The 68,729-nt window shown below is 50.4% G+C and overlaps 2 protein-coding genes across 7 annotated transcripts; one reads left to right on the top strand and one right to left on the bottom strand.

The window, feature by feature from the left end:
- Window positions 1–14,377: 14,377 nt before the first annotated feature.
- Window positions 14,378–45,844, top strand: COL2A1 (collagen type II alpha 1 chain). Of its 3 annotated transcripts, none has more exons than XM_032248432.1 (54): window positions 14,378–14,694; window positions 18,774–18,980; window positions 20,475–20,491; window positions 20,708–20,740; window positions 20,843–20,875; window positions 20,983–21,036; window positions 21,200–21,301; window positions 22,269–22,346; window positions 22,976–23,020; window positions 23,132–23,185; window positions 23,585–23,638; window positions 24,422–24,475; window positions 24,870–24,923; window positions 25,055–25,108; window positions 25,429–25,473; window positions 25,995–26,048; window positions 29,101–29,145; window positions 29,627–29,680; window positions 31,191–31,289; window positions 31,586–31,630; window positions 31,723–31,821; window positions 32,019–32,072; window positions 32,449–32,556; window positions 32,924–32,977; window positions 33,062–33,160; window positions 33,288–33,341; window positions 33,782–33,880; window positions 34,275–34,328; window positions 34,731–34,784; window positions 35,140–35,193; window positions 35,435–35,488; window positions 35,722–35,766; window positions 35,904–36,002; window positions 36,252–36,359; window positions 36,703–36,756; window positions 37,030–37,083; window positions 37,476–37,529; window positions 37,888–37,941; window positions 38,214–38,321; window positions 38,808–38,861; window positions 39,307–39,360; window positions 40,101–40,262; window positions 40,450–40,557; window positions 40,728–40,835; window positions 41,170–41,223; window positions 41,395–41,502; window positions 41,681–41,734; window positions 41,888–41,995; window positions 42,240–42,293; window positions 42,741–42,848; window positions 43,207–43,495; window positions 43,949–44,136; window positions 44,480–44,722; window positions 45,263–45,844. In XM_032248432.1, exons 1-54 carry the CDS (start codon window positions 14,610–14,612, stop codon window positions 45,407–45,409), a joined length of 4,464 nt encoding a protein of 1,487 aa, XP_032104323.1. In that variant the 5' UTR covers window positions 14,378–14,609; the 3' UTR covers window positions 45,410–45,844. The 3 variants fall into 3 exon arrangements, with proteins under 3 accessions (XP_032104323.1, XP_032104322.1, XP_032104324.1); XM_032248431.1 differs by having other exon boundaries at window positions 18,774–18,983; XM_032248433.1 differs by lacking the exon at window positions 18,774–18,980 and having other exon boundaries at window positions 14,418–14,694.
- A 3,693-nt stretch (window positions 45,845–49,537) lies between these two features.
- Window positions 49,538–55,355, bottom strand: TMEM106C (transmembrane protein 106C). 4 transcript variants are annotated; one of them, XM_032248435.1, is made up of 8 exons: window positions 55,266–55,355; window positions 54,479–54,693; window positions 53,550–53,613; window positions 52,916–53,075; window positions 52,685–52,825; window positions 51,696–51,745; window positions 51,178–51,231; window positions 49,538–50,323 (listed from the first exon to the last, which is right to left on the bottom strand). In XM_032248435.1, exons 2-8 carry the CDS (start codon window positions 54,663–54,665, stop codon window positions 50,227–50,229), a joined length of 753 nt encoding a protein of 250 aa, XP_032104326.1. In that variant the 5' UTR covers window positions 54,666–54,693; window positions 55,266–55,355; the 3' UTR covers window positions 49,538–50,226. The 4 variants fall into 4 exon arrangements, with proteins under 4 accessions (XP_032104326.1, XP_032104325.1, XP_032104327.1 ...); XM_032248434.1 differs by having other exon boundaries at window positions 55,195–55,303; XM_032248436.1 differs by lacking the exon at window positions 55,266–55,355 and adding an exon at window positions 55,155–55,178.
- Between the last annotated feature and the right edge of the window lie 13,374 nt (window positions 55,356–68,729).

The raw sequence follows: 68,729 nt of genomic DNA, 5'->3' as shown, positions 1-68,729 counted from the left end.
AGGGGCTCTTTCAGGATGGACAGTCAGATATTTAATAAGGAAATGAACTTCTTTGTTCTGTTTTTGTTTTTATTTTGAGAGGAGGTATAGGAGCAAAGCCATTTTAGATACTAGGGGTTTTTTGGAGAGAGCACAGAAGCTTTTTGATCTCAATATCTAACCCTTTTGCTATTTCCCCTACCTTCTCATCCCACCTCAGAGTCAGCAAATCTTCACATCTGCAGACCCAGGGACCTGTAGTCAAGCTGCTTGGAGACTTAAAAAAACAGAGTGTGGCTCTGGTACTTGGATACACACAGCCGGAAACACAGAAGTACTGAGATGGCCACAAACAAACTCTGGAATTTATAGTAGAGTGAAGACGGCATTTCAACCTGTTAGGAAAGATAGACTCTGTCACCAGGCTGGAGTGGAGTGGCATGATCTGGGCACACTGCGACCTCTGCCTGCTGGATTCAAATGATTCTCGTGCCTCAGCCTCCCAAGTAAGTGGGATTACAGGCACCAGCCATCATGCCGGGCTACTTTTTGTATTTTTAGTAGAGACGGGGTTTCACTGTGTTGGCCAGGATGGTCTTGATCTCCTAACCTCATGATCCACCCACCTCAGCCTCCCAAAGTGCTGGGATTACAGGCGTGAGCCACCGCGCCCAGCCTTTGACGTACATTGTTGATGGGTATGACACATGCAGTGTTGAGGGAAGTGAGCAATATGTGTCAAATTTTTTAATGCACTTCAAGTTTTACCCAGCAATTCTGCTTCTAGGAAATTACCTGACAGATAAATGTGCATGTGCAAAATGACATATACACAAATATTTACTGCAGCATTATCTCAGCGAAAGGCTAGAGATAACCCAAATGTCCATCAGAAGGAGACTTGTTGAATAAATTATGGTATATCTGTACAATGGAATACGAAGCAACCTTAAAATAACGAGGACTTCAAAAATGTGTGGGTGTGGAATCTTTCTAGGACACAGAAAATGAAAAAGTTCAGTGTAGACCAGTGTGTGGAGTATATTACCATTTGTGCCAAGAGAGGAGAGGGGTGATTTTTACCATTTGAGATGGGAGTGAGGGATGATTTTTAAACACAGGTGCTGGCACTGCTTGGAATCTCTCTGGAAGGAGACCCAAGAACTAGTAGTATTGGTCCCCTGTGGGGAGGGGAATGAGTGGAAGCAGAGGAGACTTCACCTTTTGTACCTTTGGAATTTATTTATTTATTTTTGAGACAGAGTCTCACTCTGTTGCCCAGGCTGAGTGCAGTAGTGTGATCACAGCTCACTGCAGCCTCAACCTCCTAGGCTCAAGTGATCCTCCCACCTCAGCCTACCAAGTAACTGGGACTACAGGTGTGCCTCACCAAGCTGAGCTAATTTAAATCTTTTTTTTCTTTTTGAGGCGGAGTTTCACTCTTGTTGCCAGGCTGGAGTGCAGTGGCATGATCTTGGCTCCCTGCAACCTCCCCCTCCTGGGTTCAAGCAATTCTCCTGCCTCAGCCTCCCCATCCTGGGTTCACAAGTGCCAGGAGGGGGAGGCTGGGATCACAGGTGCCGGCCACCAAGCCCAGCTAATTTTCGTAGTTTTAATAGAGGTGGGGTTTCACTATGTTGGCCAGGCTGGTCTTGAACTCTTGACCTCAGGTGATCCTCCCGCCTTGGCCTCCCAAAGTGCTGGGATTACAGGCATAAGCCACTGTGTCTGGCCAATTACTGGAATTTTGAATTGTGTGAATGTATTGTCTATTTTAAAAATAATATTACAATTATGATTTTCTTGTTTTAAAAAAGAGAAGAGTAAAAGAAAGAACATGACACAGTAAAGGAAGAGGAGACAGGCCAATTGTCCATTCCTTCCTTTGCAGCAGATACAAAGTGGATCCCGCTTAGTTCGTGGTGGCAGCTGAGCCTCGCTTCACTCACTTCCCACCTTTCTCCCTCTTTATGGGATTCTTAGCAGCCATGCTCACAGAGATTTGTAAGGAGTGTGTTCCCTGCAAAATCTCAATACCAAATGATGATTTCTGTAAGTTTCCATAAGTCGGTAAGTTCCAAGCCCTTCCTCCAAGGGGGCATGGTTGTCCCTGTAGATATAGGACGTGAATGGCAAGCAGTGCTGATGCTGGGCGGGGAACATATACTAGCTCTGAGAAAACTCTGTGGGAATTACGTGACTATGCAGTGGAGAGCCCTGGAGAAAAAAGGGGCCAAAAAGATAGGAAAAGAGAGAACAAGAAAGAGAAAGAGAGGAAAAAAAGAAGCAACTAAAAGTCCATCAATAGGCAACTGGTGCATCCATACAGGGGAAGACCATGTCATGCAGCCATTACAAAGAAAAAGGAGCAGGATCTTTGGTGTCCAGTTGTTGAAGCTTGTTTACCCTCTGTGTACCTGGGGCTGTGTTCTATGCCCTGAGCACCAGGTGAGTGTTAGAAACACAAGCGCAGCAAAACTTGAGCAGAGATGCAAAACTCTTTGGAAGGATGTCAGCTGCGTTTGGAAGGAAAAGAAGGGGCTTACAAAGCAGTGCAGGATTGAGAGAGGATTGGGCTAGGGCACTGGTTCACATTTTGGCATGTGTTCCTAGATCTCTTGACTTATTGCAGTATCAATATTTTGATACTATCTCAACAACAGTGCCTTAAATCTGCAGTTTCTTAGGCTGGGCATGGTGGCCCAGGCCTGTAATCCCAGAACTTTAGGAGGCCAAGGTGGGGGGATCATGAGGTCAGGAGATAGAGACCATCCTGGCCAACATAGTGAAACCCTGTCTCTACTAATATACAAAAATTAGCTGGGTGTGGTGGCACATGCCCGTAATCCCAGCTACTCGGGAGGCTGAGGCAGGAGAATAGCTTGAACCAGGGAGTTGGAGGTTCCAGTGAGCTGAGATCGCGCCACTGCACCCCAGCCCGGGTGACAGTGCAAGGCTCCTCAAAACACAAAACAAACTAAACAAAACAAAACACACACACACACACAAATCTGCAGTTTCTTGAATTTTCAAATACAGTTGCTTCTTTGGCTGGGCAATAACCATGTGAAAGTGCTATTATTCCACAAGTTCACCGCCCTGCCTGCTGGAGCTCTTTACTTATCTGGAAAAACAGGACTTTGCACTTGAAGCTGACAGAGAAGAAGGGAGTGGACAAGTTGGAAAACTAAAGCTCTCTTTCAACCTCTTGATCAAAACTAGCAGTCACCTTGGGCAACTCCCTATTCTCCCTGTCAGGGCCAGGCCCAGGGTGCACACTTTATGAGGCACCGAAAAACTCAATCATCAACATACAGACTATTTTAATGCAACATTTTAAAAATAAAAATTAATGCAAAAAATATATAATGAACAAAATACCAGAAATTTAAGTAATATAGGATCAATATTACTGATTCTTCCTTTTGCTATGGGCTCCATTATGGCTAGACACAGCATTGCCCCCAAGGCCTCATTTTCCGCATCTCTAAGTCAAGAGGAGTGGACCATTTGACCGCCCAGGAACCTGCTGGGCCCTGTTGTTTTACGGCTCAGTAATGAGGTACCACTGAAGAATGAGAGAACATTTAACAAAGTGCTAATTGTACAGCCCAGACAATAGTGCGGGTGGGGTGACAGGGAGTCTTCATGGGGACAAGAGTCGAGGCAGCTGGGGGAGATAATAACATTTGGCCAGCTTTCTCTTTGTTTCCACTGGACACAAACTCACCTACCAGCAACAGGAGGGGGACAATGCTCCCCACCTCCTCCCTGTTTCTCCCCTGGAACTGTGCTCAGACCTAGTCAGAGGACAGGGAGAACCTCATTCACATGTGGCTTGTGGCCCATGGGCCTTCTGGCTAACAGAGCCTGCTAAAGATATCTGAGAGAAGCTTGGTACCCCATAGGAGGAGGGGACAGCCGCAGAGGTGCCCTGCCCGGTATCCTGGGACCCAGCCAGTGCTGCCCTCTCACCTCCTCCCAAGATGGGGGAAGCAGCATGACTTGCTCTCTTGCCAGCTTCCCAAGGGCACCATTGTCTTGACCGAGTCCTCTAAGGTCAGCATGGAATGAATGCATGAAAATAGCTGTGAATACAAAGCTTAGGACATTCTGTGGACATGTTGAGACAAATTAGTTAATAATCATATAGTTAGGGGATCCTATTTCCAAAGTGAATGACTGGCACCTCCCCATCACCCAAATCAAGGATAATATTTCTCAGTGAGACTTCAAATCCCTGTTCCACATAGGGGCTGCAGCTCCACCCCTTGGGACAACCTTGCTGCTCATGGGACCCACTTCCTCAGAGGCTGGTATCACACTGCTTTTCCCAAATCCTCCCCAGCTCAGAGATGAAGACTCATCTCTGCAAATGTCATTCATCACTAGAAAGTGGCTGGGGCCTCTGAGGTCCTGTTCAGATCAACAAAATAAGAAAATCTAGCTCTTCAGGAAAACCCACCTCTTCTCTTTGGCCCCAGTGCCCCTCACATTCTTGCTGAGCTGCAGGAGGGCAGCTGAAGACAAGTGACATTGGAAAAACCAGTGGCCTCCACCCTGGAGAGGAAGAATGGCTCCCTTCATCGGGACTGCTCTGGGATGCCAGGGTTATCCAGGTCCCAGAGTGAGGAAGTGAATCAACTCTTTCCAGCCTTCAGTCATGCAGGCTGTTTCTGTACCCTTCAGCGCTGTGGTATTTAGACGTGTTTTGTCAAAAACTAATGAACATCTCACTTAGACGTTGGAAACAAACATAAGCCCCAGCCAATTCTTACACTTGCTGAGGATGAATAAGTCCCTTTGGCTTCTCAGCTAGCTGAGTCCAACAAGTGAATTTAGAGGCTGAGAACTGAGTCGTTGGCCCTCACATGGACTGACCATCTGAGTGTACCCTTGGCTGGCTTCGTAGCCGGAGAGCAGCGGTTCTCAACTTTAGGCACCCATTGGAATCATGTGGGGGGCTTAAAAAACACTGATACCAGAGTCCCTCCCCCCCCAAAAATTCTGATTTCATTGTTCTGGGGTACAGTCACAATGCTGGGATTTTTAAAAGCTCCCCAAGTGATCCCAACATGCAGTCAAAACTGGGAACTTCTGCCCTACCCAGACCAGTGCTGAAACCTTAATATGTAAACAAATGATCTCAGAATCTTGTTAAAATGGAGATTCTGATTCAGCATGTCTGGGATGGGACCTGAACTTCTGTACTTCTAACAAGCTCCCAGGTGATGAGATGCTGCTGGTCTGCAGACCACACCTCAAGTAGCAAGAGCACATTGCATGATCCAACGTGGTAGCTAACAGCCACACACGCTGCTGCTTCATTCAAATTTAAAACAACTTAAACTTTAGAAATGCAGTTCCTTCACTGTGTTAGCCACATTGTATGTGCTCGGTCACCACATATGGCAAATAGCTACCACATTAAATGGCACAGAGAGACTCTCCATTATCACAGAAAATTATTTGGGGCAGTGCTGTCTTAGAACATCTCCTTGTCCCCCAACTTCTATTCAATTGCCATCTCTTGAAATGTGGATTGAAGCTTCCTTGGTGGCAGGGACTAAGAAACAGCCCCTTTATACTCCGCACATTGTGTCTGTGAACTAGAAATGTACTAGGTGCTCAGTTAATGCTTGCTTTGGTTAGGGTACTTGTGCCTTTGTCCAAAGACTGTCGCCATGTAAACACTGACTCACTAATGTCTACTTGGGCATCAATTAGCAGTCTTACGGAGTTGTATCCAGTGGTTCAGTGGGCATGTCAGCTTGGCAGAGGTATAAGGTTGCAATAGAAATGCTTCCCCTAACCCTGGCTGGCCCATGTCAGAGCATCTGCCCATCGTTACTCATTTAGCCTGGAAGATGGGCTGAGATGTCCATGTTTACCTAATGGGACCCTTCGTCCTTCAAGCCCAATTCAGAGGAGACGAATCTGGATAGGTTCTCTCTTTCTCTGGTCATTTTACCTGGCCCTTGGGGAAAGGGAATTTCCTGGAGATGGCCTGCTTCCTATTCCTGTGTAGCTGCTCCGTCTCTCCTTGGGCAGCTGTCACAGACACAGGAGGCAGAGCTGGGATTGGGGTGCTGGGTCCCAGAAGCAGAGGGAGGTTCTATCTGCCTTAACCACACTGGGTGGGAAAGTTAAACCTTCAGCTAGGTGATCTCTTGTTTTAGCTTCACAGCAATTGGTTTTCAGAGTTAATTGATAAGTCGTTGATAGTAAAACAGTTCTGCTAGGGTTAAAGTGGCAGTGGAAAAGAAACTGGAACCGGAACCATCACAGAGCCATGTGCGGCCACCTCCTTTCACCACTGAAGCATCTGAAGCCCACAGAGTAAAGCAATTTGATTGAAATCACACAGCATGTTAGGCACATGGTTAGGTGTAAAATTTAGGTTCTCTGACTCCCAGGCCAGTACCCTTTTAACTGCTTCAAGTCCATGAGGTTTGCAAGAATGTATAAGCCACTCAAATAGAATAGAAACAGAATATTACATAAATATGTATCTCTAATACAACACAAGGTAGGTGTTCTTTAGTTCTTTTCTGAAAAGGACGATAATAAAATTGCTTTTTTCCTATTTTCTCACTTACACCCACCACATCCTATTGCTGGATTCACATTGCATACTCCTTTGGGGAAGACTAAACCTCCCCTCTACTCCCTGCACATATCTCAGCAATAAAGCAACATCTTTAATGAGTAACTCACTATGAGTAAAGAAAAGTGAAGTGGCTGAGCGCGGTGGCTCATGCCTGTAATCCCAGTACTTTGGGAAACCAAGGCAGGTGGATTGCTGGAGCCCAGCAGTTTGAAGCCAGTCTGGGCAACATGGTGAGACCAAATCTCTTAAAAAAAAAAAAAAAAAAAAAAGAAAGAAAGAAAGGGAAAGCTATGGTAAAGAAGAGAATGGTAGCTTCTTTTGCAGGTCTACACACACGTCACACTGGAAATTTACAAGCCATGAGGCCCAAGACACCAACTGGTCATCAGTTGGCTCTTAACAAATGCATGAACTTACATCAGCCAACGTTTCTTAAAATCTTCTTACTGCTTCTCTATCCCAGTATTGATCACGATACTTTCTAGTTCTTAGTCTAGAAAACCATGCCGGTGTCACCACTGTTATCTCCATTAATAATCTGTGCTACACAAAGGTACTGCCTGCTCTTTAATGCCGAAGACAAACACACAGAAGTGGACAGAGGGAAGGCATTAATATTAGGGAAATCTAACCTTCCCTAAATGCCCACATTTAATAAATATCAATCATTAGGTATTATCTCACCAAGAGCAAAAAATATTCAGTATGTTCACAAGTACATGTAAGGTAAGGTAGTTACAGTACCTGTGGAAAAGGAGAATGATGTGATATCTGCAGTTAGGTTGCATTTGCCAGGCCAGCACTCCTGGGCACTTTGCCTATAGTTGTGATCCCCTGTCACAGGTGAACTCTGTTTTATCTGAGGACTGAGTCTGAATAACCTGGCACATGTATTGTTCTTTCTTTTTTTTTTTCAATTAAGATTTCTTTCTTTCTTTCTTTCTTTCTTTTTTTTTCTAAGACAGGATCTTTGCTCTGTCACCTAGGCTGGAGTACAGTGGTACAATCACAGCTCACTGCAGCTTCATCCTCCTGTGCTAAAGTGATCCTCCTGCCTCAGCCTTTCCAGTATCTAGGACAACAGGCATGCACCACCACACGCAGCTAAATTTCTTAATGTTTTTGTAGAGATGGGGTTGTGTTATGTTACCCAGTCTGGTCTCGAACTCCTGGGCTCAAGCCATCCACCCAACTCAGCCTCCCAAGGTGCTGGTATTACAAGTGTGAACACACCACACCCAGCCTCAGTTTTCTATTTAAATACATCTTCCCTATAAACTAGAAACCTTTATTAATACAACTAAGCATAAAGATCATGGAGAATCAGGATAGGTAATTTAGAAATAAAGTCACAAAATTCCAAGCAAGATTTAAAGAAACAGAAACACCTACATACAATTAGGTATCTTTTTCACTCACTTTAAACTGTTTCTAACTACAAAATATAGTATTGGCACTATCCAGATGTGGGAACCAGCTTCTCCCTTTCATTTCTTTGAGTGGGATCCTTTAGAGCTTCTTATCAAGCCAAATTTAAAAGGCCTTGCAGATAGTTTTCCCCCAAATATTAATCTTTCCACAGTTATATCACACTTGATTTCTCATTAGCTGGTAACTAATGAGAAGGTCAATTCTTATCCAAGTCTTCCTAGCCTTTATGATAAATTTAGGAGTTCCTGTTCTCCTTCTTAGGGAAAACTTGTGCTAAAGAATTAGGGCCACTTATCCCCAAGTTTTTTTTTTTCCAAGTAATAGTAAAATTTTATTAATCTAATTTTTGTTCCTAACTGATTTTAAAACAAGTAAAATGTTTTCAACGCTACACCTTAAATTCAAGGATATTTGTCAATCAACCTAGATCCTATTAGCTGTAATTCAAACTCAAGCAAACATAAGACAAAAATTTTTATGAGACCCAACTAAATTAAAAACAGAGAAATGAGATTGTCTCTTTATGGTATGGCAGGTGTGGGCAGGAAGGGTAAATAAATAGGATGCTGACCAAGGAGAGTAGTACTAGCAATAATAAACATTTGCTCTGAGCCTCCACATAAAGCACTCAGCCGAGGCTTCTTGTATATTACTTCATTTACTGCTCACAACAAGCCCATGAGTAAATTGCTATTATCCCTGTTTCACCGATTGCTTCTCTGATGCTCAGAGTAGCGAATTCACTTGTCCAAGAGGACAGAGCCAGGAAGTGCAGTTGCAGCATCTAATCGGGAAATTGAAAGGCAACCAACCCTTGCTTCTTTTTATTTTTACCCAGGAAAGCATTAGGAAAGTGGTGAGTTTCTAGGCACTTTTAAGATGAAATGGGCCTCTTGACAGGCTGGCATGGGAGGAAACCGGGGCGCCTGTGGGATTTTTTCCTCCTATCCCCCATGAAAAGGAAGCTCATTTACTACTGGCTGACGACTCCAGAGTGGGGACTCCATGAGGCAAGGAGCAAAAGCCATTGTGGGGACCTTGCTTGTAGCCCAGTTAAGCTACCAGAATAAGGCTGGGCACAGTGGCTCACGTCTGTAATCCCAGCACTTTGGGAGGCTGAGGCGGGTGGATCATGAGGTCAAGAGATCGAGACCATCCTGGCCAACATGGTGAAACCCCGTCTCTACTAAAAAAATACAAAAATTAGCTAAGTGTGGTGGCAGGTGCCTGTAGTCCTAGCTACTTGGGAGGCTGAGTCAGGAGAATCGCTTGAATCCGGGAGGTGGAGGTTGCAGTGAGCCGAGATCATGCCACTACCATGTTTTCTGGTGCATCTGCCCTTCTTTGCTTCCACTTGGGAGCCACCCTGCCCTCTCACTGTACCCTCTGCATTTCAAACTCCCAGCCATGCTTAGAGTCGCATTTCTCCTAGGAAACCTCCCCTGCCAGCTTACTCCATGGCTTCCAGAATGCCATTTTTTCTTTCTTTTCTTTCTGTTTCTTTCTCTTTTTCTCCAACAGGGTTAGGGAGAGTGGGATACCTTTGTTGCAGAATTTTGTATAATCATTTTTTTCCTCTTTCCCCTACAGATTCAGAGGTGGTATCTAAATCCTCTCTGTATCCCCATCTCATACAGGAGTAGGTGTTCAGTACAAGTCCTAAGCTGAATTTGTATGGCACTGGGACAGGATCGAGGAGACTGGGTGGGATTCTTAGTGCTGTTTGCATTTGAGAATACATAGTAACACATTTATGCTCCTATGGAATGGAATGTACACCATAAATCTGGAAAACCGTGTCCTGGACAGTCTTGATCCTGTTACTCTGCCCCAAAAATGCCAAAGGAAAACATAAACACATCTTGAAAGGCTGTCTGAATGGAGCCCAACCAACAGAAGCTGAGTGTCACTGAGTAAGCTGGGCTCACTCTCCCTCCACCACGGCTGCTGGGTGAAGTCTGTGCATTCACCACCTGCCATATTTGGGGTGGCTTTACCTCTTTGGAATGTGAATCCTTCTTCACTTTATCACTATTTTTAAATGGGATTTGTGTAGAGGAAGAGAAAGAGACTTTTCTCTATAGCCTCTCTACAGATATCTTTCCCAATAAGACTGTGTCTACCTGAGTCTAAATTTAATGTCTCCATAAAAGAAAGAAAAATAGTGAAATTGTTATTTTGTCTGTACAACACAATATTACTGATTTGATCCATCTGTTTTACTGAGTTGGGCTGACTTGGGGTAGATACAGTGATTACACTGCTGTTTAATTTCTCTCTCTTTCTCTCTCTCTCTCTCTTTCCTTCTCTCTCTCTCTCTCTTTCTTTTTCCTTCCTCCCTCCCTCCCTCCCTCCCTCTCTCTCTCTTTCTCTTTCTTTTCTTTTCCCTTCCTTCCTTCCTTCCTTTCCTTCTTTCTTTCCTTCTTTCTTCCTTCCTTCCTTCCTTCCTTCCTTCCTTCCTTCCTTCCTTCTTTCTTTCTTTCTTTTCTTTTCTTTTCTTTCTTTCTTTTTCTTTCTTTCTTTTTCTTCTTTCTTTCTCTCTCTCTTTCTTTCTTACAGTCTTGCTCTGTTGCCCAGGCTGGGGAGCAGTGGCGTGAGCAGCCTCCACCTCCTGGGTCCCAGTCATTCTCCTGCCCCAGCCTCCCGAGTAGCTGGGATACAGGTGCACTCCACCATGCCCAGCTAATTTTTGTATTTTCAGTAAAGACGGGCTTTCACCATGTTGACCAGGCTTGTCTCAAATTCCTGGCCTCAGGTGATATGCCTGCCTCAAACTCCCAAGGTGCTGGGATTACAGGTGTGAGCCACCGTGTCTGAATTTTTTTTTTTTTTTTTTTGAAATACAGTCTCACTCTGTCACCCAGGCTGGAGTGCAGTGACACAATCTCAACTCACTGCAACCTCTGCCTCCTGGGTCCAAGAGATTTTCCTATCTCAGTCTCCTGAGTAGCTGGGACTACAGGTACACACCACCATGCCCAGCTAATTTTTGTATTTTTGTAGAGATGGGTTTTCACCATGTTGGCCAGGCTGGTCTCAAACTCCTGACCTCAAGTGATCCTCCAGCCTCAGCCTCCCAAAGTGCTGGTGTTACAGTTGTGAGCCACTGCACCTGACTGTACCTGTTTAGTTTCTAACTCTTCTATCTACTGTTACACATGCTGTACTTAAAGGTGTGCATGAGTGATGCTGGCCATGTGGGACACTCATCTCAGCCATTGATACCCTTCTTATACCAGGTGGGGAAAACAGAAGCTCTTTGTTTTCAGTTCAGTAGCTCTAGACATTGCAGCATTTCCTTATAAAACCTTTTCAGTTCAGTAGCTCTAGAAATTGCAGCATAAACCTTCTATCATAGCAGTCTGACACTAATTTACACCTAAATTAATATTTGATTGGACATGGAAGTTCATTATTATGAACCACAGGGACCACAGCAGATGCTGTAGATCACGATATTCCCTGGCATCATTGATGACTGTAGGGGCATTGGCCCTCCCCTGTTGACCTTCGGCTACCGTGTTTTGTATTTGTTGTGTCGACTTCATTTTGCTTTTCTGTCTCGCCTCTTACTCTCTCTTTTTGCTCTTCTTATTGTGCTTCATCCAACAACTGCTGCTCTCCTATCTTACCTCTAGTTTTCTGTATCTAACTGGTGAGGTCAGATGCCAGTATGTGTTAATACAATATCGAAACTATGAATTAACAGACATGGAGTCAGAAGGACTCTACTATGCACAAAATGCATAGCTTTGTATAACATAAATTCTGGCTATTTCGCAGTTTAGTTCCCCTTCTTTTCAGTTTCTTGGCTATGGTCTGGATAGTGAAGTTGTTGGACAAGCAATTTCCTAATCAGTGATTTGTGTGTGTGTGTGTGTGTGTGCCGCATACAGGTCTAATTCCAGTTTGAATCACAAATTAGTGGTTTTTAATTAGTTGTTTGGAGTCATAGATGGGTAAAATATTAATGTTGGTGTTTAGTTGGCTTTAGAATTTAAATAATTTCCATAGTTTATTTTGGCTTTGTGAATTTAAATTTTAAATTTTATTTTTCTTTTGTCAATTCCCGTAGCTGGAGAAAAGAAATTTTTCCACAGGGAGTGGAGAACTAAACTTGTATTCATAGATGGACCATGATTACTGGAAGGAATCCCAAGCTCTTATATGTAGATGCAGTCTGTTGGCAAGGATGAATCACAGAGCTAGAGGATGAAATTAAGAACAAATTTGCAACGAAAGTCCACGCCACTTTGCTGCTCACTAAACTAGATTGTTTTCACCTAGGCTTTGATTTTTTTCCCACATACTTTAGTGTTTTCTCCCAAATTATTCTTTTTCTGTTGAATTTTTATGACAACTTGTATTTGAAGTCAGTTGTAGAAATGCCAAGCTTTACAGCTGTATCTAAACTGTTAGTCCTCAGGGGCGTTCCTAAATCCTCCTATGTGTTAGCATTGTGCTAGGCACAGTTCTTGTTCCCAGGGATCTTCCAGGCCCATTGTTGAGATAAAGACTAATGGACACAAGAGGAAAAAATTAAAACTACACAAAAACATGTAGCTTAGGCTATAAATGCCAGAGGGATTCAGAAAGGCAGGGAGACATTGTGTTCTAGGGATATCAGAGAAGGCTTCTCAGAGGGATTTTAACCTAGGAGGTCTTGAGAAATGTGTGGAATTTGGTCATTCTCTCTTCAAGGTAGAAAATATAAGACCCTCTGAGCTCCAAAGAGGACATGGGGCACTGCTGGCAAGAGGCCAGCTTTCTTCCAGCAGAGGCTGGGCCTGAGGAGAAGCCCAGAGGTTCGTGTAAGTCCCTGAATGGCAGCATGGACACTCAGACAAGTAAGGCCTATGGAAGGCAGGGGAGATGCTGGAAACAGTGGTTGAATTCTTCCCCATCTCCATCCAGACAAAGCAGGGAGGCACTTCTTTCAACAATGAGTTCTTTCCCTTTCCAGCCAGCCCTCTTGCAACTCCAGCCTCTACCAGGCCAAGCGTCAAAGCACGATAGGTGAGGGATGGGGTCCCAGGGCCCCTGGTGGAAGCCTAAGGCCCGGAAGTAGATTCTTCCAAGTGCTCTCAGTTTCTAGGAGGAAAGCCCCAGAAAAACCAAACTGCCCATGAGGGCAGAAGTTCTGGTTGAGTCATACCCCAAATTCTGAGTTTCATTTTGCCTAAAGTTCTTTCATATCACTCAAGAGGAAGGTCTGTTTGGGGACGTTTCCTGCCTGGTATCAAAGGAGACCAGGATATCAAGAGAAGAGACTAGTTAAGCCCTGGAGAGAAGGCAGTTTGGCTAAGGTGAGGAAGAGCGCTCATCGGGGAAGGTGAGGTGAGGTGGGAAGCGGAGGGCCAGGGGACCGACTGGGAAATTCTGGCGCTTGTCCCCGGCTCACAGAACTCGCCAGCTGGATCCGCCTCCCCATCCCTGGCCAGGGCCGCAGCAGTGACCAACCGTCCCTGGCCAAAGCTACTCTACCCCGGCCGGCAGTGCCCACTCCCCGGGGGACTCCCGGACCCCAGCCAGGAAGAGCAGACACCACGTCTGAGCCTGGAGCTAGACAGTCCCCCCACAGCAAGCTGCTTGCACCGTTTAGCCTCGGCTCCCTCCGTCCTCTGTAGCTGCCTCAGTCCCCTTCCCAAGGGCCTGCCCCTGCCCCCCACACCTTCACACAGGTCTCCTTCTGTGCAGTAACACACCGGCTCCTTTCCTGGCGGTCGGCTCAGGCCAGCTTCGGCCTGGGCTCCAGAGGAGGCTTTCATCGCAGAGCTGGATGGGGGAGGGGCGGAGGGCAGGCGCTGAGAGCGTCCAGGTGGGAGTCTGGGGACCAGGTACTGTGGGAAAGGGCTAAAAGATAGGTCGGGGCAACCCTTCAGACCTGGCTCAGCGAGCCTGTCTCCAAGATTTAGGACTCTGGACAACTCTGTGGGCTCCTCCCTGTTCCCCCCTCCCAAACGCCCGATGCGGTGCCCCCTCTCACTCCGCTGCTCCTTTCTACCGCTTTCCCTCCTCCCTCCCAGGTCTTTTCCGTCCTTGGTCTAGGCTCAGGGCCTGCGCCTCTGCAAACACCCCCCTCCCCTCCAACTCCGGCAGAACTCCGAGGGGAGGGGCCGGAGGCCCCCCTTCCCGCTTGTGGTCAGAGGGGTGCAGCGCCGCAGTCCGGGGTTGAGGGGGCAGGGACCGACTCCGCGCCCCGCCCGATCAGGCCACTCGGTGCACTAGGGGTGGGGGGCGGGAAGCGTGACTCTCGGAGAGGGGGGTCCAGGCCTGGGCAGGTGCGGGCACTGGCAGCGCCCAGGCGGGCTCCGGGGGCGGGGGTCTCAGGTTACAGCCCAGCGGGGGGCCGGGGGAGGCCCGCGGTTTGGGCTAGTTCGCCAGCCTCGAAAGGGGCCGGGCGCATATAACGGGCGCCGCGGCGGGGAGAAGACGCAGAGCGCTGCTGGGCTGCCGGGTCTCCCGCCTCCTCCTCCTCCTCCAAGGGCCTCCTGCATGAGGGCGCGGTAGAGACCCGGACCCGCGCCGTGCTCTTGCCGCCTCGCTGCGCTCCGCCCGGGCCCGGCTCCGCCAGGCCCCGCGGTGAGCCATGATCCGCCTCGGGGCTCCCCAGACGCTGGTGCTGCTGACGCTGCTCGTCGCCGCTGTCCTTCGGTGTCAGGGCCAGGATGTCCGTAAGTCGTCCCTCACCCCTGCCTGCCTGTCTTCCGTACATCCCTCAGCATCCTTCTCCCCGGCCCGCTCCAGGTCTGGACCCCGCGGGTCCAGGTTAAAACGGCTCCCGGGGTAGTAGCGCGCACACTTAGGCACAAGACACGCAGGAGTTCATTGAGCGGAGTTCTGCGAGTCAAGGACTCTGTCCCAGGGTCCTCGGTGCCCATCGCGGTTGGAAGTATTTGCAGGCATTTGCAGGTTCCTACGTTGCGCTAGAATACCGAACTTGCAAAGTGTTGGCTCGAAGAAGTTTGCGCACAGATAGAAACCAGCTTTGATAATTAGGCGCACATGCACACAGCTCGCCTCTTCGAAGCACTTCGAGTTCAGCAAAAACAAATCTCAACTCATCGAACTTAGAAGTAGGAAAGAGAGCGAGAGCGAGGGAGCAAGCAAACGCCCAAGGGTTGACTTCGCAGCCTGCCCAGGGCTTGGTGACTGGTGGGCTCAAAGGAGAGTTAAACAAAGGGCACTAGCACTCTGACACTGGTGGGCTGAAATCCCAGGCCACAAACAACGGCTTTGGAGAGGCCCTCTGAGACCTCAGCGACTCCCTTGGGTACCCTCCCCCTCCCAGCTGGCCCCGGAGCAAGGTGCAGCCCTCGCGCTCATCTCGACTTCCCTCGTTCGCGCGCGCCTCTCTTCTGATAAAGGGTACAGAAACTTCCAGTAGGAGAGGCCATCTGAAAGGCGATAACATTCCAACCAGACCGTGCTTCTCAAATGCCCCCGAAAATAGCGCCCTCTCCCCGCGGTCTTACCCCATTCCCCCTGCCCCGAGGTACTACAATGAGTTACTTTTCTAAGTTCCTGGAACTTACCAAGCCAGGCTCTGGGGTGTGTGTGTGTGTGTGTGTGTGTGTGTGTGTGTGAGAAGGGGGGCAGGCTGGTCGATTGCAACCATTGCTACAACTATTTCAACCTGTATAGTTAGAGACGGCTGCTGTAGTCGGGTCCAAAGGCTGTTGGGACTGCACCTTTCTACTGCCTCCTTTGGTAAGGTCCACTGTCTGGGATTATATTCAGGACAAACGAAGCCTGGAAAGTGTATTAGGTAGGGAGGATTTTTTTTTTCTCCACGTGTTTGGGCACGTTTCCGACGGCTGGGATTCCAGCCCTGTCTTTGTATGTTACAGATTGTAAATCAATCGCGGAGGGAAACTCTTCGGTGGGGGGAATTAAAGCTCTCTGCCTTCGAGGCTCTGTAGGCCCTCTCCTGCTACCAGTCTCTCTCCAGAGATGGCCTAGAAGGCTGCGGGCCCAGGCGGGCTTTCAGTTCATTAGCGCGGCGAGGGCAGGGCTGGATCCTGCGGCGCAGCTGCGAGGAGCCGGGAGCAGGAGACTCTGGCCGGGTGACCCGGTAGTGCGCTAAGCTGGAGGCGCGCTCCTGGGCATTTGAGGAATACAGCCTGTTCATACGTGGCCTGGACTCAGACTGACCGTATTTTTGCGCTAAATTTGCAAAGCATACGCCCACAAAGCTGTCTTCTTGACTGATCCCTGCTTTAGTGCGCAATGGGATTAGCTGGGTGACTTTAAAATAATTATCAAATTCTCCATCCTGTGTTAGGGTCGCTTGCTTAAGCGGTAGAGCGCTCTCACCGCCGCCTCTTTGCCGGGAGGGAGCAGATTACACAGCTCCTCGGGCCCAAACCTTCCAGTCGCTCTTCCTCCTCCCAGAGGAAGTGTGATTCTGCATCCTAGAGGCTGATTTTGCTCCCTGGAGCATCCCACCTTTGTAATCCCCCCGCCTGGGGTCAGCGGACCCAAAAATGTGACGTGGGGAAATGCGCAGTCTGCATGGACGTCAGGAATGTCAGAAACCTAGAGCTCGGCCACACCCCTCCTCCCCATCTTTCCACGAGTTTGAGAAACTTATTGGCTGCGGCGTCTTTGACCCTCATCTGCATTTCAGAGCCCTCGACTCCGAAAGTGCCCCTGGCTCGGGGGAGAGATCTCAATCCTCCTTTGTGAGGCTTGTTTGCGTTGGGAGATTGGCAGCGATGGCTTCCAGATGGGGCTGAAACGCTGCCCGTATTTATTTAAACTGGTTCCTCGCGGAGACCTGTGAATCGGGCTCTGTGTGCGCTCGAGAAAAGCTTCATTCATGAGAGGCGAGGTCCGGTGGGTTCTCTCCGACTCCCCGACCCCCTCTCCCACAATGCCCTCCTGTGCCCACCCGCCGCCACCTCCTGGCTCCAGCCCTTCGCAGAGCGGCGGTGAAGCAAAAACAGTTCCCCGAAAGAGGTAGCTTTTTAATTGGCTTGCCACAAAGAATCACTTATACGGCCCTGCGGTAATGAGGGGAACCGGATCAGGCGCGCCGGGATGCTATCGGCAGCCGTTTTGGAGCAGCAATTATGGTGGTGCTGGGCTCCTCCGTCCACACCTAGGGGATCCGGTTACGCGCTGGCTCCTTTCTGGGGCAGTCATTTAATCCCACTTTTCACTCTCAGTGTCTGTTAGCGAGCAGTGTCCAGAGCCGCAGCCACAGAGTCACCCAGAGGCTCTTACTCCCAGCGCAGCCTGGCCCCGCCCCTGCGCCCGCGCATCCCGGGCCGCCCTTCCCGGGAAATCTGATCCGCACGGGGAGTGGCCCCTCTCCCAGCATTTCCTCCCCTCCTCCCTGGGTCCTCACGGGTGAGGGTGGGCTCTTCCTTAGTCCTGGCTGGAGCGCATTAACCGACGCCCCTGCTCCCACACCTTCCTCACCGCCTGCATTCTGCTGCTCCAGCTATTTTAACGGTGGGTGTGTCCCAGCAACCGTATTTTCCCTGGGATCCCTCCTCACCCTCCCGTGATTATCCTGCCCAAAGGCGAGGCGGATTTCTTCTAGTGGAAAAGAAAAAAGGAAAGTTTATCTTTAGATTTTCACTCTCCCTAAAGAGCAGTGGACAGCCTCGTTTCTTTCTCCGCCCTCTGGGTTTGTGGCTCTTTCCTATTATTCATCCCCTGCTGCTGCCATTGCCTTGGGGATTTTGATGAGAAAAACAGCGCTGGGCGCTCCCTAGCACGTGGTGCGGGCTCTACAGCCCTTGGCTGCTAAGGAGTGCTCTTCTTGTCAGCACAGGTTTCATTTGCAGCAGGAATTCCATACGGCAGGGCGCTGGTGGAGGGGACTAGTCCCTGCTATTCTTCCTCTACATTCGTGGAGGAGGCCAGGCCTGGACTGGCCAATCTTAGCCCTAGCCAGGTATTCAAGGACCCCTGCTCCCCAAATTGCGGTGCTGTCAGATGGAGGCAGGGCCTCTCCAGGCAGGGCTACTGTAGGTCAGAACTGGGGATGCTTTGGCCCCCTGTGCCTCCTAAGCAGTTTATTAGCCTGCCCAAGCCCCAAGTGTATTGTTTGAGTGGGTCTACCTACCCCTGTCCCCAAATTGGTCCTAATTCTAATATGGTTTAAAGAATGAGACAAGATCCTAATTCTAATAGCTTCTATTTTCACCCCTTCCCTTACATACACATTTTTGGAGCCTGGCTGCTCATAGATTTCAATTTTTGTAGGTAGAATTTTCTACATTCCCTCTGAATTTTAGCTGTCAATTGTATTTAGCAAATCCTATAATTCCTAGAGGAAGGCAGAAGAAAGAAGACTTCTCTGCTCCTGGGCTTGGGGAGGGGAGGACTCACCATTTTCCTGTCTCCTTTCTTTTTACAGTCCCAAAGTTCCCATTCAGAATATCTCATCTCCCCCCTTCTGCTCACCCTCTAACCACCCCATCACCTGGTCTCACCATTATTATGTGGGTGAAGAGAATATAGTATAGTAACACTCCACCTTCATTGCTGGGTCAAAATTTTCACTGGTGAATAGACAGCATGGTGCAAGGTACATAATAGATATTTGTTGAATACACGGAAGAATCAATGATGATTTAGAAAAACAATTTTTAAGTTCTTTATGTCCAGGTGGCTCCAGCCTACATTCTTCAGCATTTGAATTCTGTCAAGTTGACTGCAACCTCTCTCTTTTTCTCTCTGGCTCCCCACCCCCTCCTTCCCTTGGCTCTCTGCTTCTCCCTCCCCACCCTTGGTGCAGAGGAGGCTGGCAGCTGTGTGCAGGATGGGCAGAGGTATAATGATAAGGATGTGTGGAAGCCAGAGCCCTGCCGGATCTGTGTCTGTGACACTGGGACTGTCCTCTGCGACGACATAATCTGTGAAGACGTGAAAGACTGCCTCAGCCCCGAGATCCCCTTCGGAGAGTGCTGCCCCATCTGCCCAACTGACCTCGCCACTGCCAGTGGTTGTAATTTATTTATTTCCTGTTCAACATAAATAAATTACTTGCAAGCATAGCAAACACGCTCCCATAGATGCTGGTCATCTCTGCAAAGCAGAGGGGCTGGTTATCCATGGGACCCAGCAGCTGGGGTAGAAAGGAAGGCTACTTCTCACTTGCAGGTTGAAACTGAGGGAGGCTGAGACACTAGAGGAGTCCTTCTTTGCCCAGCATCTCCAAAAAAAAGTGCTTCCAAGACACATGAAGGACAGATGTGATTCCACAAAAAATGTCCTCTCTGAAATCGTCTCTGCAAATTACTAGAGCCACTATGGACATCAAATGATCTGTCTCGCCAATCCATGAATTAATTCCTCCTCTGCCAGCGACACCTTGTCTTCTCCTTAGAAGACTTCCATGTATGTGGTCTTCAGTGTGGAGAAAGTTCTGCCAGCTAGTGGGAAGACAGCAGGGCCAGGCTTCTCTTTGAGTTATGGAACACTGGTGATAGTTTCCTTTTTGCTATTACCTTTCTTGGAGTTGACCGCCAATTAAGAAGTAAATTAATTGGAGTTTGGGAGTTCTAGTGGGGAAGGGTGGAGACAGAGCCCCACATGCCTGTATTGTGGTGGGTGGTCATAAATTCTCAGTTAGATTCAGTGCTGGCAGATGATATATGTACAAGGGACCCCTTCCCAGCATTTATACAAATGTTCTATCTCCCTGCAGAGTGAGTGAGGACACTTGTCTAGTTTTTTTTTTTTTTTTTTTTTGGTAGTCCTTGCTGTCCCCTTCCTGCTCAAGTAGAGAAGGCAGTGGCAAGGGAAGTGAGAAGTTGCCTTTCCTTAACACTTCACCAACACTGGCTCCTTAATGGTACAAATTCCCAGATCCTTTCTGAAGGACCCATGTGAGTGAAGTGTTGATTGCCTTTACTATTTTGCTGCTACTGTAAGGGAGGTGTTATTGACCGGGGATGGCACAGGCTGTGATGCTCTGATGCTCTTCATAACTCATATGCCTTGCTGTTTTTGTGTTTTTATTTGTGCTTGCTTCAAGGAGACCCCGCTCTAATGTAAGACCTTTCTAAGTACCTAACTCTTCCTCTGGGAGGGTCTGGGGTTCGGGAAGGGCTTCCTACCCTGTGGGGGGGAAGAGAGACTGAATCTGTGCTCTTCTTCTCGTGACTGATTAGATCTTGAGCTCTTCATTGCCTTTTTGTGCTGTCCTCGCTCCTTTCTTTTGCACGCTGCCTGCTTTTTGAATAACAAAGTCTGGGTCACTTCCATTCCTCGTGGGTCCTCAGCAGCCCCAGGGCCACAGTGAACCTAACACCCCAACAGAGGGGTTCAGTAGAGTTACAGGAAGCCGCTGCCTTCCTTGGTTGTGTCGTTTTACTTGTTTGGTCTAATGAGTGTTTGAGTGACAAGAATTGATACTTTTCCATCTCAAGATTCTTTCTCTCTCTCTCTCTCTCTCTCTCTCTCTCTCTCTCTCTCTCTCTCTTTTCCTTCACAGGGCAACCAGGACCAAAGGTAAGGACTTTCTTCTTTTTCCTTTTTCATATATATTTTTTTGCCTTTATATTTCCTGCTTCAAAAGCAATGCTATGCAAATCCAGTCTGTGATTTTTCAGACATCAGAAGGTATCTGTTTCAGAGGGCACCTCAACACAGGGGCTGCTGGCAGGGTTTCAGACTAGGGGCTTATGGGCTTACTCAGCTTAATCCTGTGAATGTTTCATGTTTCAGGGACAGAAAGGAGAACCTGGAGACATCAAGGATGTAAGTACAAATTATTCGTCTGGTGTTGCATCTGCTGCTCTAAATGGATCATTTCCTTGTGCTTTCCTCTAACTCACCATCCTGTGGGGCTCTCTCTCACAGATTGTAGGACCCAAAGGACCCCCTGGGCCTCAGGTAAGAGAGGGAGAAATCAGTTTCTCTGTCCCTTCCTCGCTGCACACGACGTACTGATCTGCAGGCTCCCGGCCTTGCTGTCATCTTACCGTGTTCTTCACCTTCAGGGACCTGCAGGGGAACAAGGACCCAGAGGGGATCGTGGTGACAAAGGTGAAAAAGTGAGTAAAAAGTGAGGCTGCTTGACCCTGGTGGACCTCCCAGATCCCCCAAGGGCCCACCGTGTCTTTAAGAGACTGGCTACCTCTTAAACAGCAGCCCAGGGACAGATAACTCTTGGAGAAACACTGCTTCCCATTGATGCCTTTTTCTCTTTCTGCCAAGGGTGCACCTGGACCTCGTGGCAGAGATGGAGAACCTGGGACCCCTGGAAATCCTGGCCCCCCTGGTCCTCCTGGCCCCCCTGGCCCCCCTGGTCTTGGTGGAGTAAGTATCCTTACTTCCCCTTCCTTCAGGCTGTCCCTCCAGTAATGTGGCTTTTAAATTGCTACTTGCACTTACCTGGATGGCTCCCAGGGCTGCCAGCAGTGTGTACATAGCCTGCCCATGGGCTTTGCCCTCAGGCCTATAATTTAGTAGAGTCACATATTAGGGATGAGACTGTGGCGCTAAGGGCTGGCGTTTTTCACTAACTGGGATTCTATAAAGAAGGTCTTCAGTTACCTGGCTTCCTGGCATCTGTACCATGTGGTTGATTCTGGGGGTGGGTGTAAGGGTTAGGAGGAAGAATGACTGGGCATTTGTGTTTCTCTGGAAGAAGAGTGACCACTGTCCTTGGAAGACATTTATTATTGGTCCTTGCCAAGTACATTCCAAGCAACTATTTACTCTCATGAAAGAGCTCCACTGAGTGAAGGTGTGTGGCTAAAGTCAATTTTGGAATCAAACCAATCAACAAATTATATGATTGCCTAGATTTTGCAGGTTTGCTATTTTGACATTTGCTGTGTTTGAAATTCTTAAACGTAAATGGGCTCACAGATGCCTACTCCATCGCTTGCTGAAATATCCTAACACTTTTGATTTTAGTCCTTTGCTAGGCATTAAAGTCTTAAAGAATAAGGAACACCCTTAGAAGGTTTAGTTATGTTTCTCAACATATGTTAAATAATATCTGTCATATTTTAGAACATAAAAATAATTTTATAAAATGAAATGCAAGGAACTGATACTTCTCCAAATAACACTTTCTCTTCCAGGGAAATGATTTTGCCACTGTCATCTAATAATTCATTCCCAAAATTATTTTCCAGGCTAATTCTGATCAATGATAGGTTAGTCTCCAACTATCAGAGTTTATCTCAGTAGAGTTCTTTCTCTCAGATAGGGCTTACCTAGCCAAGTAGGGAAGACCTAAGGCCTTTCAACCTCCTAATGTTGGGTTTCTTTGCAGAACTTTGCTGCCCAGATGGCTGGAGGATTTGATGACAAGGCCGGTGGTGCTCAGTTGGGAGTAATGCAAGGACCAATGGTAAGAAAAGACACCAGTTCTTTGCAGCCAAAATGGTAGGAGGTGGCCCTTAGCAGAGCCAGAGAGTCTGACAACCTCTGCTTTGCAGATAATTGCTTAGAGCAGCTCTTCTGCATAGTTATGTAACCTCCCATTCAGCTAGCCCAAAGCATTTGGTTTTTAATGGCAATGGATGCCACTTTTAATGATGCGCTGGAGTGACTAAGAAGAATGAAGATGGAGAGATGCATATAGGCTGATCTGTTAGAAGGCCAGTTGCTATTGCTCTTGGAATGAGAACTGAAGAATGCAGACAGCAGCTACTGTTCTCCAGCATCCACAGACTTCCAGCAGGAAATCTCAGCCCTGCAGCTCTGACTTGGCACATGCTAAATGAAACTCAGACTTTAGTAAACATGGCTGCTGTCCAGGAGAAAGCAAGGCCAGCTTTTCTGTCCAAATGGTGCCTATAAATAAAAATACACTGTTGCGTGGGGAGTGGGAAATGACAGGGAGCAGCCACTCTAGGCCCCCTGCCCACAGAGTAACTTCTTGTCCTTTGTCTGGGCTGTTGGCTGGGAGAAGATGGCACACTGGAGGCCGCTGGGGAAGCATGTCCAGTAAACCCCTCATTTTCTGTTCCAATGCAGGGCCCCATGGGACCTCGAGGACCTCCAGGCCCTGCAGGTGCTCCCGTAAGTATCTGCAAGTCTTTTCCCCTCCCTCGTGTTGCAGATGATTGCCAAGTGCTATGATGTTTTAGCAGTTTATTGGGGGTGACCTGGTGTCCTCATTTTACTTTTTAGGGGCCTCAAGGATTTCAAGGCAATCCTGGTGAACCTGGTGAACCTGGCGTCTCTGTGAGTACTGGCACAGCCTGTCCCCTCTCCTGGGGGGCCTCTAATAATAGACCACTGGGACCACAGCTGCTGTCCCTCCCAGGCTTTGCCCAGCTCTTTCCCACAATTGGTGGCCCCAAGGAAATCCAGATGTCAACTTCCTAACTGTGGAGGAACTCTGACAGAGAGCCCAGTGTGGCAAGGACCACCAGGGACTGTCCTAACAGCACCCTTTCTGGGTCACCCCAGCCTGTGCTGTCTGCTGCCTTCCAATGTGATCTCTGCACCTTTGCTTTGACCTTTCCATCTTTCTTCTTTGTAGGAGAACTGGCTTCCAAAACTACAATCTCAAAGTTTTGTCCACTGCTTAGGTGTCTTCCTGCTCTAACCATCTCTTAAACTCTCTTCCTTTGTTTGTAGGGTCCCATGGGTCCCCGTGGTCCTCCTGGTCCCCCTGGAAAGCCTGGTGATGATGTGAGTATACATGAGTAGACAAATGAGGAGCTGCTGCCTCCTTTGAAAGGGTCTGGAGAGGGTGTGTGCTTGGGGGAGTGACGGGGAGGCACCCAGGGTGGGGGTGTCCTGAAGAGCAAGACTGAGCATTCCCAAACCCTGACGCCATCTCCTATCTATATGGCCACTGTGTCTGTGCTGGAAAGTTCCCTGGAGACTGCTTTGGATCCAAGGGGAAGGGAAATAATTAAAACATCATTAGCCCTAGGAAGGGAAATTGAGAAATGAGAGAAGGGAGAAAAAAAAAAAAAAAGCACAAGGCAGAGATGTAGAGAAGGAAAAACAAAGAAAAAAATGTTCAACAACTCAGCATTATCTTAATTGTAAATGAGTTAGAAAAAGCTCAGCCTGAGTCAGGATATCTACAAAGGATGCAAACGAAATGAAGACACAAGAATTGGCACTCTTGGGCTATTTTTGTGAATAACATTAGACAGTAAAAGTCTCTCGAGGTTAGGGAGAGTGTGTCCAGTCGGCAGAGCCCAAGAGGAGAGAAAAAGCCTCTCAGGGGAAGTTGAAGGCTGGTGAGGACAGAGGAGCTTGCCCATGGGCCATGCATGTACCCAAAAGAAGAAATCATGACCCATGAAAGGCACCCAGGGATGTGGAGTCTGAAAGAAGTGAGGGAGATGAGTGAGCCAGTGGGCAAAGGCATGGATGGCCGGAAGGAGGGAAGCCCTCTGGGGTGCCCCCACTATGCTACTGGGTCTCTGAGGAAGCTGGGGTATCTCTCTCTCCCATCAGGGCGAAGCTGGAAAACCTGGAAAAGCTGGTGAAAGAGGTCCACCAGGTCCTCAGGTAAATGCCACCTTTCCCAGCCTCAGGTATCTTTCCTAGTGTCATCTTTCCTGTGGCCTTAAACCCAGCACATCCAGTTCAATGAGGTCACTTCTGAGATGAAACACCAGTAGCCCCTATATTTACCATGACCATGTTTGTGATCCCCACTCAGGCTCCCACGAGGGAGGCTGGGCAGTTGTTATTTATACCACTTTGCATAAATGGGGGGTACGGGGAGCCGTGATCTGGGTTTTACTGAACTTGCTGTCCAAGTGTCCAAGTGTGAGGATTCCAGATGATGTCCTGGTCAACACCCTGGTAGCCCAAGGGAGCTGGAGGCCCTCCTGCAGCCCAGGGCAGCTCACCCTGTTGTTTTACTCTGTACCCTGAACATCTCCACTTTGGATTGCAGGGTGCTCGCGGCTTCCCAGGAACCCCAGGCCTTCCTGGTGTCAAAGGTCACAGAGTAAGTATCACGGGTGAGGAGGCAGGAAGGAAGAGATGCCTGGGGGGACAGAAGAGCACTTTGGAGCGTGTGCATTTCTTCCAACTTGGGCTTCCCAGAAGTGTGATTGAACATTTTCTCTTGTTCCCTAGGGTTATCCGGGCCTGGACGGTGCTAAGGGAGAGGCGGGCGCCCCTGGTGTGAAGGTGAGATGCCAGAAAGTGCAGTGGGATGGGGAAGAGGGAGACAATAAGGAGCCCGTCTTCCTAGCCAGGAAGATGCTGAGGAGCTCAGTAGAGCTAGCTTGTCAGAATGGCCTTGGCTTGGAACACCAGCCCTACATCCTGATGGGCCAACAGCAGGCCTGGAGAGCTCGGGGCACTGTCCCTCACAGGAGGGACAGTGCTCGCACTGAAGTTTGTGTCAGTCTGAGCTGAGATGATCAGGGCTTTTGGTATCTTCCCTAGGAGTTTTCTGGGGGCTGAGAATGGGTCCCAGACACTGATTCTCTGTGTCATTTTTCCAGGGTGAGAGTGGTTCCCCCGGCGAGAATGGTTCTCCGGGCCCAATGGTAAGTATGGACACCCTCCAGGAAGGCTTACCAGAGACCCTTCAGACTATCACATGGCTGCAAAGAGCCCCCTTTGTGCAAAGTTCATATTCAGTGTTGTAGATTTCATGTGATTGTGAGTAAAAAGCAAAATGAATTAGATAGATGATTTGAGATTTCGCCATTTCCTTAAAATAGCCATGTTAACACACTAAAGATGCTTCCGTTTAAAAAAATTCTGTTGATTGTCAACATTTTGTCAAGCTCATCTACTGCAAGGAGCAAGGTGTGACTGTAACAAGGTTCCCAATAAGTAGCAAAAGGAACATTCATTTGTTCTGCCTGGGCAGAACACTGCTAGGTGTGATCTGAGAGTCCTGGCTAGTCAGAGAGGCAGCACCTTCAGAAGGGCCTTGGTTTCCTGGGTGTGTGCATCCTCCCTCTCTCTCCTCTGGTATCTGTGAAGAGCCTTCCAGTAGAAATGGTCACTCTGAGCACTGTGAAGCCAACTCGTGCTTAGGCTGTTCTGGTGTGTGTTCCAGGGTCCTCGTGGTCTGCCAGGTGAAAGAGGACGGACTGGCCCTGCTGGTGCTGCGGTGAGTAATTGACAAAGCCAAACACCACCATTTTGTTGAGCGCTTTAGAGTTTACAGGTTTGTTTCTCTTGACCCTTGAAACAACCCTGTGAGGCGTAGGGAGTATTATTCTTTGAGAATTTACCCTGAGTGTGCCCGTCGAAAATTCCCAGGCTGGGTCTGCACAGGTGAAGGAGGAGGGATGGGAATGGGAGCATGGTGGGTGACAGCAGGAGTCTCTTAACCAGTCCAGATTATCAGGTAATCCCTTCAACAGCCACCACCTACTCCCTGGGCAATCCAGTTGGAGTTTACAGACGGACTTAGTTGGCTATAGTACTACCATGCTACTCTCTGTTCTTTCTGGTTGCTCGAATGCCCTAGAAAAGTGGAATAGGTGAGCATCAACTCACAGGGCTTTATGCTGGCTGCTGCTGCTGTGAGTGATGTTTTGCTGTAGTACCAGGGCCACCATTCCATAGGCATGTCCTGGGTCTAATACCCTCTGTGCTTTACCTCGTCTAATCGCCCACATCCTGAGAGGTGGTTCTATTCTTCTCCCATTTTAGAGATGAAAAAACCAAGACATAGAAAGGTGAAATAGCTTAAGATAAATGATGCTTTGCAGCCTCAGACTCTGGTGGCCTCTAGTTAATGTGGGAAATTAAGGGCGAGGGGATTGGCAGCTGATGGAGGGTGCAGGGTGCCAGACGGAGGCGTTTAGCTCTGATCCCTTAGCAATAGAGAGTCCTTGTAGGCGCTTGGTCAGGCGAGTGATGTGATGAAAGCCGTGTTTAAGAAAGATTATGCTTTCTGCTGCTTTCATACCCCCACCACCCAAGCTCTGAGGCCCCTGCTCACAGGTCCTTGCAGGGCTGGCCAAAATAAATCCGCTTCACTCCGTTGTGCTGCTTTCTAGCTAATGTGTCTGTTTGGCAGAAGTTCCCCTCAATGGCAGATCACTGAAATAAGCAGGAGCTCGGACCCCCCTTTGTCAGCCAGAGCTGCTCAAGTGCCTTGCCCCAGGGTCACTCTGTGTGAGGGGATTAGAGAGCACTGGGGCTGCCAAGAAACACTGCCGTTTCTACAGATTAGCAGGACGCTGGCTTGCGGCCTTCAGCGAGGCTCAGAGCTGCAGTGGCCTCAGTCTGCATGGGCTAAAGACAAGCTCCATCCCTGTCCCTGTTCCCTCGTTCCTGGGCACAGCAGCCCTGCTTCTCGGTTCTCTTTGCTGGTTCTTGTCCCCACAGTAGTTAGGCTGGCAGCATGTGTAGGATTTGGTTTAGAAGGCTGACAATGTTGCTTTTGAGTCCTTCTTCGCTCCCCTTCCCTCGTGCCTCCCATCAGACTCCTCTGGAGTCTGTTCTGCTAGACCTCCGCTCTGTAGCCTCCCTGCAGTCTTCCCAGCCTTGACTTCCAGAAGGCGGCTGTGCCGTGTCTGGGGTGTGCAGGTCCCAGACACAGGGTAGGCTCACAGAGATCCAAGTGTTGGTCTAGTGTCAAGGCTGGGCTGCAAACCGGGCTGGGTTGGCATCTGCCTGCTGTGGTCATGTGCCCTCCCTTGAGCCTGACTGCGTCCTCTCTCCAGACTTGCTGCAGGGAGAGGTGGCAGATGCCAGCCTAGTTCTGGCCTCTCAGAGCAGCATGGCAACTCTCTTTCACTTAGGCCCAGCCTGGGCCTCCCTGCTGGCCATCCTCTGGAGGGAGGGTGCTCCAGAGCTTCCCAAGCAATGGTTTCCCGCAGTGCCAGGCCAGCCCAGAGGGGCTGTGGCCAATCCTGAAGCTTTAAGTTCCTGCTGACATTTTCTCTAAGTTTTCTCTTGCTTTCCTCTTAAATGCCAATCTGGAGACTCTCAGTTAGGAGACATGGACTCCAGCCAGGAAGAAGAGTTGAGTTGTATTTAAAACACGAGCTCCCCCTAAAGCATCCTTCTCCTTTAGCTTCTAAGGAGAGGCAGAGACTGGCAGGCAGGACTCAGCACGGAAAGGTCCCATCCTGACCTACTCAGTCAGGTCTTAGGCCCACTCCACCCAGCCTGTGGCCTCCAGAGTTTGGGTAGAGTTCCCTGGGCCCTAAGGAAACTTGAGAGAGAATTTGAGGGGTAGCACCACAAACTCGGAGAAAAAATCCTCCAAGTCCAGTCCTAGAGAAGGAGCTGGCAACCTTGCCTTGCTTTGTAAACCAAAACCTCTCAGGGCATGAGCTCAGATGTAGTCTTTGAGCTGTGGTTGGTGGCTGCCCCATCAGGGAGCCAGTGGGAGACATCTGTGAGCATCTTCATTTTCTATAAGAGTAGCTTGTCTGGGGATGGGACAGTGGAAGAGGCAGTCTGGAGTCAACCAAGAGGAGGCCATAACCAAGCCTTAACCAGAGAGGCTAACCATGCCTTGAAAACGCCTCCCGCTGAGCAGGCAGCAAGCACTGAGTCCATGTGGTTGCCTTGCTGTTTCATTTCTTTGCACTCAATTCTCTGACTCTTTAAATGATCACTTGGCCTTGAAGTTAGGGAAATTTGGGGTCTGAACTGAAGTTGAAGAAAAGAGGGAATGATTTAAGCTTTGTTTAAATTAGAGGCCGTGCATGGTGGCTCATGCCTATAATCTCAGCACCTTGGGAGGCCAAAGCAGGATCACTCGAGGTCAGGAGTTCGAGACCAGCCTGGCCAACATGGTGAAACCCCATCTTCACTAAAAATACAAAAAAATTAGCCAGGTGTGGTGGCACGTGCCTATAATCCCAGTTACTCAGGAGGCTGAGGCAGGAGAATTGCTTGAACTCGGGAGGTGGAGGTTGTAGTGAGCCAAGATCGCACCACTGCACTCTAGCCTGTGCGACAGACCCAGACTCTGTCTCAAAAAAAAAAAAAAATTAGAAGAAGAAGCCCACTACTGCCCTCTGGCCACTCATTCACACAGACACCAAAGCTGCAGTCCGCACCTCGCCATCCTCGTGCTTAGCCCTGGGACGCCCCAGGCACAGTGTCTTCCTGGTTTTCTGTGAGGGTGGGCCAGGAGCAGGGACGGGCAGGGCTGTGGGCACCTCTCATGGCTGCTTCCTTCTCCTTGCTCACAGGGTGCCCGGGGCAACGATGGTCAGCCAGGCCCTGCAGGGCCTCCGGTAAGTTCATGTCATCCTCAGCAGGTCACTGGTTGCTGTGCTTTAAGTCCTATTAAGCAGCCCAGTGAAGTCTGCAGGGATGAGCGGTGCAACCACAGCAGCACTCCGATGTCTACTGGAAAGGGGGAAGAAAGAGGAGAAATAGTTTTTAAATATCACTTGAACATGTTGATAACAAGCTTTGGAGCATGGGCTCACTTTTCTCAGCCACACTTTCAGCAATCTTTTTTGAGGAGGGAGGTCAATGGAGTGTCTGCTTCTCACCACAGATGTAGTCAGAAACTTGCTTTGCCTTCTGAAGCCAGGCCAAGTTTCCTGGGGTCGCTGGCAATGGGGATAACTTTCATCCAAGGCCTTTTAGCCACAGTGGATGGAGAGTGAAATCAGTGCAGAGGTGGGAAGGACTGTGAGGTGTGGGGAGCCTTGCTTTGGAGGCCAGAACTGGCATTAATCTCTCTTTCCATCTGCCACTTCTCTCCAGGGTCCCGTTGGTCCTGCTGGTGGTCCTGGCTTCCCTGGTGCTCCTGGAGCCAAGGTACGTGCCCTCTTGTCCAGTCAGGAATTTCTGGGTGCTGAGAAGCTATCCTTTCCCTGTAACCTTTGCTCACTGCTCCCTCAACAACCACCTGCTCCCTTCTGAAAAGTAGCTCCCCACGACCCCACCCACTGCCCCCTCCATCCAGGTGGGGCAAAAAGCCAGGTACTCACAGCCTCACCTGGAGGGAAAGGAAGACAGAAGATAAAATGTGGGAGATCTAGTTACAACTTTGGAGTGGGGAAAGGCAGACAGAGAAGAAGACAGGGATACACCAGAGGCCTGGCAAGGGCAGAACGCCAGGAGTGGCAACGAAGGGAAGCAAGCCTGGGGGAGACCCAGCAGCTGAGCAAGCTAGAGGCCCCAAAGGGCGCTGGAGGGAACTGGGCAGGGAAGAGGGCACAGGCAGGGAGTCCCTGCTCCCCTCTGGGTTTCTGCTTCATTTGGGGTGCCTGGCTCTTCCTAGCCACGTTAATGGAGTTCTCTGGAGGATTACTAGAGGCCAGTGGGAGGCCAGCCAGTTCAGGCACAGGACCGGCAGCCCAGGAGGGATTCCAGTGTGAACGTCCCTGGGAATGAATAAGGAGCCTCCATGTGTCACTGGCATCAGGTTGCGTTTCCCCTCCTGGGGGTTTCCATGGCAACCAGACAGTGTCTGAGGTCCTGGAGCCGGGTGAAGGAGACCCATTGTGAAGAGGGACAGCGGAAGGTGAGGGGGGCTGACCTTTGGAAAATAATAATTACCAAAGTGAAGCAGGAATGTTCTGAGAAGAAACCTGAGGAGGCTCTGCCCCCTCTCCAGGTCAGCAGCCTCCCCTGGGACTCTGCCATTCAGAGTGGGTTGTAATTTTCAGGAAAAAATGAAAGCAAAAGCACAAGCCATTTTGGGGGGAGGGAGCTTGCTGAGACCTCCCAGGGGGAATTGGGCTGCATTGAGAGCAGGGTGGGGCAGAGTCCCCCTGTACTTTTGCCTTGGCTTTCTAGCTTACTGAAAACAGACTGGGGCCAGAGCTGTGGTGTCACTGTTCACCCGTCAGCCCAGGCGGGAGTAAGATGGTGCTCTGAGTTGAGCTGTTTGGAGACTTAGAAGGGACCTTAGTTCCTCAATACAATAGAAAAACAGGAGGTGGGGGAGAAAGTGGAGTCCGCCCATCATCCCATAGTGCCAGGACGGCAGGGTTGCCGGCCCACGCGTTTCTGATGTTGAGGGAGCTGCAGATTGCCCATTGCTGTAGTACGTAGCTGTGCCGTGGTATGTGGGGGCTTACGGTGTAGAGGGGAGGTGAGCATGGAGGGGCAGGTGTGGAAAGTCATCAGGTCATCAGCTCAGTCAGACAGGGACAGAAACGGCAGCATGACCTGTGTGTGAATGCGTGTGTTCAGGTGCAGGGTTGGATGCGTGTGTGTAATTTAGTGTCGTGCTTGCAGCTGGCCCTGCGCTGTTGCCCACCTGCTAGAGGTCTGTGTGCCCGCCCTTCTTCTTCATTTCGTCTTCCCTGTCTCTTCCTAGGGTGAAGCCGGCCCCACTGGAGCCCGTGGTCCTGAAGGTGCTCAAGGTCCTCGTGGTGAACCCGGTACTCCTGGGTCCCCTGGGCCTGCTGGTGCCTCTGTGAGTGCAGCTTGTCTTTGGCCTGGGTGGTCTGGGGTCTGTGGCCTTGGAACTCTTGACTACTTTGCTCTGACAGCTGTGGGCTCCAATCACCAAACCTTCATCCTGGCCCAACGCCTGTCTCCATCTCTAGATGTATCTCCCTCTATCCCATCTTCCCCTTGAAACACTTACGGGAATGCCCTTGAAATGGACAGCACCTGTCCCAGGTCCCTGGATCTGTCCCTGGAGGGCTGGAGGTGGTTGGGGTACATTCTTTGCTGCTAATTTGACAATGACACTGTCTCCTTTTTCAGGGTAACCCTGGAACGGATGGAATTCCTGGAGCCAAAGGATCTGCTGTGAGTGTTGCCCCTGGGCTTTGCTTCTCCAAGCGAGCTTGGTCCTGCCCTGCCCCTCTCCTGACAGCCCTCCCTTCTGCTCATGCTGACAGGGTGCTCCTGGCATTGCTGGTGCTCCTGGCTTCCCTGGGCCACGGGGTCCTCCTGGCCCTCAAGGTGCAACTGGTCCTCTGGGCCCGAAAGGTCAGACGGTAAGAGCCCAAAGTGATCCCCAAGTCCCACTGACCCAAGTCCCAAGTCCCAAGTCAGACCCCATCACCCCTCTTTCCCATACTCTCCTGCCCTGGCCTCATAGTGGCTTCCACCCAAGGCATCTTGAACAGGGGTTCTGGGGCAGGGCACGCTCTTTGGAGAGAACCCCGTGTGAGGACCTGTCTCTTTTTTCAAGGGTGAACCTGGTATTGCTGGCTTCAAAGGTGAACAAGGCCCCAAGGGAGAACCTGTGAGTATCTGCCCCCAAGCCCTTGTCTTCTCTGCTGCTGTTCTACAGGACACAGGCCTCAGCCCCACCGCCTACCTCCTCCAGGGCTCTATCCCCCAATCTGGGTCCTCTTGCGTTGTACCTGGAGGAGACTTAACAGGGCTGGGAAGGCCCCGATGTAGCTTCAGCTCCCATCTTTGGCTTGGCCAGTTTGAACAGTTTGATCTTCCCTCTACTCTTCCATGGCTGGACTGTTACGACCTCTCTTTCCCAACCCCACACCCGCCCGGAACAGTTGCCAAGGCTACGCGTCCTTCATACGCTGAGTCGCTGAGTCGAGGCTTGCTCTGTGGCCAGGTGAAGGCTCACTCTGTTTCTCTTTTTTGCTGGTCCTCAGGGCCCCGCTGGCCCCCAGGGAGCCCCTGGACCCGCTGGTGAAGAAGGCAAGAGAGGTGCCCGTGGAGAGCCTGGTGGCGTTGGGCCCATTGGTCCCCCTGGAGAAAGAGTAAGTGAATGAGGAGGCTCCATCCCACGGGGGCTGACCTCGAGAGGGAAGTGGAGTCCTTGTGGTCCGTGTTCTTGCTGAGTCCCATGACTTTTCCACACATCATCCTCCTCTTTCTCCATCCACACCACAGGGAGAGGGAGCCTGATCCTCAGTTGTGCCCACCACTGCCAGGCTGACATGACATAGTATGAGCTCTTCCCAGGAAGGGAAACAGGTTCCAGAAGTTAACCTCTGAGAATCCTGCAGGCCACAGCCACTGCTCCCCAGAAATTGGGGTTGGTGGGTTAGTGAGATGGACCTGTAGGAGCCTGGCTGGGTTAGGGGCCATCCTCACTCACTGCCTCTCCTCCCTGTGGCTCCCTAGGGTGCTCCTGGCAACCGCGGTTTCCCAGGTCAAGATGGTCTGGCAGGTCCCAAGGTGAGTGGGAGAAGAGGGCTGGGGTCCCTCCCTGCATCCCTGGTCATGTGGTGTCCCACTGACTCCATGTGTGCCCTTGTGTAGGGAGCCCCTGGAGAGCGAGGGCCCAGTGGCCTTGCTGGCCCCAAGGGAGCCAATGGTGACCCTGGCCGTCCCGGAGAACCTGGCCTTCCTGGAGCCCGGGTAAGTAGCAGAGCTGCTGTTGCCCTTGGCTTCAGACTCTGGGTGGACCCTCCAGCCCCACATTACCAGGATTGGGAGGTCCCGGGGCCGGTCCCTGACACAACCTTCTTCTCTCTCCTGAACAAAGGGTCTCACTGGCCGCCCTGGTGATGCTGGTCCTCAAGGCAAAGTTGGCCCTTCTGTAAGTCTATCGTCTGAGGGCTGCTGGGAGGGTGGGGGGATCTCCCTGGGGAGGCAAGGGAAAAGAGAGATGGAGTTTGGGTGGGGGAGGCCCGGAGTACTGTGAATTTTGAGAATTGCAGTAGGGGATAGACAGTAGGCAATGGGACCAGATGTAACCTGTGCAGTAGCCGTGAGTGCTGAAAACCCCATCCCCATATGCATTCGGGGCTTACCCTTGGGGGCATGGTGACATCGTGCGTGCACTCTCTGGGGCAGCTTTCTAAACTCAGCAGCACCTTGTTGCAGATGGGCCTATGGGTGTGGTGTGGTCAGTCCTAGATGCTGAGCATGTGTGGCTGGTGCCTAGTCCTGGGCCTGCCATTTAGGCCCTTAGCAGATGTTGGATGGCTGGAAGTGGTCAGAGTGTCTGTGTTCTGAGGATGGTGTTCTCTCTTTCAGGGGGCTCCTGGTGAAGATGGTCGTCCTGGACCTCCAGGCCCTCAGGGTGCTCGTGGGCAGCCTGGTGTCATGGGTTTCCCTGGCCCCAAAGGTGCCAATGTAAGTAATAATTTACTCTTCCATTTCCTTCCATGTGCTACCTGCCTCCCTGCTCTCTTGGGGGAAGGGCTGGGTCCTGAGTAGGGTTTAGCCAGGGACAGTAATGAGTGGGGCTCCTGTGCCATGGGTGGCAATGGAGGTCTGCATGTGATTTGGGGGAAATCCAGGACTCCAGAGAGCCTTGGGGCCTTGCAGCCATGACGTTGTTTCATGGGGCAGTGCCCAGCAGGCTGGCTGCCATTAAGGCCTCTGAACAGAAGAGAAGCGCTGGTGCTTTGCTTTATCCTTGGCTGTCCATCAGGATGTGGCCCTGAGCCTCAGTCCTTGCGGCCCGCTGTGCGCTCACCCCCTCCCAAACCATCCACCTCATGGTCCTGCATTCTCTTTCCTCCAGGGTGAGCCTGGCAAAGCTGGTGAAAAGGGACTGCCTGGTGCTCCTGGTCTGAGAGTAAGTATCCTTCCCCACTGCCCATGGCTTGGTGTTGGCGGGGCATCCACAGGGAGGACAGGGGAATGGCCTTCCCATGGCGTGCTCCTGGGACCCCTCGGTATTGAGTATTGATCCCTGTGGCTGAGCCCCACACTGGCTGGGCCCTTTGGGTGTCTAGACAGGGAGGCTTCTGGTTGCCCTTGTCAGCAGGCCAGGAAGCTGGGAAGGCTTCCATGCTGTTAACAGCTAAGAAAAGGCAGGACCTGGGAAGGAAGGCTGGGGAAGGTGTGGAAATGGAGTTCAGCTGGGGAATCGTGGAGGTCTGGAAACTCTGCGCCAAAAGTGCCTCTGCCCAGTCCTAGGGGACTGCAAGAGGGCAGAAAAGCATGTCATTGCATTGTATTTTTATCTTCCCTTTAGGGTCTTCCTGGCAAAGATGGTGAGACAGGTGCTGCTGGACCCCCTGGCCCTGCTGTAAGTACCTGCCCAGCCTCCCCAGGTGGCCCTGGGGGCAGGGGCTGGGAGGGGTGGGGGTGGTGGACCACAGGTCCATCCAGTAATGGAGCTGACAGGTGTGGATGTGAGCTGAGCTGGTACACCAGACCCACTCTGAGCTGAGGCAGGCGTCCCAGGAGGCTGTGCGGACCCACTTTGGTGGAGAGGAGTGTGGGTGGCTGATGGGAGTGCAGGGGGGCATACACATATTGTCTGAGCAGTGAAGGAAAATGCTGCCCTGCCCACTCTGCTGACCTCCCCCTGGGCCCCACTAGCTGTGGCTCTCAGGTTCTCTGAAACACTGGCTCAGCTCACCTTTTCTTTTCCTCTGCAGGGACCTGCTGGTGAACGAGGCGAGCAGGGTGCTCCTGGGCCATCTGGGTTCCAGGTAGGTGTCTGGACCAGGCTCCCTGTCCAGTCCTTTGCTATGCCCAGGGCTGTCTGGGGCAGCAGCAGGCACCATGGGAAGGAAGCCCACACCTCTTGCAGGACGCCAGGCACTGAGCCTTCCCTGCACCCCTGGCTCTCACTGCTGCCTCCTTCCTTTGGGTCTGCCCTATGCCATGTCTCCCTGTGGGATGGGGCAGCAAACTCACTCCATGGCTAACACTTGTCACTTCGGCTTCTAGGGACTTCCTGGCCCTCCTGGTCCCCCAGGTGAAGGTGGAAAACCAGGTGACCAGGTGAGTATGGAGCTCTTTGAACCTGCAACCTGTTTAGATGGGAAGGTCTTTTCTGATGCCTAGGAGGCAAGGGCAAGAGAGCACGGGGAGCCCTGTGAGGCCTGGGGATGTCCTGGACCCACAGTCTGAGCTCTGTCCCTCATGGGAGGAGGGATATTCAGCCCTGCCATGGAGGATTGTCCAGGGTCTGGACATGAACTCTTTACTCTCACACATCTTTCTTTGTTCTCCAGGGTGTTCCCGGTGAAGCTGGAGCCCCTGGCCTCGTGGGTCCCAGGGTGAGTGTCCTGTTGGCCACTGCGGGCGGCCTTCTTGGGCCTGTCCTGGGCCCTACCCCTCCCCACCTCCCTGCTTTCTCCCTAGGCCTTCTCCCCCACTGCTCGTGGTTGATGGCTTTTTGGTGTCTCTGCCACAGGGTGAACGAGGTTTCCCAGGGGAACGTGGCTCTCCCGGTGCCCAGGGCCTCCAGGGTCCCCGTGGCCTCCCTGGCACTCCTGGCACTGATGGTCCCAAAGTAAGTGAGGCTGTGTCCTGTGGGGGCCTTCTGGGAAGCCTGGGAGGCCCACTGAGTGGGGAGAAGAAGGGGAACAGGCTCAGGAGGAATGAAGAATAGAAGTGGGGGTGGAAGGAGGAGCTGGAAAGGAGGTCTGCACAGGAGGAAGGGAAGGAAGAGGGGTTTGGGGCTCTGGTTACCCAGGTTCCATGAACAGGGGCTCGGGGGAGGTGCTGCCTGCTACAGACTCCCTCTTACCTCCCTCCCCAGGGTGCATCTGGCCCAGCAGGCCCCCCCGGGGCTCAGGGCCCTCCAGGTCTTCAGGGAATGCCCGGTGAGAGGGGCGCAGCTGGTATTGCTGGGCCCAAGGGTGACAGGGTAAGTGCCAGGGTTTCGGCCTCTCACCAAAGCTGTGACTTTGCCACACTCCTGCCCCTTGTGTTCCCTTCCACTCCCTCATGGCACCTGGTGATGAGGGTCCCAGTTAGCCCTGCTTGAGGAGCTTGAAGACTCCTTTCCAAAGCTCCCTGCCTTTTAGTGACATCCTCTCCCTGTGTCCCTTCATCTCACCCCTGCCCCTCCTTACCGACCCTGAGACCACAGCAAATCCCTCTTGGGCAGGGCCTGAGCTCTGCCTAGAGTCCCAGCCTGGGTGGGACTGAGCCAGCCGTGGGGGTCCTGGGGTGCCCTGCTGAGGCGGATGGTTTTTCTCTTCCCCCAGGGTGATGTTGGTGAGAAAGGCCCCGAGGGAGCCCCTGGAAAGGATGGTGGGCGAGTAAGTGAATGCGGCTTCCGGGCTGTTGGGGATTGGGATCCTAGCCCTGCACCCAGGAGATGGGGCAGGGGCTGGGAAGTCTGCTAGTGGGGTCCCTGGTTGTGTCTCTGTGGGGCTGGGCAACTGCAGGGACTTCTCTGTCAAGCTGGGACTAGAGGGTGAGTGAGAGCTCTGGTGGCTGTGGGAGGGCGCACCAAGGTCTGCTGGGTGTGGGGGCCCCACCTGCTCGGCCAGCTCAGCCTGCCTCCCTCACTTCTACCTGCTCTCCCACAGGGTCTGACAGGTCCCATTGGCCCCCCTGGCCCGGCTGGTGCTAACGGTGAGAAGGTGAGCTCCTTTCCTCTCCCTGCCTTGCCTCCCTGCCATGCTTCCTTCTTATCTCCTGCCAAAGGCTGTTCTGTCTTGCCTTACTCACCACTGTCACCCTCCTGCCCGCCAGGGCTGTGAGGAGTGAAGTGGGGATCCTCTCAGAAGTGAAGCCACTGGCTGTGTGCCCTGTCATTGGGGCAGCAGCTGGCCTGGGGGTAAAAGCGCATTTAGCAGAGGCCCTCAAGAGGGTGCGGGTGTGGGTTGCATAGTAACGCAGGCTGTGCCAGCACGTGTAGGGGGGACCCAGAGCCCCCTTCCCACCAGCAGGGCTCCCCGAATGCACTGTGCCCTCTTCCATTTTGACTCCCCATCTTCTCACCCCTGGCTCCTCTCCCTCTCCTGGCCCTTAGGGAGAAGTTGGACCTCCTGGTCCTGCAGGAAGTGCTGGTGCTCGTGGCGCTCCGGTGAGTGTCTGCCCCTCTCGGCCTCGCTCTGCCCGAGGTTCCTGGGAGCCAGCACAGGCCCTCCTGCTGCCCTGTGGCCTTGTGTGCTGCCAGGCACTGGGTCCCTCCCTGCCTGCTGGGTCTAGGGTGGAAGGAGAGATGGAAAGGGAAGGGGGAAGGCACATCACCCCTGTGGTGTGCTCAGGGTGAGGGGTTTTGGGTTAACAGAGCCTCTGCCTGCATTCAGGACTAAGGCTGCTTTCAGTTGCCCATCTCTGGGGAACAGGAGGCTGAGCAGGGCCCAGGTGGCTCTCAGAAAGGAACAGAAGCAGGTCACGCAGCAGGGCCTGACCTCTCACCATGCCCCCTTCTCTCACAGGGTGAACGTGGAGAGACTGGCCCCCCTGGGCCAGCAGGATTTGCTGGGCCTCCTGTGAGTATCTCTGTCTATTCTCCTGGCTGCCTCCACTCAGGCCGCCTCCACTCAGGCCACCTCCACATCCAGCACCCTCGGGCATCAGAGCTAGTCGGGGAGGGAAATGGACGCTCCTCTCCTCTCCTTTCCCACCTCCATACTAATGGAATCATCGTGTCCAGGCCAGGGTGGACACACATGCACATACTCACAGAGTCTCCTGCTCTTCTGGAAGAGCTCCGGGGCTTTGGCCTGCCCCTCACTTGCCCACCTCTTCCCTCCCATTACAGGGTGCTGATGGCCAGCCTGGGGCCAAGGGTGAGCAAGGAGAGGCTGGCCAGAAAGGTGACGCTGGTGCCCCTGGTCCTCAGGGCCCCTCTGGAGCGCCTGGGCCTCAGGTAACATAGTGCTCCCCCAAGAATTGTTTCCTTAAGGAAGGGCTCCTGGGCCCCAGCAGGCTGTGCAGGCAGAGGATGGTTCTCAGGCCTGGGGACACTTCCGTGTCTGTGGAAGGAGCTTCCATGGTCCCCATGTGGCATGTGGGCTGTATGGTGGGGTGCAGGGACTGACAGAGGACAGGCTGACCACAGACATCCAGAACCAAGCTGCTGGTCTCCTGGGGACGAGGGGGCAGTGGCAGGAAAAGCTTCCTGGGAGGCCAGACCCCAGACCCGATACCTGACGGTTCTGCAGATGCCTGATCGGCTTCTCCTAGAATACAGGTCTGCGGTGGAGGGGCCAGGCCTGCCTGGGGCAGCTCTTCAGTCTGGGTTTTTAGTGCCAAGAAAGCTGCATCTTTGAAAACCTGGGGGGTCCATTGTCAGAAGAAGCCCACCGACTTCCCTGGGCCACTGGGCCTCACTGTCTCCCTCTTACCCTCCCAGGGTCCTACTGGAGTGACTGGTCCTAAAGGAGCCCGAGGTGCCCAAGGCCCCCCGGTGAGTGAGGCCTCTCACACCCCACCCTGCACCTCAAACAGAGGGCCCGGCCCCAGAGGCTCCCATGGAGGGGGGTGTTCTGGGATGCCCCTCTTCTTTTCCCAGTCCTGCTTAAGGGGCCCCCAGCCTAAGCCCTCCCATAGCCAGATGGGAGAGAGGGCGCTTGGGGGCTGGGTGTACAGTGGTCCCTGATTCCCCAGCCCAAGGCTCGGTCCCTTGCCCAGCTCCCTGAAGTGCTGACTTCGGGAGCCGGAGGTAGGGGAACAGCTTGTTCCCGCTTCTATGGCCAGACCCCAGGGCCCTTTCTCCCTCCCTGGCTCCCCCTTGCTGCTTTGCAGCCCTTGCCCTTTCCACACCAAGCTCTGAGATGCCCCTACTCGGCCCATTTGAATCTCAAACCTCCTGAAGGCTTGAGGTTCTCAGGGGCTCTCCTATCCCCACGCAGGGAGCCACCGGATTCCCTGGAGCTGCTGGCCGCGTTGGACCCCCAGGCTCCAATGTAAGTGATTCTCCTGGCATGAGAGGCACAGGCAGGCACGGATAACCTGGCTCAGCACCGGACAGGGTCTGGAGAGCTCCAGGCCGACCTCCACTCCTCTGAGTCCATTCCGCTCCCGGGAGGAACAGCTAACTGATTATGGGGACTTATCCCCTGAGGGTAGCTGGGGGCAGGGTTGTGGCCCTGCTGTTGGCCATGGGTGGCTGCTCTGCTGGCTTGGTGGGCAGGACAGGGCTGCCACGATTACTTTCATCCTGGGCAGACGTTTCTTGAGCATGTTCTGTGCGCCTGGCTATGTGCTTTAAAGAAAGTCCTCATGTCCTGGGTCACTCTCAGGGAGTTTGCATGGAGGGAGTGGAGGTGATGAAGTCACTGGGTTCACCAGCACCTTGGGCAGTGGGAGCGAGTGCTGGGGGCAAGCAGAAGGCTCAGGGGTCAGAGGGGCAGAGCTGGAGCGGCTCCTGAGGAAGGGAGATTGAGGACGAAGGGAGGAGGGAGGAGGGATTCCAAATAGATGGGAGAAAGAAAAGCAGCAGGGGCTGGCGAAGCTGGGGCTGGCTGCCCAGGGCTGTTAGAAGGCTAAGGAGGTAGACTGGGGTGGGGGGATAAGCTGCCCTTAGTGTGGGGATGTAGAGAAGCCCCCACATGGGAAACTGCTGTCATGGAGGCCGCAGTAGCTTTGACAGCCTGAATGAGGAAGGGTGAGATGAGTCCTCACTTCCTGCATTTTCTCCTTCTAGGGCAACCCTGGACCCCCTGGTCCCCCTGGTCCTTCTGGAAAAGATGGTCCCAAAGGTGCTCGAGGAGACAGCGGTCCCCCTGGCCGAGCTGGTGAGCCCGGCCTCCAAGGTCCTGCTGGACCCCCTGGCGAGAAGGGAGAGCCTGGAGATGACGGCCCCTCTGTAAGTCCTTCACCAGGCCCATGCTGAGGCCCCTGGGAGCAGGGTTGTGAGTGGCTTCAGAGCACGGGGCAGGACAGATCGGGGCCTTGGGGATACCAGGGACCGGGGCTGCACAGAGTGAGCGGTGCTGAGAGGGTGGGAAGAGGCCGGGCCGCTATCAGTTCTCACCTCCTGTCTCTCCTCTCAGGGTGCCGATGGTCCACCAGGTCCCCAGGGTCTGGCTGGTCAGAGAGGCATCGTTGGTCTGCCTGGGCAGCGTGGTGAGAGAGGGTTCCCCGGCTTGCCTGGCCCATCGGTGAGTGTGAGGTGTCCCTCCCTCCAGCTGAGCTGGGCCCTGCCTGCCAAGGCTTCTACCGCCCTTAGCACCCTCAGGACTGTCCCGTCTGCCCTCTCCCTAAGGGTCAGTGGGCCCTGGGCAGGGGCGCTTGTCATGCACACTCATTGTCCTTGTCTCTGTCTCTGCAGGGTGAGCCTGGCAAGCAGGGTGCTCCTGGAGCATCTGGAGACAGAGGTCCTCCTGGCCCTGTGGGTCCTCCTGGCCTGACCGGTCCTGCAGGTGAACCTGGACGAGAGGTAAGCAGTGGGACCCCCTGGGGTGTCTCTGACCAGGGAGAGGGGCCCTGTGAGTCTCTGTGCTGGGCCAGCCAGGGCAAGTCCCAGGCGGGGCCTTGGAGAAGGGGGTGCTGACAGGCCCAGAGCCTAGGCGCAGGGGAAGTTTATGCGGGAGAGACCAAGAGCTGGGAAGGAGGAGGGAAACTCAGTGAGGAAGCTTTGGCTCCAAAGTGTGAGTTGGGCAGAAGAGAAGAGGCCTGAACTTCTGACACGGTCGGGGGCGGGGCGCTGGGGGAGCAGAGGGGGACACGGCCAGGAAGCAGCTGTAAATGCATTCCTGTTTTCCTTTGTCCAGGGAAGCCCCGGCGCTGATGGTCCCCCTGGCAGAGATGGCGCAGCTGGAGTCAAGGTGAGTGCCTGGGGTCTGTGTGTGCAGTGGGATGGAGAGGACATGCCTTGAGCCCGACAGGTCAGCCAGGGATGGCAGGTTGGAACCAGTGTCGTCTCAGTCTGGAAGGACCTTTTGTTCCTGACTCTTCTGGAATATTCTTCTCTGAGCCTGAGACCTCTCTCTTGACAGGGCGATCGTGGTGAGGCTGGTGCCGTGGGAGCTCCTGGAGCCCCTGGGCCCCCTGGCTCTCCTGGCCCCGCTGGTCCAACTGGCAAGCAGGGAGACAGAGGAGAAGCTGTGAGTATCCTGAATTCAGTAAAAGCCGCCTTTCCCTGCGCGGTGAGGCTGAGGCAGTCTGGGTTCTCGGTCTCTGGGCCATGGAGTGGTGGCCTCAGTGCCCAGCTGGGGGCAGATGCAGAGGAGGCCCCCCTCTCATCCTGGCTTTTCTCTGACGCTGCTCTCACTCTCTCCTCAGGGTGCACAAGGCCCCATGGGACCCTCAGGACCAGCTGGAGCCCGGGGAATCCCGGTGAGTATCCAAGTGTCCTGCACTGAGTCCCCACTAGGGGCAGGCCTGGAGGGCAGCCAAGACCCTGTGGTTCCAGGGACCCCTCGGCTTGGGTGGGACAGGATGGGACTGCTGGCCCTGACCTGACTCAATCTGTGTCTGCCTTGTTCCCAGGGCCCTCAAGGCCCCCGTGGCGACAAAGGAGAGGCTGGAGAGCCTGGCGAGAGAGGCCTGAAGGGACACCGTGGCTTCACTGGTCTGCAGGGTCTGCCCGGCCCACCTGTGAGTGTCACTGCCTGTGTGGGGCTTCCCAAGGCCTCCTGCCACTCAGAGCCCACTTGAGCTCCCCATGCTGCCTGGACAGCTTGAGTTCACCCTAAGCAGTTTCCAGGACTTCCTTAGGGCTCGGGGCAGGAGAAAGTGGAAAGGGAAGGGGGCTGGGACATAAAGCCGCTCCCCCAACTCCCAGGATATAGATCGATATGTCTGTGCTGACCACGGACCTTTGCCTCTTCCTTCTACGCAGGGTCCTTCTGGAGACCAAGGTGCTTCTGGTCCTGCTGGTCCTTCTGGCCCTAGAGTAAGTGACATGGAGTTGGGAGATGGAGGGAGCCCTTCAGAGGGTGCAGGCCTGGTGTTCCCATGGTGAGGGAAATGCTGTTGCTTCTGGGGACGCCTTGGGCTTAGGGGTCCTCACTCAGCAGTAGGGGCAGGACTGGCTCATGTGACTATGGCCAGAAAATCACCTGAGGCCACAGTAGCCGTAAGACAAACATGGCAGCTGTGGCTGTCAGACACACCCCTGGTAACAGCATTTTACAAAGAGGAGCCGAGGAGGCTAGGGAGCCATGGAGCTATCCTGCTGGTTCTTGCCAGATAGAGACCAGCTCAGGGTTCCCTAACTGAGCATGTGAGGAATTGGGGGTGGAGTGGCTGGTGCTATCAGGACCGTCACCTACCCAGCCCCAGTGACTTCCAGCCTTCCCTGTGGTGACCACTCTTTCCTCACGACTTCTCTCTCTTGCAGGGTCCTCCTGGCCCTGTTGGTCCCTCTGGCAAAGATGGTGCTAATGGAATCCCTGGCCCCATTGGGCCTCCTGGTCCCCGTGGACGATCAGGCGAAACCGGCCCTGCTGTAAGTGTCCTGACTCCTTTCCTGCTGTCTAGGTGTCCCCAGCATCTGGGAGGCTTGAGCTCTTTGTTGCTCAGGGCCTCTTTTAAGGCATCAGCCTGCAGCCAACAGTGATGGCATCCTTTATCCTGAGGTCTCCTCAGAGGTTCACAGGGCTCATGATCAGTGCTGGGAAACTGAAGGGAGGGGCTAAAGAAGAAATAGGCATGGTGCTGTGGTTTCCTTCATCTTGGGCTGCTACACCTCTGCCTCACCCATGGGGCTGGGAAGAGGGACACTCTAGTACATTCTAGCAAATGGGGATGGACATGGAGGGGCACTTTCCCACAATCCTGGCTGATCTCTCTGTTTCCTGTTGCAGGGCCCTCCTGGAAATCCTGGACCCCCTGGTCCTCCAGGTCCCCCTGGCCCTGGCATCGACATGTCTGCCTTTGCTGGCCTTGGCCAGAGAGAGAAGGGCCCCGACCCCCTGCAGTACATGCGGGCCGACCAGGCAGCTGGTGGCCTGAGACAGCATGACGCTGAGGTGGATGCCACCCTCAAGTCCCTCAACAACCAGATCGAGAGCATCCGCAGCCCCGAGGGCTCCCGCAAGAATCCTGCCCGCACCTGCCGAGACCTGAAACTCTGCCACCCTGAGTGGAAGAGCGGTAAGCTTGGAGGACAGGATCCCCTGCCTCAGGGAGCAGGGAGTCAGCCCATTAGGCATAGCAGCAAGGGAGGAGACGCCCCCTAGTACGGGGCAGAGCTGGGCCTAGAAGGTTCTGCCAGAGGGTTGCTCTCCCATTTCACAGCAGAGAAGCTGTGGCCTTGGCACCTGTCTTGCCATGGCTACCTGGCTGAGGTGACCTCAGTGTGGACTCCACCCACCAGCTGGGTGCTGCTCCTGCCCTCTTGGTTTGTGTTCTTCCTTAGGGCAGGACTTCACTCACGCAGATCTCCCTGCCCCTGCATCCTCCCAGGTCTCCTCCTTTCAGGCCACATGTGAACCTCATCCCTTGTCCCTGTAGGCCTTTCTGTCTCTTTCAGACAGGGCTGGCCCTCCCAAGCCTTTGTGTCTGTGCCTGTCTGAGCCCCATGGGTGCTGCCTCTTCCCCCTGCAGGAGACTACTGGATTGACCCCAACCAGGGCTGCACCTTGGATGCCATGAAGGTTTTCTGCAACATGGAGACTGGCGAGACCTGTGTCTACCCCAACCCAGCCAATATTCCCAAAAAGAACTGGTGGAGCAGCAAGAGCAAGGAGAAGAAACACATCTGGTTTGGAGAAACCATCAACGGTGGCTTCCACGTGAGTACCTGGGTGCCCTCGGTGATGAGACAGAGATGGCTTCTCAAACTCTTTCTTTTTTTCTCCCTGGGAGCTTTTAGCACCTTCCCCACATTTTCCTCCAGTTTTCTGTTGGGCTTGAGAGGAGGGAAAGAGGAGGAAGAGTATTTTTTTTCCTGTGTGGAGGTGGGAAAGAGGTTCTCCAAGCTTACTCCACCCCTGGAAGCAAAAATGTTCAAGTAGCTCCCTGATGTCCCAGTACCCTTGAGCTCCTTGAACCCTGAACTCTTGGCAGCCCCCACAGCCCCAGGTCCCACTGAATGCAGGCTCCCAGGCCTCACACTGCCACCCTCTGTCCCAACAGTTCAGCTATGGAGATGACAACCTGGCTCCCAACACTGCCAACGTCCAGATGACCTTCCTACGCCTACTGTCCACGGAGGGCTCCCAGAACATCACCTACCACTGCAAGAACAGCATTGCCTACCTGGATGAAGCAGCTGGCAACCTCAAGAAGGCCCTGCTCATCCAGGGCTCCAACGACGTGGAGATTCGGGCAGAGGGCAATAGCAGGTTCACGTACACTGCCCTGAAGGATGGCTGCACGGTGAGTGGGCTGGCTGGGGCTGCCAGAGAGAAGAGCTGCCTGTGCCCGGGCTGCCTGGAGCAGGGCTGAGGGTTGGCCTACAGCAACTGTCAGTCTAAAAGTGACAGGATCATCAGAGGCATGAGTTTGAGGGGTCATGCAGAGAAGATAAGCTGAGTGACAGGTGAGGGAGAGGCACATATCATTCCATCTTCTCCATTCCCCTGGCTCAGGGGACTAAAACCCTACATGGTACCCAGTGACTGCTGTAGAAGTGTTCTCGCAATGTGTACACAGTGAATAAGCAGTCACAGTTTGGGAGCTCACTCTAGGGAGTGGGAAGGAGGTGAAAGGCTGGGTGGAGGAGGGCCCTGCTGCTAAGGATACATTTTGAAGTAGAGATGCCTTTGGCAAGCCAAGAAGAGGTCTCAGGAGCCCCCTCAGTGTGGTTCAACCCTGTGGGCACTGATACCCATCAGTTTGTGCAGTTTTGGGCTCCTGGGCAGCTGGAACTGGGTAGCAAGGTGTCTACTAAACAGGGCCTCCTCCTTTTCTCCCTAGAAACACACCGGTAAGTGGGGCAAGACTGTCATCGAGTACCGGTCACAGAAGACCTCACGCCTCCCCATCATTGACATTGCACCCATGGACATAGGAGGGCCTGAGCAGGAATTCGGTGTGGACATAGGGCCAGTCTGCTTCTTGTAAAAACCCAAACCCAGAAACAACACAATCCATTGCAAACCCAAAGGACCCAAGTACTTTCCAATCCCAGTCACTCTAGGACTCTGCACTGAATGGCTGACCTGACCTGATGTCCATTCATCCCACCCTCTCACAGTTCGGACTTTTCTCCCCTCTCTAAGAGACCTGAACTGGGCAGACTGCAAAATACAATCTCGGTGTTCTATTTATTTATTGTCTTCCTGTAAGACCTTCGGGTCAAGGCAGAGGCAGGAAACTAACTGGTGTGAGTCAAACGCTCCCTGAGTGACTGCCCCCAGCCCAGGCCAGAAGGCCCCCCTTCAGGTGCCGGGCGCAGGAACTGTGTGTGTCCTACACAATGGTGCTATTCTGTGTCAAACACCTCTGTATTTTTTAAAACATCAATTGATATTAAAATGAAAAGATTGTTGGAAAGTACCTATTGACTTGTGGTTTGTTCTTCAGTTTGTTTTTCGTTAGTCCTCCATTCTGTAGGCATGCCCAAACAGCAGTCCTGAGGACTTCTTCTGTTGATTTTTCAACCTGGAGTAAGGACGCTGAAGCCACACTGCCAGGATTAGCAACCTCATACAAACACAAGTTTGCCTCTCTGGTTAACCTTGGCACTATATGAAACCCACTGGTGAACAGGACCAGAGACCAACATTTGGGAAGGGAGGTATGCCAGAGGAGTGGCATTACTCTTGAAGGTAAACACTGAACACAGCTCTATGGCACATTAGTGGAAGAGGTGACGCCCTGCCAGCCTAGGGTCTAAGACCACACGTGGGCTGCATCCTGCTGGATGGGAGAGGTGGGAGATACAACCTTGAGAAAAGGGAGGAGATAGGGGAGTGAACCCTACAGGGGCCCGTGGTTAAGTGCACACAATCACTCTGAGTGATCTGCTTGTGTCCCTCTACAAGACTTTTAGTTTCAGGTCAAGGAGAGGTGGAAGTGTGACCTGCCCCACCCGTACTCCTCTTTCCTGCCCCTACTCCTTGGGCCCCCATTCTTCACTCCCTGGGCCTGCACTTAAAGTTTCCACGGACTCTAAACATCAGGCTTAAGAATGGACTGCTTCCCATTTCTTCCTACTCTCGGGTGTCCCCTCCCTTTCAATGACTTGGACAGGTGGCCACAATGAGCATGCTGTCCCCTTCTCTAGTTGCGGGCCATGGTGATGGGAATATGTGAAGTGAGCAGGAGACTCTAAACCAATCAGAGTTGAGGGCAGTAGTATTTTGTGAAGTAAATTTCCAGATATTTGGCACAGCTGATAAACCAGAGAGCTACCCCTTTCTCTGTCCCCTTCTCCCATCCCTGCTCCTGCTTCCTCCAGGTTAAGGTTGACAGCTTTTCTATTAAATAATAAAAATAAATAAAACACTTTTGTTGGATTTTTTGTATATATTAATACTCAATTTCTGATATAAATTATCACCAGATAATTATAATAATATATTGCTATATATTATTATATAATACATAAAATATATACCCAGGTTTATATATGTATACGTGTGTGTGTATATATATATACACACATATACACCTATAATAATAGGTACTGCCCCACCAGAACTAGTCCATGACAAAGGAGTAAAATGAAAACATGATCACTGAAAACACATAATTAGAACAGCCATCTCATAATTTCAAATAAATAACACTTCCACCTACCAAGAGCACTAATTAGGGTCAGAGGAGAGCAGGTGGTATATATGGGTTCCCAGCTGGAGCTATAGAGAGTTGAGCTCTGTTCCAACCTGTAAGTCAAACTCAAGAGCCTACTTACTCTTAATGAAGTCATTCAGTAGATTGTGACCATCAGCCTAGACTTCTGCAAGAGCAGTCACAGGATCAAGGTAATTTTTCAGTTCACCTGCTTCTTGAGTGCCTAGTAAAACCTAGAAATAATAGCAGCTGCTCCCTAGGTCACTGCAACATGAAGCAACAGGAAGAGCCCAGGGCAATGCACGGAAAGCTCTGCCTCTGCCTGCACTAGGGTCAGATGGAAACCGCCACCCTGGCTGGCAGGGCTGTGCTCCCTGTGCTGCTTCCTTGTCTTCCCCTGGCCCAGAGGGGAAGGTGAGAATAACCAGGATTGTTACTAACTTCTGTGATTCCTGATGCCCCCAGAAAGGCAGATAGTCTCTCTGGTCAGAATATCCTGCTGGATAAATTCCTGACCCCAGCAGTACTGAGTGGACAGACCCGGCTTGCTGATTGCAAGGGGCTGGGCCAGGCTTTCCCTCTCTTGAGCCTCCTCATCTCTGTGGAAGTGTCTGGCATCAAAGGCTTCGGACTAGGAGTCAGCAGTCCCAGCTCCAGCTAAGATTTACTCCCAAGTCCCCTGTGCACATCACAGAACTTCTGAAATGGGTCCCCTTTTAAACAATTGAAAGAACACAGAATCTTAAAGGACTGCTAACCAGGTAATAAAGAATTTTACTTATCAAGGCAAAGAATAAGGATTATTTTGCCCAGAGAAAATAGCTGGGACCCTATTGATTCATGCAGTGCTTTAACCAAATAGGCTGATTCTTTTAGTAACTTCTTTCACACTTTGGGCTAGAATATCTGCGAGTTGACCCAGAGATCGTGGAGGCCCTGCATTGAGGTAACTAGGGTTGCAGAATAGTTGGTGGAGGTAAACTGTGGCCTCTTTAAGGTCTGGTGAGCATAAAAGGTTTGTGATGGTGTTTTAAACTCTAGCTATGACTCTTGACAAAATTCATTAGAAATTGCAATCCTGTGCTCAATAAATACTTTCTGGAATGAGTAAATACATGAATGGAGATTTCTGTTTGCAGCAGCTCTTCAGCCAGGTGATCTGGTCTAAGTAGTTTGAGGTAAGAAAGAGGTCATAGTATAGGCCAAGCCAGAAGCTACAAAGAGATAGTTAGCAAGGCCTCTCTCTAAAAGACACACTCTGCAAACTTCAATCCATTGGGAACACAATGGTGATGACAATGACATTAAAGCCAGCCACTTTCTTTCTAGTCAGGGTTGCTGAGAGAATATTCCAGGCATTTGTTCAGGAATTGACAGACACTACAATAAAGCTATGCAGAACACCCCAAAGTGCAGTTTGGGATGCTAATAATGTAAACAGATACAGGAACTGATAGTATTATAACATCACATTTATTGCTATATGTTTTAAAAATGTGAGCGCTCTCATTCCAATTATCATAGCTGGGTTTTGAGATAGTATCAAAAGCAAGAAATGTTACTAAGGCACATGGTCATAAAAAATGTTTCAAAACTGAAGTACCAGCGTATCTTTTTCAAAATTCCATGAAAAATATGCTACATAGGCTATTTGGAAAATAAGAAAACCAAAAAGAAAATGTAGCAATGTAAACAATGAACATCTTCATATGTTGAGGGCATGTTCTGATTAGGGAAACATTCTCAAAAATGGTGCACATTTGCTTCCGTGCAAGTGATGATGGCCCATCATCAATCCACGTCAGTCATCACTGTCACGTACATGTAATACTACATGATCCACAGCAACACCAAAACTGTTATCAGCCCTCAGCTTCTGGTTTCCTCCATCATGGTTGAAGTCAGCCAAACATGAAATTTAGCCTTAGTTTGAAGATTCAGACTATAAAGATCATTAAGCAAACATTGAAAACCAAGCTATGGGAATGGAGACAAAAACTAATATACAACCCAGCCACCACCTGTTGTAGGATTTCCTGAGGTCCCAGTGCTATGGGAAGAGCTGACTTCTGAGACCTGACTACTCAACCTTCTTAACTAGATTTTCTGCCATCCTGGGGCTGTAGCCTAACGTTTGGGGGCACAGCAGGTGAAGATAACCCAAGAAATCTTACCACCTCAAACCAGGATGTCTTATTCAAGACTAAATTCCAACCTCCAGGGGGCACTGAGTGCTCTGTCCTGGAACGGAACAGGGCAGCCCTGTGCCCTAAGAGTCAATTCAATGGGGGGAAATGAGACTGCTTGCTGTGACAGAAACTCATGGGAATGGGAGGACAACCAGGGTGCGGTCTCTTTCCTCCCATCCCATCCTGACCCACTTGGCAGGAAACTATTCTACGGTTCCCCCAGAGGTGCCTACGAAGACACCCAGGCAATCAGAGGAGACACAGATGAATCAAAAGCAGGGTTTATTTTTCTATCAAATCCCCAATCCATGTTCCAGCCAATGGATGAAGGGTGAATCAAGCCCACATAGACTCTTGATTAAAAACAATTCTAACTTTCTACAAAAAAAAAAAAAAAAAAAAAAAAAGAAAAAAAAAGCTAACCCACTATTTTCTTTTTGAAAAGCTCTCAGGCCTCTGGGAGCAGATGAAACAAATTCACACCTTGAATGGGTCTGTTTTCTCTTAGGTATTCAGATGGTCCCTTTCTGCTGCCACTTCTGCACAGATGAGGCACTGATAATGGCCTGCAGCTCACTCAGTCCTAGCTCCATGTCACTCCATGGTTTGATAACCAGGCCCCAATCAATGGAGAACCAAGTTATGATTTCCATTTATAATGCCCTAAGAACAGCTGAAAAGATCTGTATTAAATTCTGCAAACCTTTATTGAGCGCCAACTATTTGCTGGGCATAGGCTAGGCACTGGGCAGTGATTCTGCTGGTTCTGAGAAACATAAATGGTACCATAGAGAGGTGTTTCCTCCTAAGTGGCAGGAGGATGTTTGCTGGGAGTTAAGTGAACCAATTCCTCCTCTGCTTACATCACCTGGGGGTAGGTACAGAACTCCGGCCTTGGGAACAGATGCTGTGCTCTCTTCTACAGGTGCTGTGTGGAAGAACCAACAGCAGTTGTTAAATAGCTGTGGAATTTTCTCCACAATCCACATAGTGATGTGTCTCCAAGGAGCTCTGGGTCATGAGGCCAATGTATGAAATCTTCACTGAAGTTCTAGGGAAAATAAAAAGAAGAAGAATTAATTATGTTTGGGGGATGAAATAAGCAAGAAAAATGTCTCAGGAAATTTTTTGCAAGCTCAAGCAACAATATCCATGGGCCCCAGGCACATAGCCTCACAGTTATGCAACCAGGAGGCCAGATCTTTCCACGTTCACAGAGATACTGTGCCAGGAGGTGATTCTCTAAACAAGGGTTCTCAATCGGGAATGACTCTACCCCACAGGAGACTTCTGGCAATGTCTGAAGACATTCTGAGCTGTTACAACTGAGGGCTGGGGAGCTTACTACTGGGATCTAGTGGGTAGAGGCCAGAAATACAGTTAAACATCCTACAATGCACAGAACAGCCCCCTACAACAAAGGTCTGGGCCACAATGTTAATAGCGCCAAGGCTGAGAAACCCCGCTCTAATCCCTCTTCATGTCTGCAGCAGAGTCTTGTCACTTGCAAGTATAACAGTCGCAGTTCCAGAAATAACCCTAAAGGTCCATGACAGGTGGTAATTTGTGTGGCTGGAGAGGAAGTCTGGTCAAATCCCCAGTACTCACATCTTGAGAAGGTTTTCCGTTCATGACTGGTCTCATTAGGATTCTAGGGAATCGTGTGTTTACTTAAACTAGACCCAATTTTATGGAGAAAATGGCTCAGGGTGACTAGTGATTTGTGAAGGACATGGGGACACTGTGTCTAGAGAACACCAAGGGTCTACTGTATCTGTGCCTGTGAGGCATCAAGTGTCCCCTCGGGCTAGTTGCCTCTGCCCTGTGGTCACACAGGGACCTCCTGAGCAAAGGTGATAAGCTCACATGGCCTGACAGGCCGCAGGATCGGGAACAGAGACGTACCTCATGAAGATCACTATGTTGTGCACCAGGATATCAGGAACCGTGCAGAAGAAGCTACCAAACAGCAAATATGGAAGTAGTCATTTTTTTTTTGTAAAAAAAAAAAAGCCTCAGCAGAAGAGTACGGAGTTATACTGTCCTGTTTGGGGTGCCTCCCTTCCCTCCACCAAAGTGCTGGCAAGGCTCGCCAGCTCTGAGTCCCTCCACTGTCCTTTTCATCCTCCCACATCACCATACATGTTTGGTTTTTTCAAACTCATCAGAAAAGTGCTGGAGCTTGGTAACATTGTTAGGGGCTTAATGTTCTCTTAGAAATTCCAGCAATTCATTCACATATAATACATTCTTCATATACATACATGATACATTCTTCAAATAAATCTCAAGACAGTCAAAGCCAGGGAACCTATAGGCCAAAAACTGAGACTTAAGGCAGGACCAGGCTCCAGTCAATGGAGTATGACTTTGAATCCCTTTCCTCCAGTAAAGAGCACACACACACAGAACAGTGTCCTTACTACACATAGGAAAACGGTCCTCCCATCTCAGCCTTCCCGGTAAAATTCACCTGAAAATAAGACACCAGAGTCGGTCTGTGGCCAAGCAGACTTGACACAGAACAGTATTATTACAAGCAATCCAAAGACTTGGGTCATTTTTTCATCATATACAAAATACTTCCCTGAAATTGTCCCTAATATATAATATAATCTATGAGCCTCTAATAGCTGCTGCCAACCTCTTCCCTTTAAAAAAAAAAAAAATATATATATATATATATATGTAGGGTTCACCACGTTGGTCAGGCTGGTCTTGAACTCCCGACCTCAGGTGATCTGCCCACCTTGGCCTCCAAAGTGCTTGGATTACAGGTGTGAGCCACCACGCCCGGCCCAACCTCTTCCCTTTTGAGAGGCCAGTGAGGGCCAGGCACAGTGGCTCACGCCTGTAATCCCAGAACTTTGGGAGGCCATGGCGGGCAGATCATGAGGTCAGGAATTCAAGACTAGCCTGGCCAACATGGTGAAACCCTGTCTCTACTAAAAATACAAAAATTAGCTGGGCATGTTGGTACATGCCTATAATCCTAGCTACTCAGGAGGCTGTGGCAGGAGAATTGGTTGAACCCAGGAGGCAGAGGTTGCAGTGAGCTGACATCATGCCACCACACTCCAGCCTGGATCCATCCCAAAAGAAAAAAACAAGACTCCATCTCAAAAAAAAAAAAAAAAAAAAAAAAAAAAAAAAAGAGAGGTCAATGGACCTCAGGCTATAACACTGCTGCTTCTTAATTTGCAGCAAGTCTTTTTCTCTTACAAATTATTCTGCTCCCCAAATGCTTAAATGCTAGCTGGGTTTTCTCATAATTATTCATAATTACAGGGCCCGTCAAGTCTTCCTCATCACCAGGTCCTACAAGTAGAAATGAGGAGACAGCTATGGCATTCCTGCAGCCCCTATTCTTCTCTTAGGCCTGTGGCACAAGGTCCCTAAAAGAAAAGCCTACCAGTTGCTCACTCCGAGGTGGAATGCGGGAGACGTTAGTAGTCACATATGTACCGACCACTGTGTTCATGTACTGAATCTGGCTGGACAGGCTGGTCACTGCCACTGGGTAGAAGTTGGAGTTCCTGATTTTCAGGGTGGCCTACATCAGGGCAAGTGAGGAAACAAAGTAAGTGTTCTGGATCCAAGCCTGGCAGGTATACAGCCCAGGGAATAAGACTGTAAGGCTTACCATGATGTTGAGAATTACAAGTGAGTCTTGTTTATTAAATGTGACTTTCACCACTTTGATGCCATCATCATCCACGAGGACTGAATGTGGAAACAGGAAGAAAACCACCAAACCAGATGCCAAGAGACAAAGCAGGATGGACAGGAGGACGTACTGCTTACTGCAAATGACACAGCACATGACCGACCCAGGCAGTCAGTTATCAAGGTTCAATGTGTCAAGATTAAACACAAAACCAGGAAGGAGAAGGGAGTGAAAGGGAAGTTCCAAGAGCCAGAAAACAAACCAGTCAAGAAGCAGTGAAGCAGGAGAAACCTTTTAAAACTCCTTTGAACACTGCACTCTAGAAATAAAAGCTGAAGAAAGCAGCTATGTAGACAGAGACATTCCCACACCTCCCAGAACACCCCACTTTCTGAGTTTCTTCTAATTCCGTGCCTTGGCCTTCAAAATATTTCCAGCTTCAAGTTTCTTTCCCCAGATTGTGATGGGGGCAGAGATATCTTCCCCATTTTATAAATGGGGAATTTATAAAAAATCCATGTAGTTTTCAAAGAATTAACTGGCATTCACACATACTGAAACAGATTAGGGACAGAAGCAGGTATTAACAGGTGAGAGGCAGTTAACTCACGTTCGCTGAGGCCGCAATCTCTGATCACTGTGTGGGATCAAAGCCACCAACTCATTTACTTGCTCTAGAAAAGAGCCAAACAATTATTTTGTAAATCCCATGTGTTGGTAGAACTTTCCTTCACGTCTCACTTGAGCCTGCCACAACAAATATTCTTCTGGAAGGAGACATTTTTAAAAATACTAGTGAAATTCACATTTTGGGTCTAATGAACAAGAAACGAGAGAATGCCACAAGTTATAAAACATCTGTCAGTGCTGACAGGGTAGTGATGCGGAAGTTGAAAAACCTGGGATCCTGTTCTGGCTTTACTACATGGGCTTGGCAGAGTCGTTGAACCTCTCAAGACCATGGTTTCCTCCCCTTTCATATGGAGGCTTTGGAGTAAATGATTTCTAAGGTTCTTACGAGCTCTAAATTTCCATGACTTTCCAGCTAAACTGTTAAAGACTTTCTGAGAGCCAACTTATTAATATAATAGATGATCCCGTACCAAGGCTGAGCATTTGTCTCTCTCTCCTGACCCGATATATTTTTCTGACCTTAGGCTGTTAAGGATTAGCTATCCATTTCCTTGAAAAGCAGCTTTCAAGATGGTTCCCCTGCAAAGCTGTTCCAATCCTTGTGAGTGACAGCAATAAAGAAATGTGCCTGTCAACAAATACCACAATACAGAGCAAACTGAATGTTCCAACCTCAGGAAAAGAACAAGAGTGGAGGTGAAGGAAAGAAGAAAGGGTTTGAAATATAAGGAGAGGAAGAGAAGTTGTGAAACTGCCCAAGTGTATTAAGTCAGCTGGGCTGGCTCCTGTTCAGGGCACTGTCTCTATTATGGTATTACTGCCTAGAAGAAAAGTTGTCTGGGCAGACAGGAGAACCCCTGAGGGTATCTTGGGATTCTCATCAGGGAATCATCCCTCCCTGATTACCTGTTGGAATGTATCCTGTCCCCTGGCAGGTAAGACAGGTGATGCTATCTCTCCCCGTGAATTCCACGTATGGGAACTGAGCAATGGCTTCTTCCTGCTCTCGTTCAGCCAGCAAATCCTCCCTGTCATCTTCTTGCTTTTGCCTGCAGGAGGCGGGGCGAGCAGCAGCGGAATGCTGAGACCCCATGGCCTTGATGTGCTACTGGTGTCATGTCCTAAGATGAAAAGAGTGGAGCACGTTAGTGGCCCCACTGGATCACGACAGAAATCGCTTGTTTCTATAAGAAAAGTAAAAACGCAAACACGACAAGTTGCCGCCCTGAGTATGATCCCAACACCTGCACGATTTCTATCGGGACCCTCATTTTGTAACACTGCTCCCCACTCCCCTCTTACCCGCCACACACAGCCGGCGGGGGTGGGGAGGGAGGACGGGGCCTGCCTTCTGCGCACCTGCCCCGGTCCTCACCGCCCTGGGACTCGGGGCACCCCCGCTCCCACCTGGTCCAGCCTCGCCCCTGCCTCTTCACTATCTGTAAGTTCTGTGCCCTCCTCGGGCAACAAACAACAGGCACCAAATTAATAACGGGCCTTAATGATTCCCATTTCTCGCCACCCCCAGCCGGGAGGCGGGTTCAGGTCACGCCCCCTGGAAAAAGCGACGACCTGAGCCCACCAAAGTGGCCCAGGCAGGAGCGAACGCCAGCGTCTCAGACCTGCAGGGCACGAACTCCCAGCAGCTCCTCTCCGGCCGTTCCCCCGGCCACCTATCGGCTTGAGGACTCACCAGCCTCTTGGGTCTGCGGAGCAGCACGCACGCCGCGCGCAGGCGCAGAATACCTAGCCGGCTCCGGGGACGCAGGAGCCAGCTCGCGCTTGCGCTCTTCAAGATTCTAGGGCCTTCCCGTCAACATCGCCGCTGTCGCGCTCCCTCGGTTCCGGTAGAGGGCGGCAGAGAGCACCGGGGAGCCGCGACCTTTGCTGTTGGGCCGGGTCTTCCGGGAAGTCCGGACGATTCCATGCTGTTCGCTAGATATGCTGGGAAAGTCTCCAGTTAAGTTTCCGGAGCAGAAAGAACACTTCTCTGTTGCGAGACGAGGAAGGTGCTGCCGGCTACCAAAGCCAATCTCAGATATTCTTTGGAGCACAAGAGCTGTGTGGTCGCTGAGGGTACACAGATGCAGAGCATCCAGTGAAACTGCCTTTGCAAAAATTGTGAGAGAATTATGACAGAGAAAGAGATCTGACCTATCCAATTCCGTCTTGCTTCTAACCGGCAAGCTGCCCTTGTCCATTCATGGATATAGCCCAAACTAACTTTGGGAGGAATTTAGTTTATAGTTGAACTTTGAAGCAAAGATGATAACAGCGCTTTCCCAAAACAAACCCCCTTCTTGCCTGGGGACCAGATTGCCTTTGTAAGATTAACAAATTAGCCACAAGATTAGAAATTATGGTTTAGGAGTCATCCAGCCAGGGGTCACAAGATTCCAAACCTTCCTGGTTGTTCCAATGGATAACATCACTATTGTAAAATCTAAGATCGGTGCTGGGGATATTTTTCAGATCCTGCATTCTGAGGCACCAGCTGGCGGTACCCAGACCAGTTATCTGGCTCACCCAGTTCTGTAATCCCACCCAGGAACAGAAAATAGAAAGAAGAACCCACTTAGACCTTCTATGATTTTATCTCCAACCTGACCAATCAGCACTCCCCACTGCCTGGTATCCTACCAGCCACATTATCCTTTAAAAAACCTAGCAGGCAGATCACCTGAGGTCAGGAGTTCAAGACCAGCCTGGCCAACATGGTGAAACCCTGTCTTTAAAAAAAAAAAAACAAAAAAACCTAGTCTCTGAATTATCGGGGAGACTTATTTGGGTGATAAAACTCTGGTATCCTATTCAGCTGGCTCTGCATGAATTAAATTCTCTATTACAATTCCCCTGTCTTGATGAATCAGCTCTGGGCAGTGGGCAAGGAGAACCCATGGGGCAATTACATCAGAACCTGTCCTCAGTCCAGGAGGGGAACCAGAGGCTTCATCGGACCCCTCCTACACTGTAGATAAAAGTGCTGCTGGAAGGCTCACAAGTCAGAGGGGCCCAGCCTGGGGGAAAGCTTCCACCGGGAGTCCTGCTGACTTCTTGCAGGAACGGACCCCAGAGTTGAGCTTTGCAGGCCAATTAGGTGCCAAGAGTCATCAAGGAGTAGTTTCATTCTGTAGTAGGACCCTCTTTCCCCAGACCTCCACAAAAAAGGCATGCACACAAGAGGTTGGAGAGCACTTTTTTTGTTTGTTTGTTTTGAGATGGAGTCTTGCACTGTCACCCAGGCTGGAGTGCAATGGTAATATCTTGGCTCACTACAACCTCCACCTCCCAGGTTCAAGCGATTCTCCTGCCTCAGTCTCCCAAGAAGCTGGGATTACAGGTACCTGACACCACACTCAGATAATTTTTGTACTTTTAGTAGAGATGGGGTCTTACCATGTTGGCCAGGCTGGTCTCAAACTCCTGATCTCAGATGATCTGCCCGCCTTGGCCTCCCAAAGTGCTGGGATTATAGGCATGAGCCATTGCACCTGGCCTAGAGAGCACTTTTTAATGGGTGGGTTTCTTTGTTCATACTGCCAGGATGAGCTTAGCCTGCAGCAGCAGGAGGTGAGCACAGACATTAACCAGGTGAAATTATTAAGATAATGTTGGGGAAGGAAAGGAGATATTCTGAAATGAGATGAATGAGGGGCCCACTTGGCAATGGAGAATGAGGCTGGTAACCCCTCAGGTTTCTGCCACCTCTGCATTTTCTTCTTTCTCTTGTGGGGGAATGCCAATGTACCTGCTGTTGTCTGGCTACCTGCCCAATTGCTGGCCACAGCCAGCCCACTGAGCCTTTAGTAAGAGTCAACAAGGACCCTCTACTCCCCTTCTTTGATCTCTGATCCATATCTTCTTAAAATGATTTTTTCATCTGTTGGGTCACAGAAAACAATTCCCCAAAATATGGTGCTTGGGCATACTGAGTGCTTTTGGAAATTAAAAGAAAGCAAGCCTCAGAATCAAGGTCCCTCTAACCTTGTCTTGTTCCTCTCCTCAACCCCAAGCACAGGGGAAGACTCTCTCTGGGATTTCCTTGTCTGACCAAGAAAGCTTTTTTTTTTTTTTTTTTGAGACAGGGTCTTGGTTTGTTGTCCAGGCTCAACTTCAGTGGTGCCATCATGGCTCACTAAAGCCTCAAATTCTGGTGCTCAATTAGTCCTCTGTAAAACAAAAATAAAACCAAGACTCCTCTATCCCAACCATCTGAATGGACTCCTCCTCTTGGCCAAAGGAATTCCAAAGGTTACCTGAAAAACTAGTTCAGGCCATGATGGGAAGTGGGAGTCAGACATGCCTCATTACTATTGTGAAAGGAAAATAAATTTCAGGACCCCAAAGTCACCAAGCCAAGGGAAAAGTCAAGCTAGAGACTATGTCGGACAATTCTGCCTCCCATTTTACTCCTAAGTAAGGTAGCTACAAAGATCAAAAGCTACATACTTTCCTCACATTGTGGACAAAGGAATTTCCCTGTGGACAAAGGACAGACGGGACTCAAAGTCATCCCTCTGAGGCTTGCTGGAGACAAATGCATATCCGATTGCTTCCTCTGTCCTATGGTGTATGTAAAAATGCAGATTTACTGAGCCAGACTAAATTGCGTATTTGGTGGAAGGCTGATCTAGGACTCAAAATAATGTAACCTTTTGTCTCTTATCTACTTTTGACCTGGAAGCCCCCCACCCCACCACCCTTCAAGTTGTCCTGCCTTACTGGACCCAACCAATGTACATCTTACACATAATTATTGATGTGTCATGTCTCCCTAAAATGTTTAAAAGCAAGCTGTACCCGACTACCTTGGGCACATGTCTTCAGGACCTCCTGAGGCTGTGTCACAGACATGTCCTTAACCTTAGCAAAATTAACTCCTAAATTAATTGAGACTTTTCTTTGGTACTTTTTGGATTATATCTCTCACCTCAACCTCCCAAGTAGTTGGGACCATAGGTATGCACCACCACTCCTGGCTAATTTTTAAATTTTTACTAGCGATGGGGTCTCCTCATGTTGTCCAGGCTGGTCTCAAACTCCTGGGCTCAAGCAATCCTCCTGCCTCAGCTTCCCAAAGTGCTGGGATTACAGGCATGAGCCACTGTGCCTGGCCATTAAAACTTCTTACCAAGAAAAACACAATTGCTTTTTATCCCATCCCTGAAATATCATGATCTGTGGCAGAGAAAAAAACCTGAAGAATGTAATCACACCTGGATAGAGTTTTTCAAAAGATAATGTCTGCCTCTCCTGCTCATTCAAATTGCAAAGAGAATCACTTACAAGTTAATGTGTCTGCCTTGTCTATTTATTCTCCCTAATCATTTATTGCCCCTCAAAAGAATTGCCTACGTTCCCCATCTTCTCTCTCCCCTGTGAAGAAGGGTTGTATTAGTCCATTTTCACACTGCTATGAAGAACTACCTGAGACTGGGTAATTATGAAGAAAATAGGTTTAATTGAATCATGGTTCTACAGGCTATACAGGAAGCATGGGTGGGAGGCCTCAGGAAACTTACAATCATGGCAGAAGTTGAATAGGAGGCAAACACTACTCACCATGACAGAGCAGCAGAGAGAGAGTGAAGGGGGAAGTGCCACACACTTTTAAACCATCAGATCCTGTGAGAACTCACTATCATGCGAACAACCCCCAATCCAATCACCTTTCACAAGGCCCCCCTGTCAATTCAACATGAGATTTGGGCAGGGATACAAATCCAAACCATATCATTTCACCCTGGCCCCTCCCAAATCTCATGTCTTTCTCACATTGAAAAACACAATTATTCCTTCTCAGCAGTCCCCAAAGTCTTAATTCATCCCTGTATTAACTCAAAAGTCCAAGTCCAAAGTTATTAAAGGAAAGAAGCCCTGATCCAGACCCCAAGAAAGGATTCTTGGGTCTCGCTCAAGAAAGAATTTAGGGCAAGTCTAAAGTGCAAAGTGAAAGCAAGTTTATTAAGAAGGTAAAAGAATAAAAGAATGGCTACTTATAGACAGAGCAGCCACGAGGGCTCCTAGTTGCCCATTTTTATGGTTATTTTTTGATGATATGCTGAACAAGGGGTGGATTATTCATGCCTCCCCTTTTTAGACCACATAGGCTAACTTCCTGATGTTGCCATGGTATTTGTAAACTGCCATGGCGCTGGTAGGAGTGTAGCAGTGAGGACAACCAGAGGTAACTCTCATGGCCATTTTGTTTTTGGTAGGATTTAGCCAGCTTCTTTCCTGCAATGTGTTGTGTCAGCAAAGTCTTTATGACGTGTATCTTGTGCTGACTTCTTATTTCATCCTGTGACTTAGAGGGCCTTAACTGTCTGGGAATGTAGCCCAGCAGGTTTCAGCCTCATTGTACTCAGCTTCTGTTCAAGATGGAGTTGTTCTGGTTCATATGCCTCTGACAAAGTCTCATCTGAGACAAGGAAAGTCCCTTCTGCCTATAAGCTTGTAAAATCAAAAATAAGTTAGTTACTTCCAAGACACAATAAGGGTACAGGCATTGAGTAAATGTTCCATTCCAAATGGGAGAAACTGGCCAAAACAAGGGCTACAGGCCCCATGCAAGTTCAAAACACAAGAGGGAAGTCATTAGATCTTTTTTTTTTTTTTTTTGATATGGGGTCTGGCTCTGTTGCTCAGGCTGGAGTACAGGGGTGTGATTTCAGCTGACTACATCCTCTGCCTCCTGGGCTCAAACCATCCTCCCTCCTCAGCCTCTCAAGTAGCTGGGACTACAGGCCAGTACCACCATGCCCGGCTACTTTGTGCGTGTGTATTTTTTTGGTAGAGTTGGGGTTTTGCCATGTTACCTAGGCTGGTCTCAAACTCTGGGCCTCAAGCCATCTTCCCATCTTGGCCTCCCAAAGTGCTAGAATTACAGGCATGAGCCACCGCACCCAGCCAAATCTTAAAGCTCCAAAATAATCTCCTTTGACTCCATGTCTCACATTCAGAGCATGCTTATAAAAGGGGTGGGCTCCTAAGACTTTGGACAGCTCTGTTCTTGTGGCTCTGCAGGGTACAGCCCCTTTGTCTGCTTTCATGGGCTGGTGTTGAGTGCCTGCTACTTTGCCAGGTGCATAGTGCAAGTTGTCAGTGGGTCTACCATTCTGGGGTCTGGAGAATGGTGGCCTTCTTCTCACAACTCCACTAGGCAGTGTCCCAGTGGGGACTCTGTAGGGGATTCAATGCCATATTTCCCCTCTGCAATGTCCTAGTAGAGGTTCTTCATGAGGGTTCTGCTCCTGTAGCAGACTCTGCTTGGACATCCAGGCATTTCCGTACATCCTCTAAAATCTAGGTGGAGGCTTCCAAGCCTCAACTCTTGCCTTCTACACATTTGCAGACCCAACACCATATGGTAGCTGACAAATCTTGGGGCTTGAACCCTCTGAAGCAACAGCCTGAACTGTATCTTGACCCCTTTTAGCCACAGCTGGAGCTGGAGCAGCTGGGTGGCAAGGTGCCCTGTCCTGATGCTGCACAGAGCAGCAGGGACCCTATGCCTGGCCTATGAAACCGTTCCCCTCCCAAGCCTCCATGCCTACGATGGGAGAGGCTGCCATAAAGATCTCCAACTGCCCTGGAGACATTTTCCCCATTGTCTTGGCTATTAACATTTGGCTCGTCTTTACTTATGTAAATTTCTGTAGCCAGCTTGAATTTCTTTTTTCTTTCTTTTTTTTTAAATTGCATTTTAGGTTTTGGGGTACATATGAAGAACATGCAAGATTGTTGCATAGGTACACACATGGCAGTGTGATTTGCTTCCTTCCTCCCCATCACCTATATCTGGCATTTCTCCTCATGTTATCTCTCCCCAACTCCCCACCCCCCGCTGTCCCTCCCCTATTTCCCCTCGACAGACCCCAGTGTGTGATGCTCCCCTCCCTGTGTCCATGTGTTCGCATTGTTCAACACCCACCTATGAGTGAGAACATGCAGTGTTTGATTTTCTGTTCTTGTGTCAGTTTGCTGAGAATGATGGGTTCCAGGTTCATCCATGTCCCTACAAAGGACACGAACTCATCATTTTTGATGGCTGCATAATATTCCATGTTGTATAGGCGCCACATTTTCCCTGTCCAGTCTATCATTGATGGGCATTTGGGTTGGTTCCAAGTCTTTGCTATTGTAAACAGTGCTGCAATGAACATTTGTGTGCATGTGTCCTTATAGTAGAACAATTTATAATCCTTTGGATATATACTCAGTAATGCGGTTGCTGGGTCAAATGGAATTTCTATTTCTAGGTCCTTAAGGAATCGCCACACTGTCTTCCACAATGGTTGAACTAATTTACACTCCCACCAACAGTGTAAAAGCATTCCTATTTCTCCACAACCTCTCCAGCATCTGTTGTCTCCAGATTTTTTAATGATTGCCATTCTAACTGGCGTGAGATGGTATCTCAATGTAGTTTTGATTTGCATTTCCCTAATGACCAGTGATGATGAGCATTTTTTCATATGTTTGTTGGCCTCATGTATGTCTTCTTTTGTAAAATGTCTGTTCATATCCTTTGCCCACTTTTGAATGGGCTTGTTTGTTTTTTTTTGTAAATCTATTTTAGTTCTTTGTAGATTCTGGATATCGGCCCTTTGTCAGATGGGTAGATTTTTTCTTTTTCTTTTCTTTTCTTTTTTTTCCAGAAACAGAGTCTCACTCTTGTTGCCCAGGCTGGAGTGCAGTGGTGCAATCCCTGCTCCCTGCAACCTCCTCCTTCCAGGTTCAAGTAATTCTCCTGTCTCGGTCTCCTAAGCAGTTAGGATTATAGGCGTCCACCACCATGCATGGTTAATTTTTGTATTATTAGTAGAGACGGGGTTTCGCCATGTTGGCTAGGCTGGTCTCAAGCTCCTGACCTCAGGTGGTCCACCTGCCTTGGCCTCCCAAAGTGCTGGGATTATAGGTGTGAGCCACTGTGCCTGGCATCTAGCTTGAATTTCTTCCCAGAAAATGGTTATTTCTACCACATGGTCAGGCTGCAAATTTTCCAAACTTTTATGTTCTAATTCCCTTTTAAACATAAGTTTTGATTTCAGATTATCACTTTGTGAACACATATGATTGTACACTGCTAGGATCAGCCAGGCCAGGTCACCTCTTGAATGATTTCCCACTTAGAAATATCTTCCTCCAGATACTCTAAATCATGTCTGTCAAGCTCAAAGTGCCACAGATCTCTAGGGCTGGGGCAAAATGCTGCCGGTCTCTTTGCTAAAGCATAGCAAGAATGACCTTTACTCCAGTTCCTAATACGTTCCTCCTCTCCATCTGAGAGCACCTCAGCTGGACTTTATTGTCCATATCACTATCAGCATCTTTGTCAAAACCATTCAACAAGTCTCGAGGAAGTTCCAAACTTTCCCACATTTTCCCATCTTCTTCTGAGCCCTGCAAACTGTTCCAACCTCTGCCCATTACCCAGTTCCAAAATTGCTTCCTTATTTTCAGGCATCTTTATAGCAATGCCCCACTCCTGGTATCAGTTTTCTGTGTTAGTTCATTCTCACACTGCTACAAAGAACTACCCTAGACTGGTAATTATGAATAATAGAGGTTTAATTGACTCACAGTTTTGTAGGCTGTACAGGAAGGATGGGTGGGAGGCCTCAGGAACTTACACTCATGGCAGGAGATGAAGGGAAAGCAAGCACGATTTACCACGGCGGAGCAGGAGAGAGAGAATGAAGGGGAAGTGCCACATGCTTTTAAACCATCAGATCTCGTGAGAACTCACTCACTATCACGAGAACAGCCCCCATGATCCAATCGCCTCCCACCAGGCCCTTCTACCAATTCAACATGAGATTTGGGCAGGGACACAAATCCTAACCTTATCGAGGGTGTATAAACTTTTGTACCTCATTGCAGGGTTGGGGTAATCACTCCATGATTTCCTCTTCCCCCACTCCCCTTCCATGCATATTAATAAAATGTGTATGCCTTTTCTTTTATTAATCTGCCATTTTTCAGTTGATTTTCAGCAAACTTTCTCTACAGTTTTGGCACTGTGAGCAGCACATCAGTGCTGCTCTGTTCCTCTAGAAGCTACCATCAAAAGAACTCAGGACCTCACCAGCCAGCAGAAGGGTAAGAAACTTTTTACCAGCCAGGCTCTCAGTCTGTCTCTCTGTGGAATCTGGTTAAGCAAATGGTAAAAGCACTGCCTTTTTCTCTCCCAAATCTTGATTAATGGGAGAAAAGCATTTGTAAGACTAGTCTTGGGTATGGCAACTCTGGTGTACTTTTGGAATGAATATTCATGTTGTCTGATCCTTTTTCCTCTCAGAAATCCTCTTTTCCTTTGTCTTTGTCTTTCTGTGTTCTTATGCCATAAAGTGGATGCCATTGGGTAGATCACAAGCCTAAAGCCCCAAAAGCCTGCTATTCAATTCAGCCCTGCAGACTGGTCAGTTTTGTGGTTCTGACCAGACCTGTGTCTATTTAGAAAAACTGCTGTGAGTCCCCAAAATAAAAACTGGATGAGGTTCCCCTGTAGCCTTGTCTTATGTCTTTGAGAGCCTGACTTGGGACCGAGCAGGAGCCCCTTCACGGGCAAGGGGGGAGTTTTCCCTTCGCTCCTACACATCTCTCTCCTGGCAAGTTCTATACCAGTTTTTATTCCTCATTTAACCAAATCTGATGTTGTTGGTGGCAGCAAATGATCAACTAAAAATACATTTCTCAGCCTCTCTTGCAGATAGAGGTGGCTGTGTGACACAGTTCTGGCCAATAAGTTGTAAGAACGTGTGTGGAACTTCCAGGAAAGCTCCTTAAAGGGGAGAGACTCAACTAGTCCTTCGATCTTCCTCTTCCTGCTTGGAATTTGAACTGGATGTTGGAGATGGGGCAGCTGTCTTGTGGCGATAAAAGGTACATGCTAAGGGAGGCTGGGGAGCAGGGTAAGGAGCCTGGACCCCTGATGACATTTGGATCCATGGTCAGGCCCTGAATGCCTAACCTCTAAGTTCTCATTAAATGAGACAAATAGCCCCTCAAAACCGTGTAAGCCTATTTTTTGGGGGTGTCTCTTTTTCCGGGTGGGATGCAATCCTAACAAATGCAGACACAGAGCTAGTAAAGATAAAAGATTGGATCTTATCACAAGGAGAATGACTGCTCTGACCACATACCATGTAGGCCACGCTGAGGGTTCTAACCTCTTCCAACTTCAGCCCTCGGGGCACATGCTCTTTGAGAGGAAGGCCCCTTGCCCATCTGAGGCCTGTCTTCCAAGTTAGGCTTTCCTGCCTGAGGATCTGCTCTATAGGTAATCCACCTGGAGAGCACCTCTACTGAGAGCCCCTCCTCCAGGCACATGGGTGTGGCCTCACTTTATGGCCTCTCTTGGACACCCTGCCAAGGACAGGATGCAATAAACCTGATGTCTGCCAATGGATGGACAGTGGGTGGTTCAGACTGTCCCGGAAGGAAAATGAGGAGGCAGCAGCCTGCTGCATACACCTTAAGAGGAAGAGGAGCCTAGAAGGAGATTGAGAACTGTGGGTGCTTTGAAAGGGAAAGGAAACAAGTTAAGGGCTTGGAGCTGTGGGCAGGGAGTGGGAGGGCTGTGCGTTGATGGAGGTCTGGGGGCTTTACCAGTAGAGCTCTTGAGGCTCTCTTACAATCTGTCTCTGAAAGTCTGTCTGGGACAGATAGACTGTACTCTCCTGTGTGGCTTGTATTCCTTCTTGTTATGCCCGTTGCATAGTAGGCCCTCAATAAATGCTCGCAGAATGACTCAGTCTGGAGGCTGGCCAGCACTACCCTGGGGGAGTAGTCCTAGCCTGGGCAGGAGCCAGCTGGGAGGCAGCGTTAATTAGGCAGCACATTCCTGAGGAGGCAGCCATCACTTCTCACCTGGGCTTGGCTTCCCAGGCATGTCTCACTGTCCCAGTTATGGGAAGTGAGCTTACTGCAGACGTGAGCTCACTGGGGCTGTCCCGGTGGGCCTGGGCAGAGGGGGCCAGCCGGGTACTCCTGCACTCCCGGCCTCCTCAGTCTTCCCCTGTGCCTATACTCCTGGTCCCACAGGTCCAGAAAGGGCTGCTGGTCCTAAAAGGCCCTGTGGGGCCTGGGCCACGTCAGCGACTAGCTCTGCCCAGCTCTGCATCCCTCCCTGGACTCATGCGCAGGAATATGATGAGGCAGGAGGATCTTCAGGACTGTCTCGACCTCCCTTTGCACTGGCAGGGAGACTGAGGAATTGGAGTTGGAGGTGGTCTTCATTCTGCCCCCGCTGTCTTGATTCCACACCTGAGAAAGCTTGCTTGCGGTTAAATGACAGCCAGTGAGGGAAAGAATCAGGACCAGAATCAAGGCCGTCATTTCCTTATCAGGTGAACTTTGCAAGAGATCGGGACTCGCTAAAGCTTGGAGACTCGGAGGCTGAGCCAGGTCAGGACCCCATTGCTGCAGCCACTGTAGTACTTGAGTGGATTTAAGAGGCACAGACATGTTATTTAGTGAATTCTGTGTTTATTCTTATGTGAATCAGAGATCTCAGCACCCAAAGCTCTGACTTATACGTGTCTAGAGTGAGGAAATGGTCTCACTTGCTGAAGTTCTGGGTTTAGTTCTCTAAAAGAATAGGGGTCCCTTGCGTCTAAAAACTCCTTACAACCTTAGAGCATTTTACCACTTACATGGTGGCAGTAAAATGAGTGAGGCAGCTGTTATTCCCATCCGTATGGGTGGAGAAACTGAGACGGAAGTGAATTTGCCTGAGCTATTGTGGTCGGCTCCAAACTGGATCATTGGGATTTACGCTCCCAATTCATCTCTTTTTTCCTTACTGTGCTCATTTGTGTGAAGAGCAGACACCAGAAGAGAGCTTACAGACTTTTTCTTGGAGGAGTAGCACAGAGGGTGTCTATATACAGAAGTTCTGGGCGGGGGTCTGCACCTGGGGGCTGCACCCATATCAGTTGTAGGTAGGAAGCTCTGCTCAGACGGGTTAGACATGGTGAGGGTGAAGCAGGAAAGTCCGAGAAACAAACCTCTTAAACACCGAACTGGGAAGGAAGTGGTGATTTGGCCTCTCTTGAACACTGAATTGGGAAGGAAATGGTGATTCTGCCTCCCAAAGTGCTGGGATTACAGGCGTGAGCCACCGCACCCAGCCAATTCATTTCTAATCTACGAGAATATCTGAGTTCCCCTGCTGTCCAGTGGAACACGGCCACACAGGGGATCAAGGTCCTTTCTTTTGGATTAAATGAAGGCTGCCAGGTGGAGCCTGTTGGGGAAGGGTGCGAAGTGAAAATGCTACAAATTGCGTGTTTTTGGCAAGTGGCTGTGGTTCTCCTGCCCAGCGTGCCACGACGGGAGCATCCCCATGTGTACGTTTCCCACTAATAACCCCCCTGGTCTCGTAGGCTCTGGGTCTCTTCTTTGGTCTCTTGAACCTGGTGCCCTCCCTACTGAGTTAATAGGGGTCCAGCATGATATCAAGGAACTGACAATCCACCACGAAAGGGACCCCAAAGCCAGTCAACCAAGATGGTCTAAAAAGGCACATCTTCAGCTCCTCCTTTGCGGGACCTGATGAGGCTGCCTGTGGGACCTGGGAAGGAGGGTCTCACCTGCGTTGTGCCCATGTTCACCTGGCTCACAGATGCACCTGGAACAGCCAATAAGTGTCCTGGCTGCATTTGGAGGGATCAATCTGCCTCCGCAAATCCTGGAGGCAAAAGACGTCCTATTTAAAAAAATTTAAACCAATCTAAATCTAACGCTCAGCCCCATCCTGACTGGCCCCAGGGGATTCAATCTCCTGCATTACTGAGGCTACCTCCCCCTCCCCAGGGTTGCTCAGGAGTCCTGGAGAATTGCTTCTTGGAGATCAGGAGGCGGGTATGGAAGGGCCTCTCACCATGTCGTGCTGATCACCCCCTTGTCCCTTGTCCCACAGGACTCTAAGTTGGGTCATGTTACTGCTCCCTGTGGTCTGGGAACCTTGGCCCAGGCTGGCAGACCTGGCGTGCAGGGTCCAACATACCCATGCAGCTATGCTGCTTGGAGACCCCACTCCTCCACGGTGATGCCGGGGCAGTGGTTCAGGTTCCTCTCCCCTCACTCTGCTCTCTCTGTGCTTTCCTCTCTCAACACCTGATATCATCTCTTGAGTAAGCCCAGGAATTCATATGAGACAGTTTAAGAGGTTGTCTTCAAAAGATTTTATTTTATTTCTACCCCAAAGAAATCGAAAGGGCTGAGTTATCACCTTAGAACAGGGAACAGATACCAGAAAAACCAAAACACAAACTAACATCTTAAAATGAACATCTGAATTAAATGATCTTGGAGGGGGACCTGCAGACCATGGAGACTAATAGCTGCCCTTGAAACTATTAACAACTGCCCCAGGCTCAGTACAGCCTGGAGACGGTGGCAGCACCGTGAGATGGCTTTGGGGGTCTTAGCCCTTAACAATTGCCGCAAGTCCATCCACCGCTGGCAACCTCAGATGAACATGCTCCGAGTAGGTTAAACAGTGGTCGAGCTACACACACACACACAAACTGCTTGCCCCTTTTTGCCGCTCTTCTAGAGGGGCCGGAGCACCCCCTGAATGGTACCTGTGGTATCTGTGTTAAGAGCTGGCACACTGAAGACAGGCGTGGGAGGAAGGCTGCCTGGCCGGGGAACCGGGGGACCTGTGCCTGAGGGGTAGGCTGATGAAACCCAGACACCAGCTAAACCATCTCCATGGTCAACTTCCTCAGCACTTCCTTTCTCAACCTTAGCTTCAGGGATGAACGTGGTGGCTGGGCAGATCCTCATCTGATTGTCATCTGAAACCGAAACCGCCAGGATCTGTCCACTGCTGCCTGCGACATCCCTACCTAGAGGTCCCAGCAGCAGGACCTTTGCCTGACCTCCAGGCATCCTAGGCCTGAGGCTAGCCAGACAAACTGCAAACGGACAAGCCTTGAACAAGCATACATACACATAATACAAAGCGGGCAGTGAAAAAATGGAAGAAGGTGACGAGGAATGCAGGAGTCACAGGTTAGTGTCTGAGGACAAAACGCTGAGATGAACTCTGGGATGTTTTTAGAAAGACAAGATCCATATCCAACCCATTCCCAAAGGGCAAATAACTGTCTGAAACAGCTCTTGATGTCCTCTTCTCACCTTC

Source organism: Sapajus apella, unplaced genomic scaffold (genome assembly GCF_009761245.1).
Source record: "Sapajus apella isolate SASKATOON/1434 unplaced genomic scaffold, GSC_monkey_1.0 scaffold66, whole genome shotgun sequence".
Taxonomy (NCBI): Eukaryota; Metazoa; Chordata; class Mammalia; order Primates; family Cebidae; genus Sapajus; species Sapajus apella.
The sequence above is the reverse complement of the archived record's forward strand: the minus strand, read 5'-3'. Positions and strand labels throughout refer to the sequence as shown.

What these genes read in the sequence shown, in the direction of transcription:
- TMEM106C (XM_032248435.1), bottom strand. Translation starts at nt 54,665, where the DNA reads ATGGGGTCTCAGCATTCCGCTGCTGCTCGCCCCGCCTCCTGCAGGCAA. An exon ending in GACAGGATACATTCCAACAG is followed by an intron (nt 53,614 to 54,478) that starts GTAATCAGGGAG and finishes GCTCTTTTCTAG; the next exon opens with AGCAAGTAAATGAGTTGGTG. An exon ending in GGACCGTTTTCCTATGTGTA is followed by an intron (nt 51,232 to 51,695) that starts GTAAGGACACTG and finishes GCTGTTTGGTAG; the next exon opens with CTTCTTCTGCACGGTTCCTG.
- COL2A1 (XM_032248431.1), top strand. Translation starts at nt 14,610, where the DNA reads ATGATCCGCCTCGGGGCTCCCCAGACGCTGGTGCTGCTGACGCTGCTC. An exon ending in CTGGACCCCCTGGCCCTGCT is followed by an intron (nt 34,785 to 35,139) that starts GTAAGTACCTGC and finishes TTTCCTCTGCAG; the next exon opens with GGACCTGCTGGTGAACGAGG. An exon ending in GTGGAAAACCAGGTGACCAG is followed by an intron (nt 35,489 to 35,721) that starts GTGAGTATGGAG and finishes TTTGTTCTCCAG; the next exon opens with GGTGTTCCCGGTGAAGCTGG.